This window comes from Hyaena hyaena, unplaced genomic scaffold, assembly GCF_003009895.1.
Source record: "Hyaena hyaena isolate Hyena2069 unplaced genomic scaffold, ASM300989v1 scaffold_56, whole genome shotgun sequence".
Lineage (NCBI taxonomy): Eukaryota > Metazoa > Chordata > Mammalia > Carnivora > Hyaenidae > Hyaena > Hyaena hyaena.
The window spans coordinates 901,167-972,678 of record NW_024080688.1 but is presented as its reverse complement, the minus strand read 5'-3'; the positions used below and the strand labels follow the sequence as shown (position 1 = coordinate 972,678).

General features: G+C 46.9%; 1 protein-coding gene across 2 annotated transcripts; it reads right to left on the bottom strand.

The window, feature by feature from the left end:
• Positions 1-38,605: 38,605 nt before the first annotated feature.
• Positions 38,606-70,025, bottom strand: TMEM40 (transmembrane protein 40). 2 transcript variants are annotated; one of them, XM_039231392.1, is made up of 12 exons: positions 69,968-70,025; positions 53,479-53,559; positions 52,685-52,819; positions 49,178-49,267; positions 47,744-47,797; positions 45,345-45,380; positions 44,956-44,988; positions 44,522-44,569; positions 40,772-40,843; positions 40,602-40,676; positions 40,060-40,122; positions 38,606-39,328 (listed from the first exon to the last, which is right to left on the bottom strand). In XM_039231392.1, the coding sequence occupies exons 2-12, from the start codon at positions 53,549-53,551 to the stop codon at positions 39,309-39,311; spliced, it is 699 nt and encodes a 232-aa protein (XP_039087323.1). In that variant the 5' UTR covers positions 53,552-53,559; positions 69,968-70,025; the 3' UTR covers positions 38,606-39,308. The 2 variants fall into 2 exon arrangements, with proteins under 2 accessions (XP_039087323.1, XP_039087324.1); XM_039231393.1 differs by lacking the exon at positions 44,956-44,988.
• Between the last annotated feature and the right edge of the window lie 1,487 nt (positions 70,026-71,512).

Genomic DNA, 71,512 nt, shown 5'->3' with positions numbered 1-71,512 from the left:
AGATCATGACCTGAGCGGAAGTCAGATGGCCAACTGACTGAGCCACCCCCCACCCCACGAAAATGAAAATCTAAAACAAAGATCCATGTTGGCTGAAAGTTCCAAAGCTGATAGGGGAAACAAAGTGTGTCTAATATTTTCTGCATAATTTTTACTCATTTCTGTATTTATCTTTCCTGAGGTTTCCTTACGGCAATAAATAGATTTGCAAAACCTCAGGGCCTAGAGAAATCTTAGAGACCCTTGGTGCCAACCTCACCCCAGCTTGCCCTTGGCAGATAGCAGGCTGGCCAGGTACTTACTGTGCCTCCCAACCAGCCAAGGGCAGCCGAGAGCCCAGTGGCTTTAAAACTCAGATCAGGGCAGCATGGTTGGCTCAGTCTATGGAGTGTCCCACTCATGAGCTTGGGTTGTGAGTTCAAACCCCACACTGGGTGTAGAGATTACTTAAAAATATAATCTAAAAAAAAAAAAAAGAATTCCGACCAAAGCCCAGCTGCGGCACTTAAAGGCTGTGTGACCTTGGACAGTGGCCTAACCTCACAGAGCCTTGGTTTCCTTATCTGTAAATGGAGCAAAGGATACTAACCTCACAAGGTTATTCAGAGAATTAAGATAAGATAGGTAAAGAGCTTGGCATCCAGCAGGGGTTTAATCCATGTCCCTTTGCTCTGCCTTTGCAGATAGCTTCCACACTTCAGATTATTTCTCTAGAATCGAGCCCCAGAAGTGGAATTACTGGATCAACTAGAATAAACATTTTTGTGGCCCTTGATCTATACTGCCAGCTGGTTTTCCAAAAGGGTGCTGCTACCAGCAGCGTGTGAGATTGCCAGTTTCCCCATCACTTTGCCAGTACAAAATATTATAATTGTTCTTCTGTTGGTTAGTAGAAAAAGAAAAAAATACTTTATCACTGCTTTAAGTTGTATCTCTTTGATTAATCACACAGGCAAATGTGTTCCCACATCTTATGTTCCCTGTTTTCTGACTTCCGTCCATGACCTTTGACAGTTATGTTATTGGAACTTTTTCTTATCAATACTTGTGAATTATTGTTTATGATGAAGAAATTAACTTCTTTCTTTATCATTATTTTTTTATTATATATTTTTGAGAGACAGAGAGAGATGCAAGCAGAGGAGGGGCAGAGAGAGAGGGAGACACAGAATCCAAAGTAGACTCCAGGCTCCGAGCTGTCAGCACAGAGCCCATCGTGGGGCTCCAACTCACCATGACCTGAGCCGATGTCAGATGCTTAACCGACTGAGCCACCCAGGTGCCCCAGTGAAGAAATTAACTTCTTAACTATTGATGCTAAATGTTTGTTCCTAGTCTTCTGTGTGCCTTTTTATTTTGAAGCTGTTGCCTTTATCTGTAATGATTTTGTAGTCACGATTGTTATTATTGTTGTGGTCGTTTGGGAGGTTTTTAAGCTACAGATGTCTATCATCTGTACCTCGATGTTTTTCCTTATGATTTATTCTATATAACTTTTTAAAAATATTTTATTTATTTTTGAGAGAGAGACAGAGACAGCATGAGCAGGGGAGGGTCAGAGAGAGAGGGAGACACAGAATCTGAAGCAGGCTCCAGGGTCTGAGCTAGCTGTCAGCACAGAGCCCGATGCGGGGCTCGAACCCACAAACCATGAGATCATGACCTGAGCTGAAGTCAGACGTTTAACCGACTGAGCCACCCAGGTGCCCCTATTCTATATAACTTTTAAGCCATCCCTCTGGACGTTAGATAATTTTGAGGGGCCAAATGCTTCGGGTTGAATTGTGTCCATCCAATATGTGGAGGTCCTAATCGCCAGCACCTGTCAAGGGGAATTTCTTTGGAAATAGAGTCTTTGCTGATGTGACCAAGCAGAAATGAAGTTGTCCTGGAACAGGGTGGGCACTAGCCAAATACGACTGGTGTCCTCAGAAGAGGAAGAGAAGACAGCCACGCAGGGAGAAGACCATGTGGAAACAGAGTCAGAGATCGGGGTGATGTGGCTGCAAGCCAAGGAGCACCAGGTCTTGGCGCTGCCATCAGGAGTGAAGGGAAAGACAAGGAGGGACGGACCCCACCCAGAGTCTCAGAGGGAGCACAGGCCTGCTGACACCTTGATTTCCTACTTCTGGCCTCCAGAAGAGAGAATAAGCGTCTGATTGTTTAAGCCACCCAGTTTGTGGGACTTTGTGAAGGCAGCCCTAGAAACGAGTTACAGACACCAAGCTAAGGCCAAATTTTCCTATCAAAATTGCAACCAAGGAGAACTGGACAGAAATGATCTCATGCTGAACATGGAAATGCCAGGCATGGAGAAGAAGGGGGCCACATGTGCTGTGTTCCTAGCATCTAGGAAAATACCAAAATGACACTCAAATGACTAAAAGATTTAAATATAAAAACGGACCCATAAACATTCCGGAGGAAAATGTCTGAATGTTAAAAAAAAAATTTTTTTTCGGCATAGGGGAGCCATTTTTAAGCACGATGCAGAAGCCAGAAGCTGTAAAGGTGAAGGTTAATAAGCTCAGCCACATAAAAGTCCACTTTCTGCCTGGTCATAAATACCTTAAGCAAAATCAAAGGCCTTGGCACACCAGGGAAAAAAGACTTGCAATTCAATTCACAAAGAATTAGTTTCTCTCCTATAAAAATAGCTCTAAAAATCAACAAGAAAAGACTAAGTACCCAACAGAAAAATAGTCAGAGGATAGGTACAGACAATTCACAGAAAGGCACATGCCAATAAATCAAACATATATAAAGATAAGCACCATCCTAACAAGAGAAACTGCACTTGTCAGCTCTCAATTGGGCAAAGTCGAAATTCATTTGCTCACTACCTCCCAACTATTTTGGGTATATTTTTGACTTGAAAGACAGAGGTTAAGGCCATAATTACTGGTTGACCTCTTAAGATTTTTTGCAATGCTGCACTCTGGGACTCATAATTGTCGTCGTCGTTAAGAGTATTTTCACTACTGGCATCATCTGAGTGTCAAGACATGGCTTGTATTAGACAAGCACGGATCACACAATGGTTAACTGCAGTGCAGTGGTTAATTGCCCAGGTTTGATTCTCAGCTCTGCCACTGGCTAGCTGTGTGGCCTTGGGCAAGTCATTTGACTGGTGAGCCTCAGTTTCCTCATCTGTAAAGTGCAGATCACGTAGTGCCTACTTCCTAGGTTATTAAGAATTAATGAGTGGAGGGGCGCCTGGGTGGCTTAGTCAGTTAAGCGTCCGACTTTCACTTAGGTCATGATTCCGCGGTTCGTGGGTTCGAGCCCCGCGTTGGGCTCTGTGCTGACTGCCAGCTCAGAGCCTGGAACCTGTTTCAGTCTGTGACTCCCTCTCTCTCTGACCCTCCCCTACTCACGCTGTCTCTCTCTCTCTCTCCTAGAAATAAATAAAACATAAAACAAAACAAAACAGAACAAACAAACAAACAAAAAAAAGAATTAATGAGTGGATACATGTAGCATTTAGAACAGTGTCTGGCACATGATAAGTACCATATTAATGCTAGCAATTATTACTACCACGAAGTGACCCTGAAGTCTGGAAATATACAGAATTTTGTTATGTATTACCAATAAACCACCTATTCCGAAAATTCCTCTGTGTTTCCAGACCCGATGGCCAACACATTACCTTCTTTAATCCTCACAATAGTCTTGTAAGGTTTGCTTTTTATCACCTCCATTTCACTAATAAGAAAACAACTGATCAGAAAGGTGAAGTTACCTCCCCAACGTCACACAGCTAGTGAGTGCCGGGACCAACATTCAAACTTAAACCTGCGCAAGTTCTTTCCACTCCACCTCAGGCCATCTCCTCCAGAGTGTCCTTCTCGGTCCCCAAAGTCACCCTTTGGGTCCACAGAGGATGGAAAAATTTCAGCCCGGTTCCACAAGGCGAGCCCCAACCAGAGCGCCCGCTTGGCTTCAACGCTGCTGCGTGTCCCACAGATTTATAGAGAAGGTGGAGAGCATTCCCACGTCCCAGCCCCACCCTGACCCAGCATTCTAGAAGTGGAGAGAGAGGCCGCCTGGAGGCTCCGCCTCCTGAGAACGGGGGGGGGGGGGGGGGGGGGGGGGGGGGGGGGGGGGGGGGGGGGGGGGGGGGGGCTGGGGAGGGGAGGACGCCGCTCCGGGAGCGGGAGTGCTCTACCCAACTCCCTACCCCCACCCCCATCCCGGGTTCGCTTCTATGGCCCGCAATCCAGTTCCCTCCAAGTCTGCCCTTCGGGTACAGGCCCCAGAGTCTCTTAGATGCGTCCATCCAGGCTTGTTCTACCAGAAGATCAACGCGTGTGGAGTGTGCACTGACCTGTTTCTAAATAGATCTCATTTGGGCTGTGACTTTGAAAGCGAGCCAAAGGCCCCAACCTAAAATAGACAGCCTACTGCCCTGTTATTTTCATGGCTTAAAAAAAAAAATCTCTCCAAAGCAAAGCAAGTATTTTTATCACAGGCCTTCCTTGGAATAGCAACACCTATTTACTTGGAGGGAGGAGGCGGCTGGGGAATTTCAGCGCTGGATGATTATTCCAGACTCAGAGAATGAGTATACTCAGTAGAGAGAACCTTCCCCGTCAGAGGGCCGGCTCTTTTTGGCCTTTACCCTCAAGCATCTCCAGCTCTTACCCACACTCCCCTACATAATCTGTATCTTGCACGCCCCCCTCCCCACCATGCACCTCACTTTCTAAACTGCTCCTGCAATTCCAGATCCTGACCACAGGCTTTCATGACAGATGGCACACCTCAGCTCTCAGACCCTGTGCAGCCTTCACTCTGCTTGGCTCCGTGGCCAGAATCCTAATCCTCCTTGGGCAGGAGGCTCGTTGACCTAAGGAGCATACATCAGCCGTGAATAATCATAATCAAAGCTAATTTTTTTTTTTTGAGTGCTCTTCGGATGCCAAGAACCATGCTAAGTATTTCCATGTCCAATCATTGAATGTTAAGGTCTGTTCTATGACCTTGGATTATCATCAGCCCCATTTTACAGAAAGAAATCTGAAATTTAGATGAATGGCCCAGGGGTCACACAGGCAGAGGATGGATGAGCTGGGACGGCTGAACGGAGGCTGAATGGGTCCTCCTAAGTGTGAGTTCTGGATCATTCTCTCATCATCATATGCTTTTGGTTCGTGGGAATATTATCCCATTTTAAAAAATAACTTATCTTTGCAGACATCTGCAGAGATGGCCTCAAAATGCTACTTCTGGGGAGGGATGGGGAGTGAAAATGTGAGACTTTTTCTTCACTTGTTTCTTTAAAGCTTCCTGTATATTTTTTTATGAGCATATATCTTTAAAAAAAATTTTTAGTGTTTATTTATTTTATTAAAAATTTTTTTTAATGTTTTTATTTATTTCTGAGAGAGAGACAGCGTGAGCAGGGGAGGGTCAGAGAGAGACACACACACAGAATCCAAAACAGGCTCCAGGCTCTGAGCTGTCAGCACAGAGCCTGACGTGGGGCTCGAACCCACGGACCACGAGATAATGACCCAAGCCAAAGTTGGACGCCCAACTGACTGAGCCACCCAGGCGCCCCAAGCATTTATCTTTTTTTATTAGCAGAAGTCTGGGAAAAAATAGGAGCAAGCACTCGGCTGTCCTGGTGGAGATAGTGTGGGGTAGTGGTTTACACACAGTCCTGCGAGCCAGGCCTCCTGAATTTAAACCCAAGCACCCACTTCCCAGCTGTGTGACCTTGGGCAGTTCATTTAGCATCTCTGCACCTTTGTTTCCTGACTCCCTGGATGGAGGCTAATAATAGCATCTACCTCAGAACCGGGGCATGAGGATCTCGGTGTCAAAAGTGCTCTTGGCAATGTCTGGCTCACAGTAAGGCGTGCCGGGGGCCTGCCACCACCTGATACCTCAGACCTAGAGGAAGGGCAAGGGGATGCAAAGACAAAGGCCCGGGGGGCCCAGCCCGCATGGGGAGGCGGTAGAGCAGCCACAGCTGTCAGTGCTCTGAAGGATAAGGGCCATAGCAAACTGGAGAATGTAGAATTGTGGCTGGAAGAGGTCACAGTGTTTTGAGATCCGATGCATTTTCCACGGGAGATGTGACTCTAGAATGTTATCTGAAGTCCCCCGAATGTTTAACCTTGGCTCAAATTGAGCAACAAAAGATGCAGAGCCCAGGGTCCTGGGCGGGGGTGGGGATCAGCCGGTTAAGCAGTTAGGCATCCGACTCTTGGTTCCAGCTCAGGTGATGATCTCATCATCTGTGAGATCGAGCCCCATGTCAGGCTCTGCATCGACAGTGCATAGCCTTCTTGGGATCCCTTCTTTCTCCGCCTCCCCCACTCTTGTGCTCTCTTTCTCTCAAAATAGATAAATAAAGGGGCGCCTGGGTGGCTTAGTCGGTTAAGCGTCCGACTTTCGCTTGGGTCATGATCTCACGGTTTGTGGGTTCGAGCCCCGCGTCGGGCTCTGTGCTGACTGCCAGCTCAGAGCCTGGAGTCTGTTTCAGTCTATGACTCCTTCTCTCTCTGACCCTCCCCTGCTCATGCTGTCTCTCTCTCTCTCCTAAAAATAAATAAAACATTAAAAAAATAGATAAATATTAAAAAAAAAAAAAAGCTGCCAAGCCCTTTGGCCCCAGCCTGCAGCCTCACTCACCCCCACGGGCCTCCTGCTCCCGTGGCCCAGCTCCCCACAGGACCCCTGACACCCAGGCACAGACGGCTGAGAGGTGGGCAGGGGTCACAGATGCGTGGTTTTGGAGGGAGAGGGACTAGCAACCAGGTAGGGATCATCCTCTCCATTTTACAGGTGGGGTAACTGAGGCCTAGAGAAGGGTGGTAATTTGCTCAGGGTCATACACAATAGTGACTGATGGAGCCGGATTCAAACTCAGGAATTTCTAGTTCCAAAACCAGCGCTCCTAGGATCATCTATGAGTCTAGTACTTCCTCTCAGTTCCTCCAACCTCGGCGTTCTGAGATGGCTAATTAAAAAAATGTCTTCCCATGCTCTTTCTCCGTATTTCTTTCCCTCCCTCCCTCCCTCTCTCTTTAATGTTTATTTTTTGAGAGAGACAGAGTGCAAGCACAGGAGGGGCAGAGAGAGAGACACGTACAGAATCTAAAGCAGGCTCCAGGCTCTGAGCTGTCAGCACAGAGCCTGAAGCGGGGCTTGAACTCAACAAACCATGAGATTGTGACCTGAACTGAAGTCAGACGCTTAACTGACTGAGCCACCCAGGCGCCCTCCTCTCTTTCTTTTTGCCTTGAAATAAAAACTGTTGACTACCAACATCATATCTAAAAGAAAAGAGGTTTTTTCTTTGCGTGGCACACAGATAGTTAAATTAAAGGTGCACTGGCCACACAACCCTGGTACTGTCTGTAGTCACGCGCCTCTACTTGGCATATCTGAATGATTCACCAATAGTTTTTAGTGGGCAATTCAATGCCTACTCTACATTGGGCAGTACAATGCCCACTGCTACAGGAAGGACAGTGCTGTTAAGAAACTGATCAGAGGGGGCACCTGGGTGGCTCAGTCTGTTAAGCATCAGGCTCTTCATTTTGGCTCAAGTCATGATCTCATGGGTTCCTGAGTTCAAGTCCATATTAGGCTTTGTGCTGACATGCAGTGCCTGCTTGGGATTCTCTCTTTCTTTCTACTCTCTCTGCTTCTCTCTCAAAATAAATAAATAAACTTAAAAAAAAAAACACTTTAAGAAACTGATCAGAGCCCTTCAAGAAGGAGAGGCCAAAATTGGGCAGAGATGGAGATGGGAAGAGAGACAATATTCAGTCAGCCCTTAATATATGCCAATCACATGGGATCCTCATAAAAACCCACTTTCTTTTTTTCCTTTTCGTTATTAAAACAAAAAATTTTTAATGTTTATTTTTGATAAAGACAGAGTGCAAGCAGAGGAGGAGCAGAGAGAGAGGGAGACACAGAATCTGAAGCAGGCTCCAGGCTCCGAGCCATCAGCACAAAGACCATCACCTGAGCCGAAGTTGGACGCTCACTGACTGAGCCACCCAGGCGCCCCAACAACCCACTTTCTAAATACTGTGGAACTTCTGGGTGTTCCCTGAAGTGTCAATATTATTATCCCCATTTTATAGCTGATAAATTGTAAGAAAAAGGAAGAAAATGACAGAAGAAGTTTCTCCAAAGTCATATGGATTCTAAGAGAGAAGTTACATCTTGCATGTAAAGTTTGTACTCCAAATATTGTCCCCGGACCCTCTCTATTCCATGTGGTCCCTGGACTACCAGCACGGGAGTCACCGGGGAGCCTGTTAGAAAAGCATACTCTCAAGCCCAGTGCAGACTTGCTGGGTCAGGAGCTACATTTCATAGGACTGTCCGATGCTTCTCATGCACACTGAAGTTTGGGAAGTACTGCCCTGCCGAGTCCCTTACCTCCTGACCTTTGTCTCCTTCCCACTGCTCGTGGTGGGGCTGCACAGCTTGTAGCTTCCCTGTGCAGTTCAAACTCTGTGCTGAGATGTCCCAAATGAGCTTGGGGGGTAGTAAGCAGTCTTCTGGTCTTTACGCTCTAAATTCAAGAGCTTGGGCTTTAAATCTGAAACTTCAAGGGAAATCCTAAATATCAGACCACACATCAACATTTGTCTATCATCTTCCTGATGGGTGGTCAAATACCCCAGTGTGCTCAGAATTGAGAGGTTTCTTAGGATGCAGAAATTGTAGTGCTAAGCTTGGGCGGTCCTGGGTAGACCAGATGGTTGGCCACTATAACCTTCTTACAGCCTCTCAATCACATTTAATTCATTACTTAGCACAGTAAGTCTCAGCCTTGACCACACGTTAGAATCACCTGGGAGCTTCAGTGAAAAACAGAGGTCCGCTCACTAACTCAGGTGAATTAAATCAGAACTTCTGGGACTAGGATCTGGGCACCGGTGTGTTTAAAAAAAAAAATATATATATATATATATATATATCCATGTGATTTGAATGCACAAGCAGAGTTGAAAGCCTGTCCGTGTTCCTGCCGGAAGTTATTTATTGCTCTGAGTAGCATATTTTTCAGACACATGAAAAATTGACTGAAGGAAGGCAAAAGGGAAGGGAACTTACTGGAACTAGAGTTTACTGGATCCACGCTTCTTTTGCTGGTCAGCACCCAAGTGCTAGGAACTATGCTATCTGTAAAGTAGAACTTATTTGTGCCCATTATGCAGATAAGAACATTGAGGTTCAGAGAAATTAAGTAGCTTGCCCAAGTTCACATAAGTAGGGAATACTGAACTGTGATTTCAGGTGTGTTTTCCTTTATAACGCCAGGAGGTGGCTCTACCCATTGTCCCTCCTGAGATAAATCTAGATTTTAACTTAGCTACTGATCATGAGAAGATTGGGTGCTTCCCAGCTGTGAACCATCTTCCGTGGAGTGGACGACAGAGGATCAGATGTATGGGTGGACTGTCTTCATGCTGGAAATGTCTCCACCAGGAATCCTTGCCCCTGGATCTATAAGACCCAAGTCGAGCCAGTAATTTCTCTCCTAGGAGCATCCACAAGAGACTTGGAAATGAATGTCCCCACGGAGACTTGCGCACAGCAGTACCTTGCAGCGTTGTTTATAATAGCATAATGTGGGAACAACTCATGTGTCCATCAACTGGCACATGGATACACAGAATGTGGTATTGCCATAAAATAGAATATTATTCGGCAATAAAAAGGAATGAAGTACTGACACATGTCACAACATGGATGAACCTTGAAAACATTATGCAAAGTGGGAGGAGCCAGACACAAAAGGCCACAGACTGTATGGTTCTCTTTACTTGAAATATCCTGAACAGGCAAATCCATAGAGAGAAAAAGGAAATCGGTGGTTACCAGTGCAGGGGCGGGGTGGGCGCTGGAGGCAGAAGGGAGGAATGGCGAGTGATTGCTAATGAATCTGGGGCTTCTTTTGGGGTGACGAGATGTTGTGGAATTAGCGGGGCTGGTCATACCACTCTGGGGGTGTACTAAAACTGCTGAATTGTATACCTTACAAAGGTGAATTTTAGGGTCGATGAATTATATCTCGATCTGCTAACTGGCATGCTCATACGTGTCCAGTGGCGGTATAAAATGGAGCAACCAATTTAGATAACTGGTAGTTTCTGTAAGGTGAAGCTTATACCTACCCTATGAAACAGCTGTCCTATCGCTGCCTATATTCTGAGAACGAGTACTTCAGTCCACGCAAACACATGTACACGGATGTTCACAGCAGCCGTATTATAACAGCCCCATAGTGGAGACAAACCAAATATCCATCCACAGGAGACCAACCGTCCATACGATGGAATAGCACCCTGCAGTTACCTGGGGTCACCTGCCCACCAAGAACGAATCTCACTGATACCATGTTGAGTAAAAGAAGCCAGATGAAAGAGCCCATACTCTATGGTTCCATTTCTATGAGGTTCAAAAACATGCAAAACTAATTGATGCTCATAGAAGTCAGTGGAGTATAGACTGGGAAGATGCATGAGGGAGCTTGTTAGGGTGCTGGAGTGTTATATACGTACCTTGATCTTGCTAGTTGTTGCATGGGCATGTACGTATGAGGGGTCACTGTGCTGCACCTGGAAGGGGAGTGTACTTCATGCGCTTCACCATGTGTACATCGTATCTAAAAAATCCAGAAGCTCCTCAGGCAACAGTGACTGAGTCCTGAAGTTCCCTGACTCACCCTGGACATGTAGGCAGTGGTCTGAAGGGGACCGAGACTGTGGAGTTAGATGGATCTGGATTCCAGGGCAGTTCTGCTCCTTATCTAGCCCTGTGATCTTGGGCAAGTCATAGAACATTTCTTCTTCTTCTTTTTTTAAATTTTCAAATGTTTATTTATTTTTGAGAGACAGAGACAGCACAAGCAGGGGAAGGGCAGAGAGAGAGAGAGGGAAACACAGAATCTGAAGCAGGCTCCAGGCTCCGAGCTGTCAGCACAGAGCCCATTGTGGGGCTTGAACTCACGAACCGCAAGATCATGACCTGAGCCGAAGCCGAATGCCTAACTGACTGAGCCACCCGGGCGCCCCAGAACATTTCTGATTTATAAAATGAGGAAGCAATGCGTACCTAACAGGGATTGCCTTGAGGCTTAAAGGAAAAAATACACATCAAGTCCCCAGCACAGGACTCAGCACAAGACAGAACAGTCCTAAGTGGCCAGTAAATGGTGGCTCAAACAAGACATCTGCCCTGTGAGAAGGATACCGAGTCAGAGCCTTCGTGGGAGAACAGGGACAGGTGAGGAATACACGTAGCTAGGGGACAGAGAACTTATGAAACCTGTCCCGGGTCTTCCTGCCCCATTGAAGATGCCACCAGGACAGACTACACGGAGAAGGCAAGTAGAGAGAACAAGAGAGACATGAAAAGAGAGAAACCCAGTGTCCCAGTGCCCCAGCGCCCCAGCTAAAGTGTGCCCATAAGGTGCAGCCATGGGGGTGAGCCATGTTGGATACCCCAGCCCAGCCGAGATCCTGTATGACTGCTGCCCCGGCCAACATGGTGCTGAGCCGAGCCCAGTCAATCCATGGAATCATGGAAGATCATAGATGGTTGTTGTTTTAAGCTTTAGCCAAAACGAGAAGTGGAAGGTTCCAATGAACACCACCAAAAGCATGGGACATTGGCTTAAGGACAGGACAGTGGGCAGAGGCTCAAAGGGTCTTGATGAGGTTGCTGCTGGAATCTGGAAGGACTGTGAGGAAATTGTTACAAAAGGCTGAGGGAAGGAAACCTAACTTAAGTACTGACAGAACGATCTAGTTAAGCTGTTCCTTGTAATAATGTGCAAAATAGAAATTTCAGTTCATAAACTTGTTGCTTTGGCTCAGAAGATTTCAAGGCAGAATGTTCAAAGACCCACCCAATGGTTCATTTTAGCTGAGGGGTGGACAGAGTGAGATGAACTAAAGAAAGAACTGTTTGGTATTCAAGTGAATCTAGAGGAAAAGCTTCTAACCTCCAGCTTGCTGGGCTGAGAAATAAAACTGTTTCTCATTGCACCCCGTGAAGCCCAATAAAGATTCTCAAGGAGGGGCACCTGGCTGGCTCAGTCAGTCGAGCATGCGACTCTTTTTTTTTAAAAAAATTTGTTTTAATGTTTTATTTTTGAGAGAGAGAGAGACAGCATGAGCAGGAGAAGGTCAGAGAGAGAGGGAGACACAGACTCCAAAGCAGCCTCTAGGCTCTGAGCTAGCTGTCAGCACAGAGCCCGACATGGGGCTCAAACCCATGAACCATGAGATCATGACCTGAGCCGAAGTCGGATGCTTAACCGACTGAGCCACCCAGGCGCCCCATGTGACTCTTGACATCGGGGTTGTGAGTATGAGTCCCACATTGGGTGTAGAGATTACTAAAAAATAAATAAATACACTTAAAAAAAGATTCTCAAGGAAAATAAAAACCTAGGGGGAGGGAAGGAATATGGAGACAAAAATCAAATCTAGGGTGCTGTCAGTAAAATGTGGCCTCGGGGTCAAGGTTAGGTCAAGGAGGCAGCTATAAAACCCCATGTTGGGGCTTCAGACAGATTTAAGGCCATGTCATGTTGATCCTCTCCACTAGATGAAAGGCTTCTGAGAATCTCTGGAGGTGTTGTCCCTTAGCAGCTTGCATATGGCAAGGTAGAAAAGCACCTGTTTCAGGAAGAAATAGAAGTCCGGCTTTTGTCTAACGGAGTAGATAATTTGATACATAGGAAGCTCACAAACTTTTTTGCTTTACTAACTTGGGCTGAAAAGAACAGAGACATAAAACAAAAAAAGCAGCCTTTGTGACCCCCAACTTCCTAAGGACAGGAAACAGACCAACGTAGAGCCTTTCTTATGGAACAGAAGGATGACTCAGAGGGTGGGGCCGAGAGCCAAACACAGGCACACCTGGGAGATATGGTGGGTTCTCTTCCAGAGCATTGTAGTGAAGTGATTATCTCAATAACACGAGTTAAGTGCATTTTCTGGCTTCCCAGTGCTTATAAAAGTTATGTTTATGCAATATTGTAGTATTAAGTGTGCAATAGGATGTCTAAAAATGTATATTAATTAAAAAATGCTTTGTTGCTTAGAAATAAAGGGTGGGTGCGTAAGTGGTTCAGTCAGTTAAGCGCCCAACTTTGGCTCAGGTCGTGATCTCACAGTTCGGGAGTTCAAGCCCCTGAGTCGGGCTCTGCTAACAGCTCAGAGCCTGGAGCCTGCTTTGGATTCTGTTTCTCCCTCTCTCTGTGCCTTCCCTACTCATGCTCATTCTCTCTCTCTCTCTCAAAAATAAACTTAAAAAATGCTTTATCGCTACAAAATGCTAACCATCATCTGAGCTTTCAGCAAGTCGTAATCTCTTTGCTGGTGGAGGGTTTTGCCTCCATGGATGGCCGCTGACTGACGAGGGTGGTGGCTGCTGAAGGCTGCATGGCTGTGGCAATTTCTCAAAATAAGACAATAAAATTTGCCACGTTGATGGACTTTTCCTTTCATGAACCATTTCTCTGTAGCGTGTGATGCTGTTTGATAGCTTTCTGCCCACAGCAGAACTTCTAAGTTGAGATCCATCCTCTCCAACGCTGCCGCTGCTTTATCAACTAAGTTGACGTAATATTCTAAATCCTTGGTTGTCGTTTCAACAGTCTTCTCAGCACCTCCCGCAGGAGTACCTTCCACCTCAGGAACCACCCTCTTTGTCATCCGTAAGACGCAGCTCCTCGTCCGTTCAAGTTGGATCATGCGATTCCAGCAATTCAGTCCCGTCTTCAATTTCCACTTCTAATTCTGGTTTTCTTGCTATTTCCACCACATCGGCAGTGGCTTCCTCCCCTGAAGTCTTGAAACCTCAATTTGTAAAAAAGGCAGTATCTGCTAAGTGCAATAAAGTAAAGTGCAAGAGAATAAGATGTGCCTATAAAACCAATGCCAGCAAGCAGGCCTCAGCCTTAGTCAACATACATTTCCTGCTCCTGGAGCAAATGGAATCGTACTTGGAGGAATTTCATAATTGCGATGCACCCATGAGTGTTTCCTGCTCCCCCCTAGTTTAAAAAAATTTTTTAAACATTTATTTATTGTTGAGAGACACAGACAGAGCATGAGCAGGGGAGGGGCAGAGAGCGGGAGAGACGTAGACTCTGAAGTAGGCTCCAGGCTCTGAGCTGTCATCACAGAACCCCACGCAGGGCTCAGACTCACTAACCGAGGGTTCGTGACCTGAGCCGAAGTTGGACGTTTAACCAACTGAGCCACCCAGGCCCCAGTGTTTCCCCCTTTTGAATGGGAGAGTATATTGTGGTGCCCAGCTTCTGTCTCCTTATAAGTTAGTATGTGGGGACAGGCAACTTCTCGCTTGTCCACAGGTCTTCAGATCAAGAGAAACCACACCCACATGCCTCCTCAACAACTGGATGAGATTCTGTTCTTGAAAAACTAGACTTCAGGCCTGAGCCTGAGGCTGTAATGGATAAGACTCCGGGGATTATGGGAATGGAGGGGGATTTTATTTTGCATGCTAGAGGGAACTCGGGGACCAGATAGTGGACTAAGGTGGCTAGTCTTCAAGCCTGGCCCCTAATGAATCATGCCTCCCAATGTTCATGCCTTCATGCAGTCCCTTCCCATGTTGAATCTGGGCTCGTGTGTGATCTGCTTTAACTAACAAAAGGCAGCAGAAGTGATACCGTGCAGGCTCTGGGCCTGTGGATTAAGAGGGCTTTCAGCTTTCACAGTCTGGAGAACCCTGAACTGCTTTATTAGAAGTCTGTCTACCTTGTGCTGGAAAGACCACAGGGAAAGTCTTTAGGGAGAGAGAGAGAGAGAGAGGCCCTGAAATGACTTGAGAAGAGAGGATTTCAGCCTGCCTATTACTGCTGAGTCCAGACTTGTAGCCACCATCTGGCCAGACATGAGAGCACCATCTTGGATGTTCCAACAGAATTGAGTCCCCACGGGACTGTCACCACGGCTAACATCAGGTGAAGCAGAACTGACCCCAGTCAACCCAAAGAATCATGAGAGATCATAAAATAGTGGTATTTTTAAGCCACCAAGTTGTGAGGTAGCTTGTAAGGAAAACACCATTGGCCCAACCCAATCAGAAACCAAAGAGCAAGGAAGCTTCTTCATGGGAGCCATATAATCAACTTCCTGAGGCAGAGAGTAGAATGGAGAGTGGATCTGGAGGGGTAAACTGAAGATAACCAATTTTGGCTTTTTAAAAAATATGTTTACTTATTTTTGAGAGAGAGAAAGAGAGAGCATGCGAGCAAGCAGAGGAGGGGCAGAGAGTGAAAAGGAGACAAAGAATCCCAAGCAGGTTCCAGGCTCTGAGCTGTCAGTACAGAGCCGGATGAGTGTCTCAAACTCATAACAGTGAGATCATGACCTGAGCCAAAGTCGGACACTTAACTGACTGAGCCACTCAGCGCCCCAAAGATACCCAATTTTGAACATGATGACTTGAATCGAATAAGAGGGAGGGGGATTCCTGAGTGTTTGATGTTTAGAATCAGGAGGATTGTAACACCTTTACCAAGGCAGGAAATGTTGGCCAACAACCAGGTTTCAGAGGGAAAGTCACAGTTTCTCTTTTGTGTGGATTGAAGTGGAAAGGCTTCGAGACACTCATGTGGCAGTGTCGACGGAGAGGAATGTGGGAATCCTCGGTGTGTAATGATGGTAACTGCAGCTGAGGGTGTACGTGAGCTTACCTCCTGAGGGGGTCAGAGTGAGTGAGAACAGAGCATGGACTGTGCCTGAGAACCCCCAACATGTAGCAGTCATGCCTTTTTCTGCCAACGAGGCAGACAAGGGGCAGCTGAAGAGGTAGAGGAAAACAAGGACCTCGTAATGTCAAGGAAGCCAAGAAAAGAAGGTCATGGGTGGACAAAGTGGTCCACCAAATGTCACACTGCTCAGATGTCAAGTCAGAAGAGGGCAGAAGGATTAATTGAGGCTGGTGGCCTTCCTCCCTTATTAGACAGCATTAAATGAATGGGTCTGTGGGACTGGATTTGGCAAGGGAGCTAAGGCTGTTCCCAAAGAGTGAACCCAAGTACCCGGTAAACCCATGAGGTGCCCAACCTCATTAGTCATCAGGGAAATGTAAATGCAAACCACAATGAGATTCCATTTCACACCCACCAGATTGGCTAAAAATAAAAAGCCTAACAATACCAGGATTTGGCGAGGATGTTGAGCAAATAGAACTCTCATGCGTTGTTGGTAGGAATGTAAGTTGGTACAACCATCTTGGGAATGGTTTGACATTAACTAGCGTGGTTGAGGATGTGCACAGTGCGCTGGGCCAGGTTTCCTGGGAAACAAACTCTGAGGAGGCTTGTCTGCAAGAGGTTTATTGGAGTACTCTTGGGATCAACACTTGTGAAGGGATGAGGACACTAGAATTTCACACGGGGAGAAGATAAACTGCAAGGGAGTTGTAACAAAGACCTCAGTCACTGGGAGCTCTGCAAACGGCTCATCACAGCTGTCCTGAATTGATGGAAGGGACCCCTACGTTGGCCAGTCACTGGCTGCGGCTATCTCCAAGGAGAGGTCATCACACTGGACAAGGCAGCCCCGTCCATTAAAGGGCAATGTGGAGAGTGTGTGCGCTGGTCTGATAGAGAAGATGTGGGCACACACTATACCATTCACTGCACTTCCGTACTATTTAGATCCCTTGCTTTGTAAAATATGTTAACGCCGTCTGAGAATGACTCCTCCAGGATTCCGCTTCTTCTCTTTTTCTGGGGAAATGTTAGCAGGTTGGTGGAATGAGCTACAGCTCCCACGCTACAGCTAGTCTATTTGTTCCCTCCCTCCTTTAACTACCCGTTCTAGACTCACTAGCCCAGAGCTTATACCTGTGCCGGTCTCAGTGGCTTACCTGGCAAGATGGGCCAGACCTCCATCTCTAAGAGGTCCAAGGCCCTGATCACCATGCTCATGTTCATCATGGTGGCTGCATCTGACTATTTACCGTCAAGAAACACACAAGTGGGTCACCTCCAGTGTCAAATGCATTTCTCTCTGTCTTTTGTGTAACAACAGCTCTGCTTCCTTCTGATGTTACGGTCAATTCACTTGCCAGGAGGGTGACCCCTCTTTTTCTTGTTCAAGTTTATTAATTTATTTTGAGAGAGAGAGAGAGGGAAAGAGAGAGATAGAGAGAGAGCACGAGCAGGAGAGGGGCAGAGAAAGAAGGAGAGAGACAAAATCCAAGCAGGCTCCAAATTGGACTCTGGACTCATACTCACAAACCACAAGATCATGACCTGAGCTGGAGCCAAGGGTCAGCCACTCAACCGACTGAACCACCCAGGTGCCCTGGGGTGACTCCTCTTCTTCCCTGCTGGTCTGTTGGCACCGGGAGCCTGAAATGACCAGGTAGCAGCTATAGCTTAAAGTTTAATGGGGCTCTCGTGTCTCCTGGTAGAAGCACCCCCTCTGCCCGCACCCCCCACGCCCTGCCCAGAACCAGGATCTGTAGACCTGCAGAGCCCGGGATTGTGAGGATGGGGAGCCCGAATTCTCCCAGTGTCTCACTGCGAGCATGGTGAGAGGGGCCATTCTTACTTGCACCCCCTGACTCCCCAATCCATTATTCTACTTGTAGATAGCGCCATGCATGGTGTTGGTATAGAGTGAGAATTGCCTCCTTGTAAGTGTCATTTCCAAATTGGTGCCTCAGTTGCATCTCTTTTTTTTTCTAGCTAAAGTACCTTTTATTTTTATATTCCCCCAAACGTTTTAACTATAACATAATTTAATAGACAAACTGCAATCCCAGTAGCATCCCCAGGACAGCAGGAGTGGGGAGAGGGGTTAAGAGGGGGAAGGGCAGGTTTTCAGGTTTCTAACTGCTTCTCTCACCCGCAGTACCCCCCGTTGCCTGTGAGAACATGGTCTTAGCAGAGGACGAGTTAGGGTAGCCAGAGGCGTGGGGGCCATGAGCCCGCTGTAAGAGGCCTCAGTTGGGTAGGCCCCTCTGACATGATCTCGTCACCATTTGTAGAGTCATCACCAGACCCAGATGGGAGACAATAGGAAAGTCAGGAACCTTATCAGTCCTCCGGATTCTGCTCATCACAACTTGGGGGCATAAAATAGAGTTTTCTAGAGAGTGTTAGATTGGCAAGAGCTAAAGCGCATGTGGGAAAAGAACAGAAATTGAATCTGAGCCTACCTCCTACCAAGATTCTTTGCCTATGACTCCAGAAAGCTGGAGTCGTGGATCTGCTCAGATATTTGGGAAAGGGAAGGAATGACAGAGTTTTTGGCCCAAAAGGGCTGGAAACTTGCCAGCTATTGACCAAGAAAGCCTGCAGGCAGGCCAGGGAGGTCTGTGGGAAGCAGCTTATGGCCAGTGGTACTCAAGAGAGTGTGATGGTACGATGGCTTTTACTCAGACTTTATTGCATATATGGAAGAGAGAAAGAACACATGTCAGAAAGAATTAAGAACTAAAGTACCTGCTTCTTAGGGGGTCTGTGAAGTAGAGATACTCCTGGGCTGGGACTGGAAGAGCCCCCAAACCTGTTCTCTCCTTGAGCCCCAATTGGGCTGGCTTAGATGTAGCCTTCGGTCCCAAAGTCCTCCAAAGTCCTCCAAAGGCCAGCAGCTTCTGGGCAATGTGGTATGTCCCAAGTTCAGTGAATACCATGGTCATATGTCACTACTATATCTCCTTTTCTTTTCTTTTTTAATTTTTAAAATGTTTATTTATTTGAGAGAGAGAGAGGGAGAGAGAGAGAGAGCATGAGCAGGGGAAGGGGCAGAGAGAGAGGGAGACACAGAATCCGAAGTAGGCTCTAGGCTCTGAGCTGTCAGCACAGAGTCTGACACAGGGCTCGAACCCACAAACTATGAAATCATGACCTGAGCCAAAGTCAGACACTTAACCAACTGAGCCACCCAGGTGCCCCTACACCTCCTTTTCTATAAAATGAGTCCTTTGGACTAATGTGATCTTTTCTGAGACCAAACATTAGTAGATCAAACACTCTGAAGTCTTTAGATTGGCTGCCACCCAGTAGCCAGGAAAAGGTAAAGTCATAGCAGGAATATGTGTCCCAGTCGAGATGAATTACTTCTTCTTCTAGGTAAAAGAGGTCCAATTTATTGTTACTCTTTTTAATGTTTTATTTATTTCTGAAAGAGAGACACAGCATGACCAGGGGAGGGTCAGAGAGAGAGGGAGATGAAAGAGGTCCAATTTAATAAACTCGCCACCCGATGGCTGGTGGGGCTCTTCGAAGGATGGTGTCACACTGGCGTCTCCATGTTGATCTCTGTTACTGCAGACTTGGACATTCAGCAGTGGTGGTGGCTCCATCACCCTTGGTGAACGCGGAACCTCCGATCCAGCCACATGGCTTCTTCATTCTGAGCCGATTATGCCACAACTGGGGTGGTGGAGACTGACTGATGACCTGGCTGTCACTCTGCCTGCTTGATTGTTCAGCCCCTCTTCCACGATGGATACCTTCTGGTGAGTGTCAACCTATGATGCAAGATCGTCACACTTGGTGCCCATTTCCACGGGTCCACGCACAGTCCTCTCCCCCACGCCGCCTGGTCCCCCGCCTTTCAATATTGATCCTTCCTGTTTTTGCCACTGCCCACAGTCTGTATTTATTCTTACCTGAGGCTACTTTCTTCTCTTGTCCAGAGAGCGGATGCGCGAGTGCACTGCCCAAAGCCCTAGCCGGTGGAAGGATTCCACCTCCTCATATTGTCCTTAAAGCTCACCTCTGGCTGAGGCTGTAATGCACCTGTCCTCCATGCTCAGCTTATACCCACCTACCGAACAGACCTGTCTGTGGATCGGGCTTGGCCTTCTCCCTCCTTGTCAGCTGGCTGTAAGGGAGCCGCCCGCAGCGACAGGTGTGAGATGGAGGAGGGTGTTGGTGGATGACATGGGGGCCTAGGCCCTGCCTGTGCCTGGTCCCAGGTGCACCACCTTACTTGGATTGCTGTCGACCTGACACTACCTGACACTATGACTTGGTGGGTCTGACGCATCCCAGCCTGTAATGGGCTGTTCCGGCTACAGGACCACTTCCCGTTCCACGGTCAGGTGCTCCATGTTTACCAGTGCCCGCCCCGGAGGAGTTTCTCCAAAGGCAATAATTCTGTTGCCGACTGAATGGCTTCGCTCCAGAACACTAGGGGTCCTGATTGTGTTCGTTTCACTGGACTTGCCTTAAACGTGTGGTACCTTTTCCCACCACAGATACATCTAATACCATAGGGTCTTCTGGGGACATATGACCCTGGAGGCAGAGAAGCCCTCAGTCCAGCCTGGATTGACTACAGAGCTCTTTTCAGGCGACGATCTGCTCAGAAGATGACAGCCTTCCGTGTCATTCAGAAAATAGGCTGTCTTAGTATCCCCGAGGGCACAAAACGCCGACTCCAGCCTGCAGTTTACCAGGTATTGCGCTTCCTTCTGAACGGTGAGAGGTACAAGATGCGATCACATGTTCTTTACTTTGCAGGGACCTTCCCAGCATGCCCCAGACGGCTCCCTCAAAACCACACTGATGCAGTGAGCCCCTGAAACTTAATCAGGGGAATCGCCTATCTGCTAGAGTCCTTGCATCCCTGTAGGGTTTACTCGACAGAACCATGTCTTACCCATCCAGTCCTACAAACCCTACTTCACGAAGAGAACGGACCAATGTGATGTTTTGCAGATGTCTAGATGATCCAATCCCTTCAGCCTTTAGGACAGAGAGCAGGAGAGAAAACACAGCCTTGAGGTAGATGGTAAATGTGTATCGTTCTCCGCCCCACGTAACAGTGGACTGTTTCAGGACCTTTTTTTCTACTGGGGATGAAACAGAATAGCCAGGTCAGTGGTTGGATACCATGAACTGAAAGCTATGTTAACCTGTCTGGTAAAGCTGCCTCATCTAACACAGTGAGTGCAGTTTGGGTTACTGCTAGGTTTTCGCATGGGGCAGAGTAGTGGATTAAAAAGAGGGATAGATGGGGGCGCCTGGGTGGCTCAGTCGGCTAAGCGTCTGACTTCGGCTCAGGTCATGATCTCACCACGGTTTGTGGGTTTGAGCCCCACATCGGGCTCTGTGCTGACAGCCGGCTCAGAGCCTGGAAACTGCTTCGGATTCTGTGTCTCCCTCTCTCTCTGACCCTCTCCTGTTCATGCTGCCTCTCTCTCTCATAAATAAATAAAACTTTAAAAAAATTAAAAAAAAAAAAGAGGGATAGATGGTGACCACCACCCCTGAATTATTTAGATCTTATAGAGAGACTTAATCGGGAAAGTACTCACGAGGGAACTGAAGCTTAGAGGGTTATAATAATTTATTGGGAGACGTTCCGCTTTGTCAGATGTTTGACTCACAAGCTTTTGCACTTAACCCCATGAGATATCCAGCCCACGGCTGTAATTAGTGAATTTAGGAAAGTGAAAAACAAGATCTGACTGAATTGCTACATGTCCAAACACACCTATCGTGCTCTTTGTTAGAAGCTCCCCTAACAAGTCTAACTTTGGGATCAAATGGGGCCAATTCTACCTAATTTCTGAAGAGTGGGAGATCAAACCCGGTTGAGAAAGTTTTGTTTGCTTTTCTTCCTGGCCGCTTTTTGGGTGAGCTTTATTTCCAAATATTGTATGCCAGGATGTTTCCTCATTTGATTTTTCCAGGATCGTGATGGAAAAAAAAAGGGGGAGAAAGAGTTGCCACCCCCAAATAAAATATTCCCTTTGCTATGGAACAATGCAGTGGGAGGCTGCCTGGAGCAGGGAGTGACCTTCCTTGTGCAAATGAGGCAGCCCCAGGATACAGCTACTTATGTGTCTTCTTAGGATCTCAGTTTCCTCATCCATCCAGTGGGAATAATAACAGGATCTACCTCACAGGATTGCTGGGTCTTGCTCAGCCCTGAGTCCCTAAAGTACCTGGCACAAAGTAGCATTCAATGAGTGTATGCCGAATGAATGAATACGTCATGAAGACTGAGATGACACATTTGCACAGCGCATGGCAAACATTAGATTCTACAGGGACCATTTGGCAATATATATTAAAACCTTGAGGGGCGCCTGGGTGGCTCAGTCGGTTAAGCGTCCAACTTTGGCTCAGGTCATGACCTCACGGTCTGTGAGTTCAAGCCCTGCGTCAGGTTCTGTGCTGACTGCTCCGATCCTGGAGCCTGTCTTCAGATTCTGTGTTTCCCTCTCTCTCTGCCCCTCCCCAGCTCGCACTCTGTCTCTCTCCCTCTCAGGTATAAATAAACATTAAAAAACATTTTTTTAAACCTTGAAAAACACGCACGTTTTTTGATTCAATGATTCTGTTTCTAGAATTGGAAACTTAATCTGAATAATTTTAATAATTAAGATCATTAATAATTATGACGATTGTAATTATTCAGATAATAACAAAGATGCACCAAACTACGAGAATGTTCCTGGAAAAACAACCTCAATGTCCATCATATTCTGGTGAGGAATCTGTATGCATGGGGCGTAGAAAGACTTTGTAAGGCCCGTGGAGCAGCAGCGTCAGCACCACTTGGGAACTTACTTAAAATGTAAATTCTTGGGGCGCCTGGGTGTCTTAGCCTGTTGAACCTCCGACTTCGGCTCAGGTCGTGATCTTCCAGTTTGTGAGTCTGAGCCCTGTGCTGGGCTCTCTCCTGTCAGCACGGAGCCCGCTTCAGATCTTCTGCCCCGTGTTCTCTCTCTGTTCTCTCTCCTCTCTCTGCCCCTCCCCCTCTTGCTCTCTCTCTCTCAAAAATAAATAAAACATTTAAAAAAATGTAAATTCTTGAGCCCTACCTCACACCTACAGAAATTTTGGGGTGGGGCCCAGCTATCTGGGATTTTTTTTTAAGTTTATTTATTTACTTTGAGAGAGAGAAAGTGAGCTGGGAAGGGGCAGAGAGATGGAGAGAGAGAGAATCCCAAGCAGGCTCCACACTGCCAGTGAAGAGCCCCGTGTGGGGCTTGAAGTCTCGAACCACGAATCATGAACTGAACCACGCAGGTGCCTCCCAGCTCTCTGGGTTTTAACAAGTCTTCCAGGTGTTTACATGTTCAAGTTTAAGAATCACTGCTCTGAAGTGTTACTAGAGATTGTTTCTTTTTTTTTTTTAAATGTTTTATTTATTTCTAGGAGAGAGAGAGAGAGAGCGCGTGAGCAGGGGAGGGTCAGAGAGAGAGGGAGTCGTAGACTGAAACAGGCTCCAGGCTCTGAGCTGGCAGTCAGCACAGAGCCCGACGCGGGGCTCGAACCCACGAACCGCGAGTACATGACCTAAGCGAAAGTCGGACGCTTAACCGACTAAGCCACCCAGGCGCCCCAACTAGAGATTGTTTCTTTCTGAGAGGAAGTATTTTACTGTTCTTATATTTTCTGACTTCCCTGGAGTAAGGATTACATTGCCAACTGATACAAGGAAGATACCAAATGAAGAAAAAAAAATGAAAAGAAGAAAAAGTAAAGTCTAAGTTTAAGTGAAAGGGGAGAAAAAAATGTCAAGAAAAAAAGCATTCTTACCTCTCCAGTGTTTTTCCTTTCTTCCACTTTCTTTGCACCCCTACACCAATGCGAAGCTATGTATTTATAAGCTTGATTAGTGCCCGGGACATTTTGCAGCTGCTTTTCCCCCCTTACTTAATATTTACATACTAGCATTTCCAGTGATGCCATGGGATGATCATCCAGGATCATTCAGGATCATCATCATTCCTTTCTCTTTTTTTTAAGTATTTATTTTTGAGAGACAGAGCATGAGTGGGGAGGGTCACAGAGAGAAGGAGACACAGAATCTGAAGCAAGTTCCAGGCTCTGAGCTGTCAGCACAGAACCGGACACGGGGCTCAAACCCACGAACCGTGAGATCTTGACCTGAGCCAAAGTCAGAAGCTCAACTGACTGAGCCCCCGCAGATGCCCCATCATCATCTTTTTTAAATGGAAGTATTCATTTTACTTTGTTCTCTTGGTCACCTTTTCCCCGTGTTGTCTTCATAAATAATGCTGCCACCAATATTTGCACATACACCTCTCCCCAGATTTCAAATTATGTCCTCAGGATAGGTTCTTAGAAGTGAGGTTGATGGATCAAAGGTTAGAAACATTTTTAAGACTAACATTGCACAAGACTGCCGGTTTCCAAACCATGAGAAATGTCATGATTTAAAACAGTTTTGCTAGTTAATGGAGAAAATAAGTTACCTCTTGTTTAAATTTTCATTTCTTTGATTGTTAGAGACAATGAACAGCTTCTCCTTTCGAAAAAACTAATATTTATTCTTTCTTGAATTGAGTTGGGAAGAAAGCTCTTGACCTCTCCCCCTTAACGTCTCTGAGCCCCAGTTTTTTCATCTACAAAATGGAGTGATACCAGACTAATTGTGAAATCAAGTGAGATGAAGAATGGGAAAGCTCTTCCATACAGTATATTCTGCATCTGTGCATCACCATTACCCCGCGTAGTATCATTTACCGATTCATTATAAGACCTTCTGTTTTGTCAACAATCCAGAAAACTTTCACCACAACCCAAATCTTGAAAGCCATCTTCGTTTGCAACCTGGTGCCTTAGAAGGCCTTGGACAAAGTCCCCTCTTAATTTCTTCCTTTTTTTTTTTTTTTTTTTAGGGAAATGCTACGACTTGTTTGTAGCCTTGATGGAGAAGGGCCCTCCATTAAGGCCTGAGGCTGTCATTACCTGACACTGGCGAGAAAACAAAGTTCAGGGGCGCAATGGCGCAGCCGCTCCAGCTCTGCAGACTTGACCTCGCATTTGGGAGAAGAGCCCATCAGGAAAGGTCAGAGACGCTCTTAGACCCAATAGAGATACTCCAGGTACAAGAAACAGACCCGGGGTTGACCTGGCAGGTGCCGGTGTCAGAATACAACGGGAAACTCTGGGCAAGTTTCCTCTTTAATGTTGTTCTCCGTTGCTACGAAACCTCATTTCGCCGAGGCTCACTGGTTAGAGCTCCCTCTTGTGTTCACATGCTGTAATAGTATCTTCAGTTGAGCAATGAGCAAAGATGACTTTTTTTTTTTTTTAATGACTTTTGACAGAGAGAGACAGACAGACCATGAACAGGGAAGGGGCAGGCTCCAGGCTCTGAGCTGTCAGCACAGAGCCCGAAGAGGGACTTGAGATCATGACCTGAGCTCAAGTCCGGTGCTTAACTGACTGAGCCACCCAGATGCCCCTAGTTTTTGTTTTTAATATAGTATTTGATTGAAACCATTGTTCTTGTGGAATACAGTACATAGAAAAGTGTCCAAGATAGACACACCGGTTGAAAAATAGTTACAAAGTAAACTCTCATTTAACTACCACCCAGGTAAAAAAAAAAAATACAACACTACCAGTACCTCAGGCCACCTGTGTCTCCCTCCCTTCCTCTCCCCGTACTTCTTGGTGATCCCTGTATCTCTTTGTTCATAGTTTTATTATCTGTATATGTATCCATAATCGATACAGCTTTTGTCTACTTGGAGACTTTATATGAAAAAAACCATACATTCTCACCCAATAGTGTATGCTCATTCTCACTGGTCCATGGGGCCACAGCTGTTATCATTAGACACCAATCTGGTGGCTGTGGAGTAGTAACGGATCGTCATTTTATGTCATTTATTTTAATTTAATTTAACTTAGTTTAACTTCTTTAACTTATTTCCCTATAATTAATGAGGTAAAGCATATTTTCATGTTTATTGGCCAAGCGCATTTCCTCTTCTTCGAAGCACCTATTCAAAAAAAATTTTTTTTGTCCTTTTCTTTTGGGTTGTTTGCGGCTGTGGCACAAATCTCTAGTTCCTGATCTCGGCTAATCTTGGATTTCAGCAGCTATTATGGCGAATAGATTTTTTTTTTTACAGGGTTGTTTTTTTTTTTTACATAATTTCAGACATAAAGAGAAGTTGTAAGAATAAAACAAATGTCCTTTTCACCAGATTCCCTAATGTTAACATATTAGCACATTTATTTTATCCTTCTCTCTGTAAGCACTTTTTCCCTGAATTTAAGAGCAACTTGCAGACATGATACCTCTTCCCATCCTAAACCCTACAGTGTGTGTTTACTAAAACCAAGGGCATTTCCTTACGTAACCACAGTACAATGATCAAAGCCAAGAAAATGACAGTGATACAGTAATGATGTCTTAATAGCAACACATGGTAATGTTTTATCTGCAGATCTTATTCAGATTCTGCCAATGATCCCAATCATGCCCTCTGTAACTGAAGAAAATTTAAGACCATGTTCATATTCACTTGTGACCTTTCTTTAGCCTCCATTAATCTGTAACAGTTCCTTTCTCTGTCGTGTAGAACATTGACACTTTTGAAGAATGTGGATCAGTTATTTCGTAAAATGTCCCTTGATCTGAGTTTGCCAGATATTTTCTCATGATGAGATACAGTTGATGTATTTAGGCAGGAATATCACAGAAGTGATGCTGCCTTCCAAACCATCATTTTAAATCCCAAGTTCAATCTAATACATTGTTTGTTCATTCCTTTAGAGATAAACTATTGTTGAATAGAAGATTAGAGATTTTAATGTTGTGAATAGTGAAATGATGAAAGATCATTGAAACATACATATTTAGGCACCAAATATTAAACAGAGGATAGCATCAAAAATACATCAAGAATCTTTGCAATCAATAGAGAAAAGGTAGACAAACCAACAGAGAAAAATGGGCTACAAACTTGATCCAGCTCTTCCCAAAAGAGGAAAGTCAAAAGGATGCTATTAAATATGTTTTAAGAAAAAAGTGCTGAACTTCATTAACAAACAGGAAAATGCAAATTAAAACACAACAGGATAAGGTTATATGCCTAGCATATTGGCCCGAATTAAAAAGCCATCAATGGGGTACCTGACTGGCTCAGTCAGGGGAGCATGTGGTTCTTGATCTCAAGGTCGTGAGTTCGAGTTCCACGTCAGGTGTAGAGTTTGCTTCAATAAATAAACTTAAAAAAAAAAAACAACAACACTTAAAAAGAAAATAAAGAGACATCAGTATCAAGTGTTGGTGACCTGACAGTATCACCGGATGTGCCAAAGGATAATTTGTCAACCACTTTGGGAAGGAGTGTGGTTGAGTGCAGGAAACCTCAAGATATGCACTCTGAACCGGCAATTCCACAGCGCCATCGAAACTCCTGCGCCAGGAGGGATGCATACCATGTTCACAGCATCATTGTCACAACAGCCAAACACTGGAAACAACCAAAGCGTTTGTTCTGTCAGAAACAGAAGAGATAAGTTGTGATATGCTCACCGAGAGAATTCGCCACAGCAGTGCTTCTCAAATTTGAGCGAGCTATCACGTGGGGGCTCTGTGTCCACATAAAAACTTGTATGCGAAATCACCGGAATCTACTCCTGAAATCATTATTGCACTACATGAGAACTCACTTGGATGTGAATAAAAATATTAGAAAATGAAAAAAAAGTAAAAGTAAAAATTAAATAAAACAGAATAAAGACTAAAACAAACAAATGAATGAACAAATAAATAATAAACACTTGCACGCGAATATTCGGCAGCATGACTCATCACAGCCAAAAAGTAGATGCAGCCCAAGTGCATCCACAGAGGAACGGATAAACAAAGTAGCCTGTACAATGCACTATTGTTCCACACGAAAAGGCATGAAGTGCTGACACACGTGACGACATGGACGGACCTTACAAGCTTTACGCTAGGCGAAAGGAACCCAAAACAAAAGGCCACACATTATGTAATTCTGTTTATATGAAATGTCCAGACGGAAGAGAGATTATGGTTGCCATGGGCTGAGGGAAAGGGAAATGGGGAGTGACAGGGCTTTTGTGGGAGGGTCATGAAAAGGTTCTATACGAGATTCTGATAATTGTGTACCACTCCGGGACTACACCCAAAGCTGATGAGTTACACCCTTATTTTATTTTTTTAATTAAAATAATATTTATTTATTTATTTATTTATTTATTTATTTTGAGAGAGAGAGAGGGAGGCAAAGAGAGAGGAGAGAGAGAATCCCAAACAGGAATTCCCATGAACCATGAGATCATGACCTGTGCCCAAATCGAAGATTCGAAAGCTTAACTGACTGAGCCACCCGGGCACTTCAAGTGATACTTTAAACAGATGAATTGTATGCCTCTCTCCCTCTCTTTTTCCTCTCTCTCTGCCACTCAGGGGATTCTTTTTCTCTTTCTCTGCTCCTCATCACTTGCACCCTCTCTCTCTCTCAAAAAAAAATTAAAAAAAAAAAAAGAAAGAAAGAAAGAAAAAAAAAGAAACCAGCTTCTTTCCACTTTGTAAGAAGCCTTTTCGAGCCCCATTCTTTACCTCTCCCCTGGAAATTTTGTATTCTTGGAAGCCTATTTTCCAGGTGAGGAAACTGAGGTCCACAGAGGGGCAAGGACTTGACTGAAGGCACACAGGACATCCTGACAGGGCCTGGGTTTCATTCAAGAGCTCCAGTCCTCCCCCTCCCCAGGCCAGACCTGTGGACAACGGCCACCTCAGGGGTTGCCTCTGCAGTAGCCCTGGCTGGTCCACTCTGACCCCTGGCTCGGCCCCCTGGGCTGGGATGGGTCAGGGGCTGTGCTCAGTAGCCTTGGGGCTTTCCCAGTGGGTAGGCCATCCTCCCTGAATCCTTTGCTCTGCGGTCGAGCCACCGACGGAGAACCAGCCTGCTGCTCCTTTGCCAGCCCCTCGACCTGCTGCAGCTCAGGACTGCCCATATCCTCTGGGCCAATGTCTTTCCTCATCTGTGCCAGTTTCCTCTCATCCAGGCTCTGTCCAGCCTGTTCCTGCTCTATAGTCAGAGGGGGCTCCCCAAAACTCAGAGCTGAATGCTTCACATCCCTCTCTCTCTGCAATTCCTTTCTATGGCTCCCACGGCCATCAGGAAAAGCCCCAGGTCCTCCTCAGTCAAGGCCCTTTGACATCTGGCCCTCCCCCCGCACCCCCCTCACTGTATTTCTGGCCACTCCCCTCATGCCCCTGACCTCTGACCTCTTTAGAAGTACCCAATGTGCCCACATAGACGTCAGAGAGGCTCTGAGTCTTCGCACACATTATTTCCTGTTCTTGAACCACCCTTTCCCTACCTCTCCATTTGGGAAAACGTGAGGTTGGGAGTAAAAACAAATAAAAGATGGTGGGGCCTCCCCAGGGAGGGTTATGACTCCTTTCTGTACGTGCAGTCTTGGGGACCTCATCCAGTCTTGGGGCCTTGAATTTCATCTTCATGCTGTTGTCTCCCAAATGTGTATCCTCAGCCCAGACCTCCCCCTAAATCTCCAAACTCACAGACTCAACCACCCACATTTTTACCTGGATGTCTGTCGGCATCTCAAACTTTACATGCTACAGTACGAACCTTTTCTTCCCAACATTCCATCCCCTCCTTCCCCAGCCAGCCTTCTGGCCTCGGTGGATGGATCTGAGCCACCATCATCTCCCACCTCCTAGTATCTCCTGCTGATGGAATCATACGATGGTTGTCTTTTTGTGACTGGTTTATTTCGTTTAGCATCATGTCTTTCAGGTTCATCCATGTTGTACATGTATCAGAATTTCCTCCCTTTTTATGGCTGAATACTACTCCATTGTATGGATGGAGCACGTTTTGTCTACCTATTCAGTCATCAGTGAATGGACACTTGGGCGACTTGCATGTTTTAGCCATGGTGAATAACGCTGACATGAATATGGGCGCACAAGAACCTGTTTGAATGCCTGTTTTTACTGCTTTTGAGTATACATCTAGCAGTAGAATTGCTGGATTCTGTGTTCAACTTTTTGAGAAACTATTAAACTGTTTTCCATGGTTGCTGCATCATTCTTCGTTCTGACCAGCAATGCCCAAGGACAGCCTGGCAATATGTCCAGCTCAACATTCTCACCAATGCTTGTTATTTTCTGTTTTATTTTGTTTTGTTTTTCAATGTAGCAGGCATTCTAATGGGTGTGAAGTGATACCTCATTGTGGTTTTGGTTTTCAACTCCATAGTGACTAAAAATATTGAGCACCTTTTCATGGGCTTACTGGCCATTTGTATACACCTTCTTCAGAGAACTGTTTATTTAATTCCTCTGCCTTTTCCCCCTCCATTTTTGAATTGGGTTTTTGTTGTTGAATTGCAGGAGTTCTTTTTTTTTTTTTTTTTTTTAATTTTTAAGGTTTTATTTCTTTCTGAGAGAGAGAGACAGCATGAGCAGGGGAGGGTCAGAGAGAGAGGGAGGCACAGAATCTGAAACATGCTCTAAGCTCTGAGCTAGCTGTCAGCACAGAGCCCGACGTGGGGCTCGAACCCACGAACCATGAGATCATGACCTGAGCTGAAGTCGGACGCTTAACCGACTGAGCCACCCAGGCGCCCCAGGAATTCTTTATCTATTCTAGGTATAAAGGATATGTGATTTGTAAATACTCTCTCTCACTCTGTGGGTTGTCTTTCTACTTTGTTAGTGTCCTTTGATGCACAAAAGGGTGGAGGTTTATTCTTCAAAGGAAACTGGAGTGGCAAAAACCTCCAAGGGAACAAATAGCAAGTATTAACTACAACCGTCTACCAGGTGGCCCAAACCAGAGCTCCAGGATTATCCCAGATTCTCATTTCTCCTTCACTTCATTCACTCACGCACTCACTCACTCACTCACTCACTCACTCACTCATTTATTAGACAAACTCAGAATCTTAGTGGGGGAGACAAAGATGCTGTAGACAATTCTCAAGCTAGGTGTCAAGAGCTTGAGCCCTGAGGAAAGCCCAGGGGGCTGAGGACATTCTGTGGCCTAGACCTTTAAGATGCCTTCAAATTCACCTTTCCTCTCTGTTCCTGTGGCCACCGGTATCCCTTGCTTCTAGATTCACCCTGTTAGTCTGGACCCTCTGGGAGGCTAGTACCAGGATGGAATAAACCTTGGAAGGATTTTATTAGGTGAAACATCTGTGTGAGAGAAAAGGGTGAGTGGAAGGCTGGGGAGGGCTGTCAGGCTGTGAGGTCCGTCTAGGCCCAGGTGAAGAAGAGAGGGAAGGAAGGTTGGGACGAAGGTCTAGTCTGCCGGGTTGTCTAAGGAAGGTCTGGCAGATGTCAGGCAGTCCTGTGCCTCCCAGGAATGGGCCTGACTTAGTGTCTCCCTGTGTTGTCATTGGCTGGGAGCATCCCGTGGGAAATATGGCCTTGATGCAAACAAAGAGGAAAACAGCCCTTCATCAGTTAGGAATCTTGGAGTTCAAGGTCTGTGAGGCTGTTTTCCTCCTTCCTTCCTTCCTTCCTTCCTTCCTTCCTTCCTTCCTTCCTTCTTTCCTTCCTTTCAAGTTTATTTAATTTGAGGGAGAGAGAGAAAGAGAGGGAGTTGGCATGGGTGGGGGAGGTGCAGAGAGAGAAGGTGAGAGAGAGAATCCCAAGCAGGCTCCACACTGTCAATGCAGAGCCCCACATTGGGCTTGAGCCCATGGAGTGTGAGATCATGACCCAAGCTGAAATCAAGAGTCAGGTGCTTAGCCGACTGAGCCACCCAGGCATCCCTGTGAAGCTCATTTTCTTGAACCCCACAACCTGCACAAGGGTGCCAGAGTTTCTTTCTAAAATGCAGTCACACTGTGCCATTCCTTAGCTCACATGCCTTCCATGGAGCCCCAGTGTCCTCGGCTAAATCCTTGAAATCCCTAAATCCTTATCCTGGCTCTCAAAGTCCTGCTGGGAGAAAGGGGACAATTTATCTTACATGCTCACTGCCCACTAATCCTCACTCTTATGTGCAGCCTATATGCCTCAAGCACACTGGGCTGACTACCTGTTGCTTCCTCGACATGTACCGTCTTCTAGTCCCCTGTGCCTTTGCCCACCCTTCGCCCTCTGCCTGGAAGGCTCTTCCTTACATCTCTCCCATCGAAGCCTAGCTCAGTGTCAAGCGCTTTCCCCAGCTTCCCAGGTTGGGTCAGCAGCAGCCCTGGCTCTCTTCTGGTCCAGTTCCACGTCCTCTGGAGTAGATGGAGGCTTCTGTGGCTGTGTCAGAAGGAGGGACAAACGACTACCACAGTCTTCTTGGGCTTCTCTCCTATCTTCCCAGAGTCGGCTGGCTTGTGTGGCCTCAAAATATTCTCATAATCCCATCTTCTCTCCAGTGGTTACGACAGAAATCCCCTGCACAGAGTCCAGGCGACCAGGGATGGAATTCCACCCTGATCAAGTGCTCTCTCCCTCCCTCCTCTGCTTGTAAGCCTGCCTTCCTGGGCTTAGGATTTAATGCTTTATTTTTAGACCACACATTGGACTGGGAATCTGCTTGATGCCTGAGGTGTAATCAGACCCTGGGCTGGCACTGGCCTCTCGCTCTAGCTGAGCAGAAGAGCAGTGAGAAGGTCCAAAGGCTGTGCTGGCGCTCTGTGGGGGTGGGGGGCAGCATGCTAGGGCACACAGACCCTCCCCTGAGTCCAGAGAGTGGGGGGCTTTCTCCCCGGGCATGGGGGGCTCCTACCACCTGACCCACCTGGGCCCCTCCTCTGACAACTGGGGCCCAGAGAGGCCAAGGTTACCAGCAGCAGAACTAGAACTGAACTCATGTCCCCAACTGCACTGGAAAGCGGAGCAGAAACGATTGTGTCCTTGTTCTTGCTCTGGCTTTGTCTCCCACTCTCTGCCCCTCCAGCTTAGCTCTACGGAGAGCCCCCAGTGCGGGTGGCCTGCAGGCCAGATCCACTTTGCTTGGCCACAGTCTGAATTTTTTAAAAACATTCTGGGAAAATACACGTAACATAAAATTTACATCTTCACCACTTTTAAGTGTACAAGTTCAGTGACACTGACCACTTTCGCACTGTTGTGCAAACATCACCACCAACCGTTCCAGAATTTTTTCGTCTTCCCCAACTGAAACTGTACGCATCAAACATGAACTTCCATTCCCCTTCCCCAGCCAGCCTCTGACTCTGCCCTTTCTTTCTGTCCCTATAAATCTGACTACTCTAGGGACCTCATCTAAGTGGAATCATACACTATTTGTCCTTTTATGACTGGTTTATTTCACTGAGCGTGATGTCTTCCAGGTTCATCCGTGTGGTAGCATGTGTCGGAATTTCCTTCCTCTTTAAGGCTGAAGAATATCCCGTGTATGGATAGAGCACATTTTGTTGATCTGTTCATCCACCGATGGACACTCGGGGTTCTACCTTATAGAATTGTGAATAACACTGCTATGAACAGGGCGTGCAAATATCTCTTTGAATCCCTGCTTTCAGTTCTTTGAGGTGTGTGCCCAGAGGTGGACTTGCTGGATTATATGGTAATTCTACTTTTAATTTTTTTTTAATGTTTAGCTATTTTGAGAGAGGGAGAGGCAGAGAGAGAGAAACACACACACACACACACACACACACACACACACACACACACAGAGATAGCGAGCATGAATGGGGGAGGGGCAGAGAGAAAGGGAAACACAGAATCTGAAGCAGGCTCCAGGCTCTGAGCTGTCAGCACAGAGCCTGATGAGAGGTTTGAACCATGAGATCATGAGCTGAGCCGAATTCGGACACTTAACTGACTATGCCACCAGGCGCCTCTACTTTTAATTTTTTGAGGAACCATTTTCTACAATAGAATTTGAAAATTTAAAAAATTAGTTGCCAACAAAAAAATCACCTTGGCTTCTGTTGAGAGATTGGAGGTCTGACATCACTGGTCCTGAACCAGCCTCATCGGGCCCCCTGAGGAACACCAGACCCACCAGGCAGTGTCCCCTCCACAGAGGTCTGGGACACAGCTCTGTGGGGTCCTCTCCTGAGCTTCTTAGTTGTAAATCTCAAACCTCTTTCCTTTGTTCTCCAGCCCTAGGTGTTAAACTGTTTCACTCTCTTACCTCAGGGGCCATTTTGCCTTTTCAATCCACCTGTGCCTGTTTAACATATCCCCTTATTAGATCTCTCTGTTGAAACACCTGGTGTGGTTCCATTTTCCTGACTGGCTCCGGCTGGTACCACTTAGCTGCTGTTCCTGCCTGGGCCATGCTGGACAGCAGCTGACCCCCTTTAGTCAGGTGTCGGCTTTCCCGGTCCCCTCACCCAATTTCCCATTTTTCTACATCCGGCTGACTTGGCCTGCCTGACTTAAGAGATGTGATGTAGGCCCTGCTCTGATCAACTACCTTCCAATAAGATGCTCGTATTGAGAACCTACTCTGTGCCAGAACTGTGTATAAGACTTGATGCATCAACTATACTTGAATAATAGAAAAATGACAAATGAAAAAAAGATTGCCTTCAAATAAAATAATGCAAACCTGAAAAAAAACTCCAGTCATAAGTTTTTTTTTAAGTTTATTTATTTATTTTGAGAGAGAGGGAGAGAGGGAGAAGGGCAGGGAATGGAGTGACAGACTCCCAAGCAGGCTCAGCTTTGTCAGCAAGGAGCCTGACATGAGACTCAAACTCACAGGCCATGAGATCATGACCTGAGCCAAGATCAAGAGTTGGTTTTTTTTAATTAAAGTTTTTAAGTTTATTTTATTTTTGAGAGAGAAAGAGAGCGAGCAAGCAGGGAGGGGGAGAGAGGGGGACAGAGGGGGGACAGAGGATCTGAAGCAGGCTCTGAGCTATCAGCAGCGAGCCTGATGTGGGGCTTAAACTCATGTACTGTGAGATCATGACCTAAGCTGATGTCAGATGCTTAACCAACTGAGCCAGCGAGGTGCTCCAAGAGTAGGTTTTATTTTTAATTCATTTTTAATTTATTTGTAATGTTTATTCATCTTTGAGAGAGAGACAGTGTGAGTGAGGGAGGGGCAGAAAGAGAGAGACACAGAATCTGGAACAGGCTCTAGGCTCTGAGCTGTCAGCGCAAAGCCTGACATGGGGCTCGAACCCACAAACTGTGACATCATGACCTGAACCAAAGTTGGACACTTAACTGTCTGAGCCACCCAGTCGTGCCAAGAGTTGGGTTTTATTAAAACCCCATGATTTTTTTAACCCATTATTCTAATATATGAGACATAAAGCTAGGCAACTAATAAAAATCCTTTATGGATGATTTTTTAAAGTTTCATTTACTTAAATAATTTCTATACCCAAGTGGGGCTCAAACTCATGACCCCAAGATCAAAAGTCACACACTCTTCCAGCTGAGCCACCCAGGAGCCCCATGGATGATTCTTAAAAAAAAAAAAAAAAAAAAAGGGGGACTTTATGCAATGATTTCATGTAGTCCTTGCCACAATACTATGAGGTGGGCACTGCTGTGATCCCCATTATACAGATGAGGACACTGAGGCCAGGACACAGAAGGACTTGGCCAAGATCACAGCCAGGCAGTGCCAGAGCCAGTTGCAAGGACCCAACATTCTCATAAACTGAGGCTATACCCACACCATCCTCAAGTCAGTAAGTTCATATTTCTTTTTTTTTAATTTTTCATGTTTTTTAAAATTTATTTCTGAGGGGGCAGAGAGAGAGAGAACATGAGCAGGGAGGGTCAGAGAGAGGGAAACACAGAATCTGAAGCAGGCTTCAGGCTCTGAGCTAGCTGTCAGCACAGAGCCCGACATGGGGCTTGAACCCACGAACCGTGAGATCATGACCTGAGCTGAAGTCGGACGCTTAACCGACTGAGCCACCCAGGCACCCCAGTGAGTTCATATTTCTATCACGAAAACTTGTGTCCTATTTGTGTGTTTGATAAATACCTGACTTGTACACTGCAGATTCTCTTTTGAAGGACGTTGTATACAAGTGCCTGAAATCAACACCCCACAAATCAGCTTCCTATGCCCTCATCTTCTCATCTCTAAAATGGAGATCCTGGGGGCACCTGGGTGGCTCAGTCGGTTAAGCATTTGACTTCAACTCAGGTCATGATCTCGTGGTTCGTGGGTTCGAGCCCCACGTCAGGATCTGTGCTGACAGCTCAGAGCCTGGAGACTGCTTTGGACTCTGTGTCTCCCTCTCTCTCTGTGCCTCCCCCACTCACACTCTGTCTCTCTCTCAAAAGTAAACATTAAAAAAAATTTTTTTTAAGTAAAAAAATAATAAATCAAATGGAGATCCCGACAGATACTACCTCATGGGGTTTCCACGAAGATTATATGATGTGATGTACATGAAGTGTGTAGCTCCATGTTCAGCATGTAAGAAATGCTGAACAGATATTAGCTATTGATATTACTACCCAGGTACAAAGGGAATATTATGCAAAGCATGAAAAGCACAGTGGCTGGAAATGATGTATATGGAAATACCTTTATTATATAATGGAAAAATCCTTATTATAGGTGCAAGGGAAAAGGGCCCAAAGTAAAAATAAATTACTTGTGCACTAAAGGCTCATGGGAAACACACCCAAATATTAACTGGATGATTTTGGGGGCTGGGATTTGAGGTAATTTTTTCCTAATATAAATGTTAAAGAGGTAATAAATCACTAAAAAAGAAGCACCAGGATTTTAAAATTTATCTACAGATGCAATTGCAACCCCATCAGAATTCCTACTGGCTTCTCTGCAGAGCTGGACAAGCTTCTCCTAAAACCCGGACGGACCCAGAACAACCAGTCTTGAAAAAGGAGTAACTGTGGACAACCGTGTCATGGGCGTCCACGTCAGGGCTGAGTGTCCAGAGACAGCACACCTGTGACTGTAAGGGACATTCCCAGGGGCGTCTGGGTGGCTCAGTCGGTTAAGCGTCCGACTTTGGTTCGGGTCATGACCTCATGGTTTGCAAGTTTGAGCCCTATGTCGGGCTGTATGCTGACAGCTCAGAGCCTGGGGCCCGCTATGGATTTTGTGTCTCCCTCCCTCTCTCCCCCTCCCCTGCTCATGCTCTGTCTCTCTCTCTCTCTCTAAAATAAACATTAAAAAAGAAGAACATTCCCTACCCGTAGGTCACTATTCTTCTGAAATAATGCCTTAAGCTTCATTGAGAGAGGTGCCTCAGAACACGAGTAAAAAAAAGAGGATGTAAAAGTCCTTAGGAATTTAATTCTCTAGTTTCATGGTTTCCCAAAGATGATTTTTCACCTGATCTCAGTGATTTGAGGAAAAAGGACACGCAGTAAAATTGTCATAAAGCTCTGTGTATTCATTTAAAACCCTATTTTGCTTCTGCTGATAATTTCCCTGCCTTTGGTGTAAAACTGTTGTTTCTTTTACAAAATGATGCTGATGGTTGATGGGTTTTGTTGTTTTTATTGTCCTCAATTACCAAAGGAGAGTTGACAGCCTTCTTCCCACTTTTTATTTTATTTAATTTTTAAAAGATTTTATTTTTTTCTTTTTTCAAAAATTATTTTAATTTTCAAATTTTTATTCATTTTGAGAGAGAGATAGAGAGCAAGTAGGGGAGGGGCAAAGAGAGAGGCAGACAGAATCTCAAGCAGGCTCTGCACTGTCAGCATGGAGCCCCATGTGGGGCTCGAACTCACAAACGGTGAGATCACGACCTGAGCTCAAGTCAAAAGTCAGACACTTAACTGATGAGTCACCCAGGTGCCCTTCTTTTTTTTTTTTTAAAGATTTTTTTTTTTAATGTTTATTTTTGAGAGAGAGAGCGTGCAAGTGGGGGAGAGGCAGAGAGGAGGACGGAGGATCCAAGCGGGCTCTGGGGTGACAGCAGAGAGCCGATGCAGGGCTCAGACTCATGGACCATGAGATCATGACCTGAGCTGAAATCGAGTCAGACGCTTAACTGACTGATCCACCCAGGTGCCCCCAAAGATTTTATTTCTAAGTAATCTCTACACCCAAACACAGGGATCCAAGTCACGGCCCTGAGATCAAGAGCCCCACACTCCCGGGACTGAGCCAGCCAGACACCCCCTCCTGTCACTTTGTAAAAAATACTCTCTAACTCTGAGAAATCCCCCAATCAGGGGAAACACTGGGAAAAACTGCAGCAGCCTCAGGGCTGCTGTGCCTGGGGGTGGGGGGTGGGGGTGGGGGTGGGGGTGCGAGACTAGCCTCACTCTGTAAGGCAGCTGGAGGAAAACAAAGGCTTGGGTTCAAATCGTGGCTCCGCCACTTACTATGGGAACTTGAACAAGTTACTAAACCTCTTTGAGTCTGTTTCTCCATCTGCAAAATGGGGATGACTGACACATCTCAAGGCTGCTGTGAGAATTAAACCAGATAACATTTGTGACGGTACCTGGACCATCAAAGACACTTGAGAAAATGTCCTCTGAGAGTCTGTGAGCTCAGTGAAGTTCCCACTTTTCTCTTCTGCAAATTGAAGAGTTCTCATTTCTTCAGTTGTTCTTTATTTTCTCACTTTGGTCTCTTCTGGGTGTTCTCTAGCTTGTCATGACTGCCCTTGACATGCGAATCCAGATCCGAATACATGCTGTTGGTGTGGACTAGCCGTGTAAAGTAGGATCTACTATCACCTCCTTCTATCTAGACTCTGTACCTCTATTTATGAAATCCAAGTTTACAATACATTTTTGTATACACATGCTCCTGTTTTATGCCTTTGGTATTTATTGGGCTTAGCGTAACTAACAGCCCCAGATCTTTCCATAGGAGTGTTTGTAAGACCCTGTTTCTGAACTTGTGCCATTGAGGGCCTTCATATTTATTCCCTTTTACACCTTGTCCAGCAGACAAGGTGCCCTCTCCGACTAGATGGGGTCAAAGGAGACTCCAAATGTGTTCTCATGCTCAAGAAACCTGAAGGAACATTTAGCTGACTCTTTAGTCCAGGGAAGAAAATGTTTATTTGAATCTGGATGGATTCCAAGGCGGCGGGGCTGGTGCTGGGTGGTGCGGCTGAGGGAAGGTGCCCTGATGCTGTGGCTTTAGTCCCCAACAGCTCACTTGTAGCAGGTTCACCCTGGGGGCCTGGCATGTTGGCGCCCTGCCTTATGTCAGCGTGCTGTCTCTCCTCGGCGACTCGAAAGATGCAGAGCCCACCTGCATGGCCTAGGGACTTGAGAGGCATCAGGAGCCCACACAGATTACAGCGTGCGGGGCCCGGGGCTCCCCTGCTGTCTCCCGAGGGCACAGACACCCTGGAATCCTCCTGCTCGATCCGGGTGCCGTGGAGGACAGAGGCTGGCACCTTCCCTCCGCCTCTCATCCAGGCAGCTGGATCGCGTGCCGGCCCTGCCCGAATGACCCCCAGGCCCGGGCTGCTGCCAACGTTCACACTACATGGAAGGAAAGGAGCTCTCTTTATTGCTCTAGCCTGGCTGGCCCGCGAGCCTCCCAGAACGTGGCTTGTGTGCTCGGGACAGGCCGTGGCCGTCGTGGTGGTGCTCAGCCTGGCTGCCAGCCACACAGCAGCCTCAGTCGGTCTTCCTGAATCCTGGAAAGCAAAGCCCGCAGGATGGCCTGGGATTCTGAAGGCGCCAAGGCCTCGTTTCTACGTCACCCCCGATGCCTGCATACCCCTCACAGTTGGGATAATGTAGTCACCCTAGAAGCCACAGGTTTCCATGAACTAAATGGGTTAGAGGAGGCAGATATCCCCAGGGTGGAGACACACAGCCCCCTCCCGCCCCTCCCCCCCGGCCTCTCCGTTTTGAGACGTGATGGTAACCAAAGAGCTGCTGGTCAGAAAGAGAGCGAGAGGATCTCCTTTAGCCCAGCCACACTAACTGGGTGAGCCTCGGCAAGTCACTCTACCTCTCTGGGCCTCAAGCTCCTCATCAGTCACGTGCAACATGACTGAAGCACGCCTAGTAGGCAAACGAAGTCACGGTGTGGACAGTGTTTGGGTTAGCGTAAAGTTCTACAAGAGAGTGAGAAACGTCCAGATTCCCTTCGCTTTTCTGCTGTGGTCCACCCTTCAGGACTTTTGTTCCCATTCCTCCCGCAGTTTGTACAACATACTTGCGCAGTGGGTATTATTACCCCCGCGGTCCAGGGGAGGAGACCGAGCCGAAGAGACAACCCTGGCCCTGGAGCCGGCAAATCGGCAGGGGCGGGACTGACTGCAGGCCCTGTGCTGCTCTTTCCTGTATGCTAAGCCTCACGGGCAACCCCAGAGACTGATGGGGAGGAAGAAGGTGAAGGTAGGAAGAGTGCCAACATTACCCATCAGCCTAAGCTTCTGAAAGAGGGGGATGAAGCCGTGCAGGACGCTGTGGATCCGGTATACTGCTCACAAACAGAGAGAGAGAGGGTGAGCCGGCTGCCCCGGCAAGGGACATGGGGTCGGCCCCACCCACCCTCGGACAAAGGCCTGCCCCACACAAACAAGGAGTAATGGTGGAATTTCAGGCAGCGGGTTGAGCTAATAGTGCCGGAGTTATCATTATTAAAAACAATGACCTCAAACAGCAATAACAGTGCCAGGAAACTCGGCAGATCCAGCACCCAATCCGCGAGCCGCCTTGTTTTCGATAGCTGGCTAATTTCTGTTTGTTTGCCACTCTGAACTGCTTTTGTTGCATTTTTGTGGAGCTGCCCATTTTTCCATGAGGTTTTGCCAATGACCTCACATTGACCTTGAAAGAGGTCAAAAGAAAACAGGGGCATAATGAAATCTTTAAAGAATGTTTAGGCTGTGGCTTTCTGGCCCTTGGCAAGCATCACCGCCCGGAAGTCTCTGGGGGCTGGGAGGCGGGGGTACTTACCCAGCCCAAAGTAGATGCCAACGGTCTCCAGGGAGGCGAAGGTGAGTAGGCCGACCCCAAGGGACATGAACCAGTCTGCAAGGGCAGCGAGGGTGAGAATGGTCAGCCTGCAGGTCTGGACCCTCCTATGCACCCCCTCCCCACCCCGTCCCTGTTCCCGCGGCCCTCACCTGCGTAGTAGTGGTAACACACCAGCAAGGTCCCAATGGCAAAGCAGAGCAGGACAAAATGGAAAAACTCATCTGTAAAGGCAGAGGTGGGGAATTACTATTTGCTTCCTTCTCTCTCTCTCCTTTTAGTTACTAAAAGTATCCTTGTCTCCGCTCCAAAGTGACTTTCAGAGACACAGCTCCTGACCAGCCCAACTAGGACAGCACCCCAAATCCCACTCCTTTCCAGGCTTCATCTTGTTTCATTATTTTTCTAACACTGACACCACTCAACTTGTTATATTTTTATTTCCACGCTTATTCTCAAAAAACCAAGAAAAAACCATGAAATAGATTTATTTTGTCTGTCCCCCCTCAGTAGGAGGCTGGGGCAGGGATTCTGCTCAGAGAAAAAAGCACTGCCAGGCACACAGAGCTGCCCTACTGTATTTGTCATATGCATATTAAATGCAATTGTAAAAAATGCGTTTTTTACAATTTTTACAAAATCCCCCTCCTTATAAGCAAGAAGTGATTGTCAAAGCCTTTCCAGGCATATATATACATATTAAAAAAAAAAAGCAGAGAAGTATCACAATCCCAGATTTTAGGATATACTACAAAGCCGTAGTAATCAAAACAGTGTGGTATTAGAATAGAGATAGACACATAGATCAATGGAACAGAATAGAGAGTCCAGAAATAAAGCCATGCTTTTCTGGTCAATTAATCTTCAACAAAGGAGGCAAGAATACCCAATGGAAAAAAGACTGTCTCTTTAACAAATGGTGTGGGGAAAACTGGACAGCAACATGCAAAGGAATAAAATTGGACTGCTTTCTTACATCATAGACAAAAATAAGTTCAAAATGGATTAAAGACCTAAATGTGAGACAGGAAACCACAAATTTCCTAGGAGAAAACATAGACAGCAATTCCTTTGACATTGGCCATAGCAGCTTCTTTATAGATACGTCTCCTGAGGCAAGAGAAACAAAAGCAAAATTAAACAAATGAGGCTATACCATGATAAAAACTGCTTTACAGTGAAGGAAACCATCAACAAAACAAAAAGGCAGCACAGTGAGTGGGAGAAGATATTTGCAAATGACATATCTGATAAGGGATCAGTATGCAAAATATACAAAGAACATATACAACTCAACACCAACAATCATCATCATCATTGTCATTGTCGCCATCATCATCATCATCATCATCCAATTAAAAAATGGACAGAAGACATGAACAGACATTTTTCTGAAGAAAACATTCCGATGGCCAACAGACATAATGAAAAGATGCTTAATATCACCAGTCATCAGGGAAATGCAAATGAAAACTACAGTGAGCTTTCACTTTACATCTGTCAGAACAACTAAAGTAAAAGAGACAATAAATAAAAAGTGTTGGCAAAGATGTGGAGAAAAGGAGCCCTCAGGTAGTGTCAGTGGGAATGCAAATTGGTGCAGCCACTGTAGAAAACCAATTGTGGGGTTTCCTCACAAAATTAAAAATAGACTTACCACACAATCCAGTAATTCCACTATTGGGTATTTACTCAGAGAAAAACAAAACTAATTCAACTAGATACATGCACTCTGATGTTTATAGCAGCATTGCCTACAATAGCCAAATTATAGAAGCAGCCCAGGTATCTATTGATAGTTGAATGGATAAGGATGTGGTGTGTGTATATATACATATATATATGTATATATCACTCAGCCATAAAAAGAATGAGATTTTTCCATTTGCAAAGACCTGAATGGACTTAGAGGGAATGACGCTAAGTGAAATAAGTCAGTCAGAGAAAGACAAATACCATATGATTTCACTCATATGTGTTATTTAGGAAACAAAACAAGCATATATACGGAGAAAAAAGAGAAACAAACAAAAAAGACTCTTAAATACAGAGAACAAACTGATGGTTACCAACTGATGGTTACGGGGGAGGGTGTGGTGAGGGATGGGTAAAAAAATATGTGAAGGGGATGGAGAATACACTTATGACGAGCACTGTGAACTGTATAGAACTGTTGGATCATTATATAGTGCATGTGAAATTAATACAACACCGTGTATTAACTATACTTGATTTTTTTTTTTTTAAAGAGCAGGACCAATTTGTAGCCCTGCTGCTCCGTCACTTGCTTTTTTCCTCTCACGGATAGATCAGGGCCATCTTTCCATCTCAGAACATAATAGATCTGCCCTGCTCTTTGATGGCTGCACAGTGTTTCATGGTATAAACTTAACCCAATTTATTTATTGGTCCCCCATCGATAAACCTGCACAAACGTCGCTAGACATGAATCTGTGCACGTGTGTCTGGGCCCGATGCCCAGAAGTGAGCTTGCAGGCTTGGGGGGCTCTCACAGTTAACGGAGTTATGGAGAGGGGCCAAGAGCAGGGTCTGGGCCTTGGGCAGGTGCTCAGGTGTGCTCTGGAGTGAGGCCTCCCTGTGCCTTGCCAGCCACTGGGGTAGGTCACTGGGGAGAGAACACAGGGCCCTGGACTCGGTCAAGGGGCTGTGATGAGAGGAGGCTCTGCTGTCGTGTCTGAAGGACAATGACACCGACAGGGTGGCATTAAAGACACAGGGGTTCCCAACCAAGACTGGGCTCCAGGAGGGAGAGCGGAAGGGGGAATCACCATTTTGCTTTCGGGTATAATGCCGGTGCCGCACTTTGGGAATCTCAGTGTTATTCATAGCCCGGGAAAGTTCTAGAGTCCTTTAGCTGGACAGAGAGTCAGGGGCTCCCACCCAGGTGTCTCACTCCCTGAGGGTGGCCTTTTGCAACAACCCCAAATGTTTCAAGGACAACTTCCATTTGTTTAATCAAACACTCTGGTCTCCCATCCCTTCCTCATCCTCCTCCCTAAAGCCCTCACAGACTCCAGGCTTAGAGCAAAGGAATTCCTTCCAGTTCTTACCATTCCTCCAGAGTCTAGGCTAATCTAACCTCAGGGCTTCCTTGCCCCACCTCCAGCTCCCTAGCGCGGCCAGAGGCCTGGGGGGCATTTATCATCCCTGTGACTCAGTGTAGAACAGAAAGAGCACGGGACCAGGGTTCAAGTCCAGGTCGGGAAACTCGCTAGCTGAAAGCCCACATGCCATCCTTGAGTCTTAGCTTCCATATCTGTGCAACGGGAGTCATTATACCACCTTCTTGCCACAATTCTAAGCTGAGGCGTTTGCAAACATGACACACGACAGAGGTGGGCTATGATTGCTGTTTTTCTAGGCCACCAGTGGACTTTCTACCCATAGGAATCTGGACCAGACAGGCAGAAACAACTCTGGGGCACCAATTCTCTTTCTTTCTTTTTAAAAAAATTTTTAATGTTTATTTTTGAGAGAGACAGAGAGACAGAGTGTGAGCAGAGAAGGATTAGAGAGAGAGGGAGACACAGAATCTGAAGCAGCTCCAGGCTCTGAGCTGTCAGCACAGAGCTGGACAGGAGCTTGAACTCACAAACCCTGAGATCATGACCTGAGCCGAGGTCTGACGCTTAACAGACTGAGCTATCCAGGTGTCCCTGAGGCACCTATTTTCTTACCATCTTTCTTTTCTTTTCTTTTTAAATTTATTTTGAGGGGGAGGAGGTGCCAAGAGAGAGGAAGAGAGGGAATTCCAAGTAGGCTCTGTACTGTCAGCACAGAGCCCAACGTGGGGCTCAATGCCAGGAACCATGAGATCATGACCTGAGTGGAGATCAAGATTTGGACACCCAACTGACTGAGCCACCAAGGCGCCCGCTTACCGTCTTTCTTTATATTCAGTCTTCTTAACTGAGAGGCCTCCACTTCTCCTTAGGAACAAGAGAGAAACAAGTGTTTACTTTGTCGAGGGATGGCCGGTGGGGTTTTCCTCTCTGCCTCACTGAGACCGGCTCTCCTGGGTTCCTCTTCCTGGGTCAGAGGGCACTCACCACAGGGCCAATCAGGGCAAAGCTGTGGAGGTGGGCGGTGTCTGTCCTTGGGACCCCACTGGCCCCTTCCTCTTGACACAGGCCTGAGTCTGCATTCCATTTCCTTTCTCCTGAGCTTGGAAAGCCCTTCCCAGAATCAAGGTGACACTCAGGCTGTGATGTTGTCCCTGCTGTGACTGACCCACCCCGTCAGGCTGTCTGGTCCTGCCCTAACCCCCCGGATTGGAGGCCACCTCCGCCTCTCCTCTCGGAGTTTGTATATTTACCACTCGCTGGGTCAGAGCCTCTCCTTCGGAGACCTGGAAATCAGAAACTCAACATTAATAGCAGGCTAGCTTGGGCCCTTGGGTGCCTCCGTCCTAGCAGAGGAAGTAGGTGACCTCTGAAAATCTCGAGTCAAATTCTCCAGCCCCCAAGGGATCTTTATTGATTGTTGATTGTAATCCCCTCGCCTCTTGCCTAAAGCCCCTTTCTAATCTGCACTGGGCCCCTGCCTGGCTCAGCCCAGGTCAGAGCCCCAGGCCCCCAGTGGATTTGGAGTCCCCACCTTACACCCATGAACCCTGACAAGCAGCTGGCTCTCGCAGGGGTGAGACAAGGCCCAGACCGTTCATCGGCAGCACTGACAACCCCTCTCCCCTGACTGGACACTCACCTGATTCTCCTGAGGGCACCACCTCTCCGGGGGCACCTACACAGAAGGAAAATCAGCAGTCACATACCCATCACCCTCTGGGTGGGGCGAACTGATAGTGTGGTGAAGACGGCTCATTCAGAGACTTTCCATTTGATCTGAGGGGGTCAAGAGGGGACTGGGGCAAGCTGTGGGACTATTCCATCTAAAGGGGCAGCCATCACCCACCCGCCTTTGAAAGCCACTGTAGGAATGCCTGTCCAGCGTTACAGGTCATCAAATTTCCCACAAGAGGCCAAAAAGCCAGGTTTTACATCAACTTTTAAAAAAAGTTTATTTATTTTAATAGAGAGAGGGCACACAGGCTGGAGGTGCAAAGAGAGAGAATCCCAAGCAGGCTCCACGGTGTCAGCACAGAGCTCGAGGCAGGGCTGGAAGCCACAAACCATGAGATCATGACCTGAGCCGAAATCATGAGTCAGACTCTCAACCGACTGAGCCACCCAGGCGCCCCTACATCAACTTCGTGATTATAGAAAAGGTTGACACCTCTTGTATTCCACTGAATCGAAGACATCACCATTTGTGAGAAATGACATTATTTTCGATATTACTATGTAAGGAAAACCACTGCCAATTTTAATTATAAGTTGCCAGCGATTTCAGATGCATCCTGATTTTAGAGATGTCTAAATGTGAAAAAGTAGAAGCTGTAGAATTGATGTAATGGAATAACAATAATAATAATAACACTCTGAGCTAAATAAAACATATATGTCTGCACACATGTGGGTATCAGTTTGCAACTTTTGCCTGTTCACGGCTGCACAGATGCGGGTGACGACACCTAGCCACATGGCCCCAGCGCCACCAGGCCCTGAGTTCGGGGGAGCCAAGCTGGGCTGCACATCAGTAACTCAGCCCCACACCTCTGAGGGTTGAGCTCCTTGTGTGGGTGGCTGAGGGTGATTTGAGCCCTGTGTTCTTGTCCCGAGCGGCTGCCGCCCGTTAATCTGGTCTGGGGTGGCCTACCCACCCCATTCACCCTGATTCCCAGTGCCTATTCTAGTCCCTGGGGACCTCTCTGCTAGCCTGTCAAATGCTTCCCCTCAAGGGAGGCAGGACCCCTTGTAGAGCCCCCCCAACCCCCCCACCCCCGCTGGTAGTCCCCACACCTGTACACTTCCCATTCTTCAGGTCAGCCCCAGGGCACAAACATCAGAGGAGGGCACTCAGCACACAACAATAAACATGCTGAGCTGTCTTTATGCAAATAGGTCATTACGTCGATATGCAAATAGGAAACATCATTTGCAGGTGACCTGAGTGGTCAGTACTGAGTATACAGAGAGCATGAAATGAGACTCCAGGAGTGTAATTTACTAAGAACCTCCAATATCTTGGGGGGGAGAGTAATTCACAAATTCACAAACTGTGGTGATACCTACCTTTCAGGGAATATTAATTACTTTTATGATGAGAAAAAATTTTTTTAAATATATGTAAATATAACCGTTTGTCTCGCTTTCATTTTACACCCAGTGAAACCATTTCTACGATAGTTGAGTAATTAAAAACCAAGTAATACTTTGCGAAAGAGAAAAAGAAAGAGAGAGAAAGAGAATGAAAGAAAGAGAAAGAAATGAAGGAAGGAAGGAAGGAAGGACGGAAGGAAGAAAGAAAATTCAGGTAAGCAAATAAAACAGTATAACTAACTATTCACCCACAATGCTACCACCCAGAGGCAGCCACGGGTAATATCTTGATGCAAAAATTAAAGCATTCTATTTACATTTCTTAGAACGCATATGTGTTTCTTGTTGGGTTTCTTGGGTTATTACCCGGTTTTAGGAGACTAAATAGATTATAGAAATGTTGGATTAAACAAAGTTAAACAGGTTTTCGTATCTGCAGTAGGCATTTCTTAGGCTTTTTTGGCCAACTGCTTCGTTCCTATGAATTGCCCCTGCTTCACCGAAGTGCTCCCAGGCAAAGAGTCACGTTTATAACTCTTTGCTGTAATAATCACTGTGACTGGAGATGATTTTTCCATGAGGTCAGATCCTTAATTCTCGCAGGCACGTGTACATAGCCTACTATTCCAAGACAGCGGGTGCTAATCATGTTCTATTTTGCTGGTTGGGAAGCTCAGGCCCAGAAAGATTGGCTGACTGACCCAGGATGTCCTGGAAGTCAAGATTATAGTTCAGGAGAGAACAGTCTCCCCACGGTAGCAATGCCCGCCCCCATCCCCATCCGCCAATGTTCAACCGTTCATCCGCCCATATTGCCTTTATTTTCCTAGCACTTCTCAGCCCACTGAAACACCCTCGTGGTCTGGTTTCTGCCCCACAAAGTCCAGAGCACTCATGTCCTCTGTGTAGTTCCATTTTCTCCAAAGCCACTGGACGATGACTTACCTTCACAGAGCTGAAGCTCGTCCTTCAAAATGTCCGGCTCCTCATGCTCAGCGCCTGGGTGGAAACATATCCTTTTAGTCAGCTCTCCACAGTCACTGTCACAGTCACGGTATCCCCGGACGGCTTCCATCTCCCCCACACCTGAAAGCTTAAAAAGTAACACAGGCCTTGTTTGTGCTGGGGGTGAGCCTGGGTGCCTTCAAGAGGCAGGACAGCCTTTACAAGTACTTTCCCTTTACCCTGTCTGACTCCCCCCCACCCCCCTGCACTCAGAGGTGACTGTGGTCATGGAAAAGAATTGAGGGTCTGAGAGGACCTGGGCCTCCTTCAAAGTCAATAATCAGAGTTGCCATTTATTGAGCACTTACTATATACCAACACGGAACTTAGTAATTTATATTTAACATTTTGTTAGAACCCCGGGGTGGCTGAGTGGCTCAGTCAATTAAACACCTGACTCTTGACTTCTACTCAGGTCATGACCTCACAGTTCATGAGATCCAGCCCTGCCTTGGGCTCTGCACTAACAGTGGGGAGGCTGCTTGGGATTCTCTCTCTCCCTCTCTCTCTGCCCCTTCCCTGCTCGTGTGCTCTCTCTCTCTCCCAAAATACAAAAAATAAACTTAAAAAATATTTCACTAGATCCTTATGGAAACCCAATGAAGAAAGTATTAGTATCTCTCTTTGCCCCATTTAAAGGGTAAGGGATCTGAGGCTCACAAAGTTAAATTCTTCCCTGAAGGTCAGACAGCCAGTGAGTGGCAATTCCAGGGTTCAAACCCAGATCTGTCACCAAAGCCTGCAATCCTAATCCCTTTTATCATCAGAAATAGAGCCCAGACCCCAACTCTGGCTTCCTGGGCAGCATTTATTAAACATTTCCCGTGTGCCAGGCTCTGTAGCAGGCATTAACGCAGACTCTTTGCCCCATGCCCTTTTCTTCCCACAATCCACTTAGGCCAAACAGTATTTAAAATTTTTATTTTTGCAAAAATTTTCTTCTGGTTGTAAAAACAGAACACGTTCGTTGCATAATATAGTATGGGACAGGTCCAAAAAGTGAAAGCAAAAATCACCCACAATGGAACCATCCAGAGATAACCACTCCTAACGTTTTGCTATTTTTCCTTCCAGGCTTATTTATGACCATGTATGCGTGAATTTTTACAGGGTACATATGCGATCAAACCAGTCATATGATTTGGCATCTTTCTTTGTCACTTCGCAGCTGTATGAACAGAACTGTAGCCAGGGAAGGGTGTATTTTGCTGTCGTTGGACACGAGACCATTTGCCATTGGTGCCTTACTATAGACACTGCTGTGAGGACATCTTCACGCAGGCCCGCTCACTCCCACTGAGAAACTCAACCGGGAGCTGGGGCGGGGGGGGGGGGGGCGCGGGCAAAGGAGAAATAGCAAGGCCTGTCACCTACCAGGTGAGCTGTCCCTTGGGGGGTGCCCAGCCCCCTGGCTCTGCCGACGTTTTCCGGTCACTCTGCAGTGCTGGTCCTCATCACCACTTCCTGCAAGGAACAAACACAAACTCTAGGAGAACCTCAGCCTTGCACGAGCCTGAAATACATTTGTTCTTTCTTTACATTTACTCTTGGGGGCGGGGGGAGGGGGTAGGAAATCCGCCACAAGCTTCCTGTGTGACCTCGGACAACTCATGTAATACTTCCACCGCTGCTTTCATGAAGGTAAGACAAGGTCCTCTGAGGTTTCCTGTTACAGGTACGGGGGCCGTGTCACCTCTGTGTCCCCCCACATCATGTGGACTGTCTTTGCTCCCACCTGGAAGGCCTTTCCCATTTATCTGTCTCCCTTATCTTGAAGACGAAGGAGTAGAAAGGCTTTATTTTTTCATGTCTTTTATTTTTTATTTTGAGAGACAGAGACAGAGTGAGCGGGGCAAGGGCAGAGAGAGAGGGAGACACAGAATGTGAAGCAGGCTCCAGGCTCTGAGCTGAGCTGTCAGCACAGAGCCCAACGCGGGGCTCGAACCCACGGACTGTGAGATCATGACCTGAGCCGAAGCCAGACGCCCAACCGGCTGAGCCACCCGGGCGCCCCTAGAGAGGCTTTTCTAGCTGCCCCAGCTCACACTCATCTTTGCCCTCCCTCATCTGGGTTACGATCGCATCAGCTACATGTGCTTGACACAGCGGGCATGTGGGCCAGCGGTGATGGTGCTGGTCTCTCCAACCGGCTTGAGCTCCTGAAGGCCAAGGCCTGGGTCCCCACTGTTGTCAGGGTGCCCGGCCGGGAGGAGGAGCTTGATCAAGACTTGGAGAATGACAGGGTTGTTTGCACTCTTGGACCAGTCAGCGTTGCAGGAATTCAGGCCTGGGGGCCGGCGTTCCTGACTTCGGGTCCAGGGGACTCCCTCTGCCTGAGGATGACCGACTGGCTCCGGCGTGGGAATGTCCCTCAGTGTGCTTGCGGGGCTCCTGCTCAGTCATGGATACGTTTTAAATTTCCAGGAAGCTAAATTAACTGTTTTAAAATCAGTGCTTATGTGATCCCAGCTAGGTACAGAGAAAAAGGGATCAGGAAGTACATCAAGATTACAGTATCAGGGGCGCCTGGGTGGCTCAGTTGGTGGAGCTTCTGACTCTTGGTTTGAGCTCAGGTCATGACCTCAGGGTCCTGAGATCGAGCACTGTGTCTGGCTCCGCACTGAGCACGGAGCCTGCTTGAGATTCTCTCTCTCCCTCTCTCTCTGCTCCTCTTCCTATCTCTAAAAAAAAGTTAAATTAAGAAAAAAGAGATTACAATAGCAGTATTTATCTCAGAAGATGGGATTTTGGTTAGCTTCTATTTTCTTCTTTTCTGTGTTTTATAAATATTAATCAATGTAGGAAAAGAAAGCTTTTTCATGGCGTTTTGCAAAATATAAACCAACACAGACAATGAAACAAAAAATGATTCCAAATTCTATCAGCCAGGGACAACCTTCATCAACATGCAAATGAACATTATTGTAGCTTTCTCTAGGCTTTATTTATAATATGCAATTTTTAACAAAAGGTACTATAGTTATAGTATTAAAAGGTATTATAGTATTAAATGCTTTCTAAAATGACGACAATTTTTATATATGCTCTCTAATTCAATTGTTTAAAAAATTAATCCTGGCAGAAACACAGTTAATTCCTGGTGTCCCAGTACCCATCCCAGAGCCTGGCACATGCTGGTGCTTAACAAATATTTACTGAATAAATGTAAGGAAACATAGTAATACGTGGTTAGTGATTATCTCTGGGTGACAGAGCAAAGGATGATTTTCTTCTTCTTTCTACTTCCTTATATGCTTCACATTTTTTTTTTACACAGTGTTCCTATGTGTAATCTTGCACAATACAAAGTTTTAATTAAAAAGCAACAGGATACATTAAAAAAGATATGTAAGGAGAGCAGCCTAACATGTTGAATTAAGAGAACAAAAAAGAAAGAACATTCTGCTTTCTGTCAGAGAATAATGTGGAGATTTGTAACCAAGACCCATCTGGAGATGTTCGTGCCCCTAGACCCACTAAAGGACTTGTGGGTAATCGATGCTCAGGATGTGATGTGTGTGAAAACTTCAAAAAGTAAAAGCTTTTGAGCAAGGATGTTTATGAGCATGCTAAGCTGGTGGTGAGGTTGGGGGATAATCTTTTTTTTTTTTTAAAGTTTAATTTGAGAGAGAAAATGCAATGTGTAAAAAAAAAAAGAAAATGCAATATGTGAGTAGGGAAGGGACAGAGAGAGAGAGAGAGAGGGAGGGAGGGGATCCCATGCAGGCTCCACGCTGACAGTTCAGAGCCCAATGCGGGACTTGAACTCATGAACTGTAAGATCATGACCTGAACTGAAATCAAGAGTCAGATGCTTAACCGATTAAGCCACTCAGCTGCCCCTACATGGCATCTTTTACTTATTTGCTTATCGTCTTAGCTTCTTCCATATAATCTAAGCTTTATGACCCGGGGATCATTATCCCTGTCTGTTTAGTTTCTCAGCACTTAGAAGACAGTAAGGATTTGTTTAATGCATGAATGGACAAATGTGTGCCTATGGATTATATATACATACATACATACACACATATATATATGTTTATATATATGTTTATATATATATATGTGTGTATGTGTGTGTGTGTGTTTATTTAGAAAGAAAGAGAGAGGGTGAGCACAAGCCAGGGAGGGGCAGAGATTGAGGGAGAGAGAGAACCCCAAGCAGGCTCCAGCTGACAGTGCGGAGCCCAACATGGTGCTCCGTCTCACATACTGTGAAATCATGACCTGAGCCAAAGTTGGACGCTTAAGCCACTGAGCCACCCCGACGCCCCCCCCCCCAGGGGGTAATCTTAACAGTTATTTTTTAGAGCCGTTACTCTGTGCGGTTAGGTGCCAAGCCCTTAGATGTGTAAAGAATGTAATCCTCCCAATAATTCCATGAGGTAGTGGCTTTTGTTATCATCCCCAGTTTATAGATGGGGGTCCCAAGGCACCTAGGGTTTAGCAGTTTACCCAAGGACACATAGCCAGCGAGTGGCAAAGAAAGGGTTTGGACCCAGGCAGGCTGCTTGAACAGACAGGCGCGTTGAGTTCAACAGCAGAGCGCTACTGAGAAGCCTAAAATTACTTTACAGGAGACGCAGCCACTGAGAGGCTTTCTGGGAAAGCCTGAAAGTTAGCTGCAACAATATTATAGAATAACACAACACTCAGGATACGAGAGCAAAAATGTTTAAACAGAGGACAAAATTGTCCATGTGGTCAGTTATAACTGTGTCCAGGTCACGTGTACCGATCGGTAGGGTCTGGAAGGGAATGTGGAAAAATACAACCGAAGTGTCAGGCGGGAGATGATAGGGGATGGTTTTCTCATGTAAATGCTTTTCTTGAATAATATTATGAAGATATATACACATGTATTAGTCTTTGCGGTACCTGAAGAGGAGGATGACGAGGAGGAAGAGGAGGAGGAAGATGAAGAGGAGGAGGTAAAACCCTTGTCTCTCTTGGGTTGTTCTTGAGGAAAGAGTCTGGCTTCCGTGTCTTGCTTGTGCAAATCCGTCTCTCCATCTGGGAGTTACACATAGACAAGCATGAGTGTTTGTCGCACTTCCTACCCCAGAGACCCCCAAGACCTCCCTCGGTGTCTACTTGGACTTGGGGGCCACGAATGGCTGGGATACTCTTCCCAAGCCTGTAGAGCCAGTGGGCAGTGCAGGAGATCAGAGTTCTCACAGACCTCAGGGGCTTAGGAAGTTCTTGGGCATAAATTTTTCTGAATATGGAGACTAGAGAAGGGCTTCTAAGCCCCCATCCTGCTGGAGGTCACTAGACTGTGTTGCCAACATAGGGTTCACTGTGACGTACAGGGCAGGTATGATCTGGTCAAGCGAACTTTCTCCCCCGTTCTGGGGCCGAACAGGACCGGTCCTGCCTTCTCAGGACCCTCCGCAGTGCCAGCCTAAGTCCCCAGAACCCCCTTGAAATTTGGGAAGCAGCTGAGCGTCTGCAAAGCTAGAGAGTTCTAGGAGACAGACTGGACCAGCTGTGTGTGTGTGTGTGTGTGCACGCGCGCGTGCACGAGTGTAAAACACTACTTCTCTAGAAGATTCAACTCTGACTTGAGCCGCTCTGAAACAGGAGCTAAGGAGACTCTCATGTCCCACCAGCCGGGCTGGACTCTACGTCCCATGTAGCTTTGCCCAGAGGGTGAGAGGAGGCAAACATACAGTCTAGGTCTTCTGTTTCTCCAGGGACTCGACTGTGATCTTGAGTCTGGGAGGAAGGTCCTGAAGTTTCCATGGTTTCCTCTGGAAGAATAACAGTAAATAATTAGAGTAAATATAATAATTAATGTCACCTTAGTTAATCCCCTTAACATATTAAGAGCTTGGCAAATAAGGAAGAAAAAGACAAACACCCAATATTCAAAAATACAAGAAAACAACTTCTATAAAAAAAAGAAGAGACAACTGGGGAAATTTGAATAATGATCATCCTTTGATAATAGTAACTTATTTTTTTTTAAATAGGCTTTAGTTGTTAGAGCAGTTTGAGGTTCATAGCAAAATTGAGTGGAAGGTACTGACAGAGATAACCATGCCCCCTGGACCCAAACATGCATTTTTAGGTGTGATATTTATACTAAGGTTATGTCCTTAAATTTAAGGATAAATACTGAAATTTTTCTGATAAAATTATACGATGTCTGGGACTTTCTTCAACATGATCTTATGGGGGGGGTGGTTGGAGGGCATAGATGGGAGTCCAAATAAACAAACATGACCATGAGTTAATAGTTATTGGAGCTCTACCAGAATATAAATAGTGGTTATCTCTGAGTGGTGGTATAATGTATTTTTAGTTTCTTATTTGTACTTTACATTTTCTAAACTTTAACAAAAATTTTTTAATGTTTTTATTTTATTTTTGAAAGAGAGACAGAATGCAAGTGGCAAAGGGGCAGAGAGAGAGGGAGACACAGAATCCAAAGCAGGCTCCCGGCTCTGAGCTGTCAGCACAGAGACTGATGTGGGGCTCAAACCCACGAACAGTGAGATCATGACCCAAGCCAAAGTCGGACGCCCAACCGACTGAGCCACCCAGGCGCCCCTACATTTTCTAAATTTTTAATAGTATTGCTTTTGTTGTAATAAAATAGTCAATAATTTTTCCTTACGTACTTAAAAATGTAATATGCCAATATCAGAATAGTATATATCAGCCTAGTACTTAATGGTTTTACAAAGGCCTTACCTGAACCTGATCACAAACCAGTCAGGTAGGAATTTGGCTTTATTGCTCCTCACATTTGAATTATAGTTTTTAGGCAACAAAACTTCCCCAAGTTTTGTTGGCTGTTACAATCACCTTTCAAGGTATTAAAAAAAATTTTTTTTTAATGTTTATTTATTTTTGAGAGAGAGAGAGACAGAGACAGACAGAGGCAGAGGGGCAGAGGGAGGGGGAGACACAGAATCTGAAGCAGGCTCCAGGCTCTGAGCTGTCAGCACAGAGCCTGACACGGGGCTCAAACTCACAAACTACGAGATCATGATCTGAGCCGAAGTGGGACACTTAACCGACTGAGCCACCCAGGCGCCCCTCCCTTCAAGATATTTTTATTATCCCTATTTTATAGAGGCACTCCAGGACCCATATTAATACTCCTCAAACATTGGTCTGGGGCACAAAACAACTCAAAGGCCACGCTGGAGTCTGGCTCTGCTGGAATGCCTCTCAGGATTGTGGATGCAAGCAGTGAAGGTAAGGGCAGGAAGCAGGCACTTGAAGGTAAAGGGCAAAGTCTGGGAATGTGTCCCTTCAGGACAGTATACTCTGTACCTTCCTGAAATTCTGTGAGGGAGCTAGAGGTAACTCTGGAGGCTGGCATTCAGCTGAACGTACAAGAAGTCCATAACCGTGGCCTTGGAAAATCCAAATGGCTGACCAGAGTCAGCTAGTTCTCTCGGTAAGGAAAGTATATGGAGCAGGGCTCCCCTACAAAGCCTTTATGTTAGTGGGGCCCATGGCCACCCAGCTACAGACTACAGTTTCCAGCATCCCTTGAAGCTAAGAGTGGCCATTTGACTACATTCCTGCCAATGCAATGTGTGGGGATGCAATATGTGTGGTGGTGTCGCGATAACTGTTTAATGGCTCTCCAGGAAAAAAAAGAAAAGTATACACACATGCACATACACACACATTTTTGTTCTAAATTTTACTGATGTAAAGAATGCATAGCATACAGTTTACAAATAATAAAATACATCTACTCTTTACTGCAAATCCCACACACCTGTAACTTCAGTGTGCTTTGGAATTTCTCGCAAAACCCGCTCAGTTTTTATAGGTCCATCACCAGCAACCACGTCACAAAATCAGACTACCATAAATATTTGATTATTGCCAGTTTCAGCAAAATGTTGCCGACATCAGTGATGGATGTGAATGCTTTCATCATGAGTGTCAGCTGATATTTTCTTTCACATCAACAAGTAAGGCAAAAGTGAAACAACTAAGGCATTCGTTGTCACACTTCGTCAGTGATATGAGCAACTTCTTTGCTGAATCGCATCAGTTTTCAAGTTCTGGAAGACTACTTACTTGACTTGGGCTATTCACAATGTAATGGCTGTAGGTACAACCCAGTTTTAGGTTGAATCTATATTATTAGTGTTTTTGATCACTTTCTAAAATTTAGATAGTCAACAAAACAAACCATCAAGCTCTGATTTGTAGAGGTGGTGGTGTAAATACTACTACCGCGACTGACTTCAAGCTACCAGTGTGAGGTCATGGAGTGCAAAGTCATGAAGGGATGTGCCAAAGAACATATTATGCAGTGTTTCCACAATATGGGAAAACAGATATGAAAATCTCAAGTGCCTAGCAACTAACAGAAAGTAGTAAATCAGGAAGTGATACGATTTGAGCACGTCTTAACTTTGTTTTTAATATGATTTATTTAATTGTACATTTCTCTTTATTTTTTATTTTTTTAATGTTTTTTATTATTTATTTTGGAGAGATAGAGACAGAGACAGAGTATGAACTGGAAAGGGGCAGAGAGAGAGGGAGACACAGAATCTGAAGCCGGCTCCAGGCTCTGAGCTGTCAGCACAGAGACCAATGTGGGGTCCGAACTCACAAACCGGGAGATCATGACCTGAGCTGAAGTTGGCCACCTAACCAACTGGGCCACCCAGGTGCTCTTAAAAAATTCTTTTTTTTTTTTTAATGTTTATTTTTGAGAGAGATAGGGAGGGAGAGAGCAAGTGCAGAAGGGGCAGAGAGAGAGGATCCGAAGCGGGCTCTGTGAAGACAGCAGAAAGCCTAATGCAGGGCTCGAACTCACGAACAAAGAGATCATGACCTGAGCTGAAGTCGGACACCCAGCCAACTGAGCCACCCAGGTGCCCCTTAACTGTACATTTCTATAATTTAATAAAGGTTGGGTTTAACAATCAGCTTCCAAAATTCCTGTAGATTTAACGATCTATTCTCACAGGTTGATATAGCCTGGTGTCAGCTCTGGACATACTTCTGCTTCTATTCTACTTCCTCTTTCCTGCTGTGTATATGCTGGAATGCAGACACGGGGGTGGGGGGGGTGGGGGGGGCAGTGAACCAATCTCAATCATGCAAAACAAGCCAACACCTCAGGGAATTCCTGAGCAAGCAGTCAAAAGGAAATCTAAGCCTTGCAACACCTTATGCCCCAGAGCCACCTGGCCGCCTGCCTCTGCCTCTGATCAGCTACGTGCGCGGAAATAAAGTCTCTTATCTGAGCCCCGTGATTTGGTCTATTTGTTACAGCAGCATGGCCGAGTTGTGCAGGCTTCCTTTGGAAGCCTCCCCTATTTCCTCTCCCAGTTCTGAGTCTAACCCCTCAACTTGGACAAGGGGTAGACTCACTACTCTCTGACTAGTTTAGATCAGGGTTACTGACCTCAACCCTCGTGACCTTTGGGACCGATGATTCTTTGCCGTTGTTATGTGCCAGGTGTTTAGCCTCCCCACTAGATCCCAGGAGCACCCCAGCCAGTTGTTGTGATGGTCAAAAAGGTCTCCAGACATGCCAAAGGTCCCCTGGGGAAGAAAGGCACCCCCGCCTGGGAACCACTGGTTTAGAGAATCTGCTCTTTTTTAAGAATGTAATTGTGTTAAAATTTTTCATTGAGGTATAATGAGCATATACGATGAGGTATAATGAGGTATACAATGAGCATATCACATCGTATTTGTTTCGGGTGTACTACATGATGGTCCAATATTTGTATACACTGTGAAATGATCACCACGGTAAATGTAGTTACCGTCTGTTCCCATACGGAGTTACAAGCTCTTTTTCTCATGATGAGAACTTGAAGATCGATTCTTTTGGCAACTTTCAAACATGCACTACCACATTATCTATCAACCATAGTCACCATGTCGTACATTACATCCCCATGACTTATTTATTTAATTCCTGAAAGTTCGTACCTTTTGACAGACCATTTCAGTCATTCCCCAGCCCCAATCTCTGGCAATCCCTCATTTGTTCTCTGTATCTGTGAGTTTGGGTTTTTTATATGTAGGGATGTTTGTTTATTTTTAGGGCAGAATCTACTTTTTTTTAGAGAGAGAGCGAATGACCAGGGGAGGGGAAGAGAGAGGAGACAGAAGATCCAAAGCGGGCTCTAAACTGTCAGCACAGAGCCTGATGTGGGGCTCAAACCCAACCGTGAGATCATGACCTGAGCTGAAGTCAGACGCTTAAGTGACGGAGCCACCCAGGCGCCCCAGGACAAAATCTACTTTTTTTTTTTTAATGTTTTATTTATTTCTAGGAGAGAGAGAGAGAGAGAGACAGCACGAGCAGCGGAGGGCCAGAGAGAGAGAGAGAGTCACAGACTCTGAAACAGGCTCCAGGCTCCGAGCTGGCAGTCAGCACAGAGCCCGATGTGGGGCTCGAACCCACGAACCACAAGATCATGACCTAAGCGAAAGTCGGACGCCTAACCGACTACGCCACCCAGGCGCCCCAGACAGAATCTACTCTTAATCCACCACAAGACCTCGGCAAGGCAATCTCCTTCCCTGCACCTCAGAGGCAGGCCATCTGGGCTTGGATTCTATCTGACACTTCTGGTTGCAGGATCTTGGGCAAATTACTTAGCCTCTCGCTGTCTCAGGTTTCCTCATCTGTAAAATGGGAACAATAGTGCTTCTCTCATAGTGTTGTGAAAATGGCATGAATTAAAACACGTAAAGCATTTAGAAGAATGTTTGGTGTAGAGCAGGTGTGAAATAAATGCGAGCGGAGATGATTTCAGGCCTCCAGACCTAGGCCATTCTTTCTTATCGTCAAAATTTGTATCTGACCTTCCAAGCACAGCTCAAACGCCACCTCCTTCATGAAGCCCTGTGCTAGTGCTGGGTCCTAACCAGTCCCCAGCCTCCCTACCTCACTCCCTTAATCCTCCTCCCTTCGGCACCCCTGCCCTTCTTTCTTGCTAACAAAACTGCCTTTTGGGTTATTGTTACAACAGAAGCGGCAACAAGGCAGCATTTGTGTAGTGGCAAGAGCGTGTGCTCTGGGGGTAGATGGTCCCCTTCTCTCAGCTCCAGTGACCTCAGTTGTGAACTGGTGAGGGTAGTACCACAGGGGGAAAGATGGCCCAGGGCTCAGTGAATGGGCATTTCCTCGTTTACAGACCTCCTATTACCCTTGACCATTCAATGTCGGGCCCCAGGCCTGCCCGTGCCCCGTCAAAGTTGTATCTGACCTTCCAGGCACAGCTAAAATATCACCTCCTTTATAAAGCCCTGTGCTCGCTGCCTAACCAGTCCTCATCCTCCCTACCCCACCCAGCCTACCCTACCCTGCTCAGCCCTGCCCTTCTTTCCTGCTAGCAAAACTGCAATTTTGTTCTTCCAGCTCCAGTTAGATACTTGTTTTCTCAGCCTCCCTTGTAGCTGGGAGTGCCCATGAGAGCCAATTTGGGCCAATGAGAAGGGAGCAGGGATTTGGCTGGGGTTCCGGGAAGGGTTTTGCTTCCCCTGACAAAAGAAGCCGACAGTGCTGGTTCTGTGTCTTGCCTCTCCTTCCTTCCTTAAACGTGAATGTGATGGCAGGAGCAACAGTGGCCGCCTCGTGACCATGAGGAAAAGCCAAAGCAAATGCAGAGACATTGTTGAGCCACTGAGCCCTTGCCAGCAGCTGGCTGCTTTCTTGTAATATGAGAAAAATAAAACTTTATAGTCAGGATTTATTTATTTATTCATTATTATTATTATTGTATGTATTAGAGAGAGAGCACAAGTGGGGTAGAGGGGCAGCGGGGGAGAGAGCATCTTAGGCAGGCTCCATGCTCAGTTTAGAATCTGACACAGGGCTTGATCCCACGAACCTGGGATCATAAGCTGAGCTGAAATCAAGAGTCAGATGCTCAACCAGCTGAGCCACCCAAATTGGGTGGCCCCAGTAGCCAGAATTTTTGATACGCACTTCCCCTTTGCTACATTACATTTATGTTAATTGAGCACCTACTATGTGCTAGCATTGGGGATACAGGGTGAACAAGTTACATCCCTGTCCTCAAGGAATTCTGTGGTAGACCAGGGGGCTATGAGAGACCAGGGGCCAAATCAGACCAGGGTTAGTCAGGGAAGATTTGGAAGGGCCAGAGGGAACAGCGTGCCAAGGCATAGAGGCAACAGGCTTGTCCCACATGGGAAACAGTTGCAGGAAACGGCTCTAAAGAAGAAAGGGATTTGGGGGAGGTCCAGAGCGGACCTCCACCTTGTCCCCAGGCACACTGCTCTCCTGAGCCTAGTCAATTCTGCCTTGTACGGGACTCATCTTCAAGGTGGGGCACTTTGTTGCACAACTCCAGGGGCCACTGTTCTTACTCACCTTCAGATCTCTCCCGCTCAGGGCTCAGCAGAGGGTCCGACACATCCAGGGTGTGTCTCTTCCACCCGAGCCTGAACCTAGCATGAGGGGCCGCTTTGTTTCTATGTCACCCAAACCCTACACAGGGCCTGGCAAAAGGAAACGTGATGATGATGATGATGGCGATGATAATCGTGACAACGAAGTCCTCACGATTTGTCAGGCAACCATCTAAGCACGTTACACATGGTAATACATCGTGTATCGCTCACCACAACTGTGTGAGGGGTCGAGATGGTTGTGCCCATTTTATAGATAAGAACATTGAGGCACAGGAAGACTAAGAAACTTTCTCAGGGCCATAACTAGTAAATGGCCAAACAAAGGCAGCTGCTTAGTCCGTGTCAGGAGATGGAAGGCGTGAAGCTGTCACTTCTTTTCAGGCCCTTGTCATGAGCACCAGGAAGGAAGCCACCAAGTCAGGGGAGCACTATGCAAATGATGCTGACAGGGCTTGTCGTCAGCCACTGGTGGAGCCCTGAGCAGTGTCCTCACAGCCTGGGGAACTTCCTCAGCCAGTGTGTTGGCTCATCCATCAGAAGCAAGGGAAATGGAACTCACAAAAGTGTCACGGAGGTTGGAACCGAGGTAGCCCTCATTCTTCTTTTAATGTCCTTGCCCCATCCCTCCGCCACCCACATGTCTGTTATGAGCAAGGATAAATAGAATTAAAAAGAAATTAAAGCTCGAGAATCTGTGCAGGGCAATGCTGAACTCAAAAGGATGGCACTAATGGTAGAGTGTAGGCGCTGGCAGAGGGTGGCTGGGAAGAGCTTCTCAAAGGTCAAGTTCACAGCGTGTGACCTCCTTTGAAACAAGGTGGACCGTGGGGTGTGGAGCCAGGAGAAGTGAGGAAAGGAGAACGCAGAGAGGGGAAAGAGACCATTTCATGTCGTAGTTTACACAGCAGGAAGCTGAGGATTGGCCAGACAAGTGACTTGTTCAAGGTCTCCCAGCTGACAGGTGGGCTCGAATCAAATCCCTGCCCCAGCTGAGAACCTCCATTCCCTGACCGTGGTTAGAGGCCCCTGAAACCCCCTCTCGCAGGTCGCCTCTACCCCAGACTGAGCCTCGGAGGAATGCCTCTCTAGCGCTTTTCTCCAAAAGGCCCAGCCTTGCTGAGTCACTGGTGGTGCCAGGGCCTCTGCATCCACAGGTCTTGCTAAACCGGATTTCCCTCCAGTTCAGCCCAGATTTGCTAAGCTTCTGCTGTCACAAGGGCCTGGGCCCAGGGAGGGAGGGATGGTAGGGGACACCACGCCATCACCGCCTCACAGTGCTTTCCCTACCCAGCTCATCTGATGCTAACCAGGAGGGAGGCAGAGTGGAGATTACTGTCCTGTTTTACAGATGGGAATCTGAGACCCAGAAATGGAGAGCAACTTGCACAAGATCTTATGGCAACTCAGGGGCAAGGCTGGCTCCGGAACCCCGACTCTTGATTCAGGAGCTGCTTTCCTTTCTCCGGTACCCCAGGGGCTGGGGGGCAGTGGGGGCGGGCGGGGCACTGAGTTGGATTTCAACAGGTGCCAGAAGGCAGAATGGGATAAAGGTTTACTAGAGGCAGTGCGTGGCAGGAAGTTGAAGGGGTAGGAATCCCATGAGTTTGGTGAAAATCATCCTGGGTCTTGAATGTCAGGCAAAGGGCCATTTTCCTGTGGGTAGACTGTACCGTCGTACTTGGGGGTCACCGATGCAGGGCCAGCTGATGTAAACCGGCCCCGGCCAGTAAAGGGAACTGGACACAGAAACAGCAGCTGCACGGAGAACGGAGCTGACGAAGGGGTCCACCTGGGACTGAAGCCGCCTCTGTGATCACACCCAGGGGACAAGCAGAGCCCTCTAGAATCTCCTTCGGCTTCCCAGGCCTCCCCAGACAGGCACCCGTGTCCTGGTCCGGCCGACGCAGCTCCAGGACAAGCATCTCCCAAACTGCCCCCCTCCCTTAGTTCCTTTGATATGGAGCTTCTAGAGAGGTCACTGCCCCGAACCAGGTTAGACCGTCAGCCTCTCTCTCGGGAATCTGACTTGTGACACAAACGTAGTGGCTTAAAGCAACACCAGCATAGCATCTCCCGGTTCTGGAGGTGAGAAGTCCAACACGGCTCTCACTGGGCTCACGGCAAGGGGTCAGCTGGGCTGTGTCCCTCTCTGAGGCCCTAGGAGAAAATCAATCTCCTTGATGCTGCTGCTGCCCAACCCCCCTAATCTCTTGCTTTGTCCAGCTTCTAGAAGCCACCCACAGTCCTTGGCCTGTGGTGCCTTCTTCCATCTGCAAAGCTAGCAATGCCAGGTCAAGTCCTCACCTTGCACTGTGCTGACGTCTTCTGCCTCCCTCTTCCACTTTTTTTTTTTTTTAATTTTAGAGAGAGAGAGAGAGAGAGAGAGAGTAGGGGAGAGGGCAGCAGGAGTGGAATGAATCTCAATCAGGCTCCATGCTCACTCAGCCTGGAGCCCAATTCAGGGTTCAATCCCATGACCTGAGCCAAAATCAAGAGCCCGATGCTCAATGGACTGAACCACTCAGGTGCCCCCTCCTTCTTCCACTTTTAAGGATCCTTGTGTCATTGTGACATTGGACCCACCCAGGCCACGGAGGATCATCTCCCAATGTTAAGGTCGGCTGATGAGCATCCTTATTCCATCTGCAACGTTAATTCTCCTTTGCCTTGTAACCTAACTTAGCTTCCAGAGACTAGGACGCAGATGTTTTGGGGGGCCATTAGTTGGCCCGCCACAGTGTCTAACCTGAGTGCCTGCCACACCTTAGAGCCCTGCAGAGGCTGAACCCCCTTCTTCCTCAACCAGGTTCCTTGTCTGACTCCACCATGCTCCTGGGCCCCAAACTCCAGAGATAGGAAGGATGCCTCCAATCTTGTCCAGTTCAGGCAGGCAAAGGCCAGACTTGTCCCATTTTGCCTTCAAAATGCCTTTTTTTTTTCAATGTTTATTTTTGAGAGAGAGAGAGAGACAGAGCATGACTGGGAGAGGGGCAGAGAGAGGGAGACACAGAATCCCAAGCAGGCTCCAGGCTCTGAGCTGTCAGCACAGAGCCCAGCACAGAGCCCGATGCACAGGCCTCAAACCTACGAACTTCAAGGCCATGACCTGAGCCGAAGTTGGATGCTTAATCGACTGAGCCCCAGGGCACTCCTAGGGGCTGGCTTTTCTGTTCCCACTGCCTCCCTCCCAAAAGATCTGATAAGGGGACTGAGGGCTTTGGAGTTGGTTGTAACTGTGTTCTTATCCCTGTCCTTTAGCTGCCTGACTCCTCTCAGCCTCAGTTTCCCATCTATAAAATGGGATACTAATATCTGTCCCTGAGAGTGTTGTGGGGATTAAATGATATCGTGCCCATAGCCTACCATACTGGCACTTCATAAACGAGGGTATCCTCTCCCTTTGTCCATGCTCAATGTCTCCCAAATTTGGCTAATGACTCGATTTCCCCGGGAGCACTGTTGGCACGCAGATTCCCAGAACTCTGTCCTTTGAAGGTTCTCATTCAGGGGGCTGGTATTAGAGTGACGTTAGGGATAGCATGTGGCTCAGGAGAGTTTGCAGCATTAACAAAAGCATCGCATTCTAGGCAGAGTGTGGTCCACTCAGACTGCCAGAACCTCTCCCCTGAATATTAAAACAGTCTCCCTGCCTGCCTCTGGCTCATGCTTCCAAACACATTGCCGGATTGCCCTGGGCTTCAGTTTCCCCATATGCAGAAGTCGGGCTGCTCTCTACAAGGTTCTTCCAGCTTTGACATTCTAGAAAACTAGTCCTACCCTCCGGTTAACGTCCTCAAGATTCATCTAGTGAGTAAAGAACTTTGGGACCCAGGGTTGATGTGACCTGCAGGAAAGCCCAGAACAGCATGTTCTAATGATAAGATACATACGGTTCTTTTTCTCATCCACAAGACAGAGAATAATGTGTTATTCACATTTGGAGCATTTCTGGGGTTGTGGACAGGGAAGTTCATGATACAATGATCATGCCCTTAGCCAGGACATGATACTGAGAGGTATCCTGATTAAGTCACTGCAGCAAAGGAGTCTGACAGAGCCCACAAGTCATGCTTCATCACTTTGCTTCCCAGCTCTGTGACTTTGGGTAAATCACTTTACCTCTCTGAGCTTCAGTTTCCCTATCTGTAAAATGGGAATCAGTGTCACTGCCTTGCAGGGTAGCTACGAGCATTGAGATGAAAAGAACTTTAATTCTGAGCTCCCTGGGAACAGGAATCATGTTTTTATTGCTCTCCACTAATGCTAGCCCCTGGCTTAGACAAGAGCTTCATCAAATAAAGTCATAAAATACTCAATTTAAGAGCTCAGAGAAATGTAGGCTGGCAAAGTTTCTTTAGCATCTCCTTCTTTCCTTTATATTACTTGTTACACTCCTTCTTTAGCATTCTCTCCTTCCTGCCCCCCAGCTCACCTTACCCAGGTTTGGCCATCTCTCCCTTTCTGCAAGCTAGAATCCGACAGAATTGTAGCCAAGAGACCAAAACCTGGGCCCTTAAAAGGAAAGGGACTTGCCCAAGGTCACACAGTCTGAACGCAGATCTAAGTCTGAAGTCTAAGCATGAGGGGAACCTCACAGAAGGTAAGAAGGAAGACGCTGCACCCTGCACCTTGTCCACCAGCTTGTCTCAAGTCCATCCAGGCAGTTTAGTGGTGGGACAGCAGCCCACACTGCCCAGCCAGCTGACCACAAGCCAGATGGACCTGTCATGAATCTAGGTGACTCTTGGCCACAGCATACCCTGCAAAGCAGCCAGGGCCTCAGGTTGCCTCTGAGCACTGCAGGGTGGCACTTAGGCTAAAACTAGAAGGTTAAGCAGGGACAAAATCAAGTTTGCAGAAAGACGATGGCTGAGCCCAGCTTGGAGGATGTTCATATAGAAAGACCTAGGATTTTTAAGACCCTCTGAAAGGTAAGTAAATGTTAACACAAGCATCTAACTTGTTAGCACATCATAGGTTCATAATCAATGTTTATTGATGTGTAATATGAGCCAACAAGGTGATAGAGCTACAGAGCAAAGCCAACGCAGCCTTAGGTCATATTAACAGAGGCCCAGAGTCTACCAGGAAGAAGGTGACCCATATCTCACCACCTCCCATCCTAGGTTCGATCCTGGGTTCTGAATAGAATAGAGTCTGGACAGAGATAATCCAGGGGACGCGGGGGGTATTAAGATCAGACCCAAGAGAGGGGCTGGAGGAGCAGGGCACTGCTTTGGGTGGAAAGGAGAGGTGGCAAGCTGAGGATTGGCAGAGGTTGGCTTAGATGTGCTTAGCTCAGAACCTATTAGACTTTCAAATTATAATCTCCAAAGATTTCTTCCAGGAGGAAAATATTAGCCCATCTTTTTCTACTTAACTTTGAACTAAAGATAGTCATATACAGTTCAACCTTGATGTGCTCCCCCAGCTATATACCAGATACTGAATGTCATGTCTACCGGGGGGGCGGTCCCCGGGCCAGCGGGATGCCCCCGTCACAGATGGTGGCCTTCTCTTTCATTTCTCTACATTCTGCCATAGATCACGGTACACTGGTGCCAGGTTGGGTGGATCTGAGGATCGAACAATGCATTTTAACTAAATCAGCCTCCACAGAATGGACAAATGGCTTCAAATGGCCCTGCAAAGAAACTGCGGATGGAGATAACGCTAATCGGGAAAATACAAGCAAGCGGCAGGAAAAGTGAGGGACAGACTGCCAGCCACCCCGCGCTCAAGTCCTGCGTCAGCCACCTTACCGCACTGAAAACAGTAATGAATGGGATCTCACGCACTCGGGGTTGCCTAACTACTCGAGAGGTGTACTTCCATCCACTATAGTCGGTGATTAAATTCACTCCAAGTGTATACTGGGCCTTTAGACATTAGCTTGTATGTCTATCACACACACTTGTATATAATTTCTAAATCAATAAATATGTATCTGTCGGGGGTGCCTAAAGCATTTTTCTGGAGAAGCATATGCAATCAAAACCTGTGTGGAGCGCCTGGGTGGCTCCGTCGGTTAAACGTCTGACTTCAGCTGAGGTCGTGATCTCACGGGTCGTGAGTTTGAGCCCCGCTTTGAGCTCTGTGCTGGAACCTGCTTCAGATTCTGTCTGTCTGTCTCTCTCTCTGCTCCTTCCCTGCTCACACTCTGTCTCTCTCTCAAAAATTAATAAATGTTAAAAAAAAGAAATTATTTATTTATTTATTTATTAAATGTTTTATTTATTTTTTAGGAGAGAGAGAGACAGCGTGAGCAGGGGAGGGTCAGAGAGAGAGGGAGTCACAGACTGAAACAGGCTCCAGGCTCTGAACTGGCAGTCAGCACAGAGCCCGACACGGGGCTCAAACCCACGAACTGTGAGATCATGACCCAAGTGAAAGTCGGACGCTTAACCGACTAAGCCACCCAGGCGCCCCTAAAAAAAGAAATTTTTTTAAAAAAGTATGACAACCACTACTCTAGATCTTCAAACCCAGACAGACACTAGAGGATGCTGCTCCCTGTTTGGGTTTTGGGGTTGAATCAGATTTGTTTCAGATTTAGGAACAGAGAAAAACTAGGGAGGCTGTATCCCCCCAGTAAAAATTTTTCAGCCCCTCTCTGCCCCAGTGTTTGAAGATTAATGGGAAGAAACCAAAAACTCTGAAAAGGGTTTCCCCAGCTCCGACTTTCCAAGGTGGGTACCTATTTAAACAGACAGAGCCAGGGGCATCTGGGTGGCTCAGTCGGTTAAGAGTTAGACTCTTGAATTTGGTTCAGGTCATAATCTCACAGTCATGAGATTGGGTCTCCCCCCACTGGGCTCTGCGCTGAGCTCTGAACACTGAATGTGGAGGCTGCTTAAGATTCTTTCTCTCCCTTGGGGTGCCTGGGTGGCTCCGTTGGTTAGGCATCAGCTCAGGCCATGATCTTGTGGTTTGTGGGTTCGAGCCCTATGTCCGGCTCTGTGCTGACAGCTCTGAGCCTGGAGCCTGCTTTGGATTCTGTGTATGTCTCTCTCTGTCCCTCCCCTGCTCATGCTTTGTCTCTCTAAGAAATATACATTAACTATTTAAAAAAAAAAAAAGATTCTTTTTCTCTTTCTTCCTCTGTCCCTCCCCCTACCTACACTCCCCCTCCCCCTGTTCATGCTCTGTCTCTCTTCCAAATAAATAAGTAGATATCTAGATAGATAGATTAAAAACAGTCAAAGCCAATCCAGCTTCCTTTCTCATTCTGTCATCTAAGTTTCACTGTCTGCCTCCTCTCTCTCTTTTCCATCTTTTTCTCCCATGTCTCTCTTCCCCTCTCTCACCCTCACACGTGCATTTGGCAACAGTGAACACTGGGAAGCAGTCATCCAGCACAGGAGAAGGAGCTTGCTGGCTCTTGAATGTCAGACAGACCCGGATTCAGTTCCCGCCAGTACTCTCCGCGGAGGTCACTGCACACCACATTCATTCTCAGAGCCTCAGAAACCTCCTCCAGAAAAACAGGCATGTTTACAACTCGACAATAAAATGACAACCTCATCTTAAAATCGTCCAAAAGGGGCGCCTGGTGACTCAGTCGGTTTAGCTTCCGACTCTTAGTTCCGGCGCAGGTCACGATCTCGTGGTTACTGAGTTTGAGCCCCGAGAGGAGCTCTGCACTGACAGTGAGGAGCCTGCTTGAGATTCTCTCTCTGTCTCCCTCTCCCCGCCCCTCCCCCACTTGTGCTCGCATGCTCTCATGCTCTCTCTCTCAAAATAAATAAATAAACTTTAAAAAGATTTAATTTGAAATAGAATAAAATTGTCAAAGGATTTGAATAGACGTTTCTCTAAAGAAATGGTCAGTAGCACTTGGAATGTTCCTCAACATCTCATCATTACAGAACTGCAAATCAAATCTGCAATGAGAGGTACATCTGGCTGGCTCAGTTGGAAGAGCATAAACCTACTGATTTCAGGGTTGTGAGTTTGAACCCTACATCGGGTGTAGAGATTACTTAGATAAATAAAACTTAAACAAAACAAAGCCACAATGAGATATCACTTCAAACCCTCTAGGAGGGCTACAATAAGAAATCCAGATAATAACAGTGCTGGCAAGGATATGGAAAATGTGGGGCCATCATGTATAGTCAGTGGGATTGCAGAACGGTACAGCCCCTTTGGAAACGTTTAGTGATTTCTTGAAATGTCAAAACGTAGATTCACCATATGACCCTGCAAGTCCACTCCCAGGTATATATCCAAGAGAAGTGAAGACCCACGTCCACACAAACACTTGGACATGAATGTTCATAGCAGCTTCATTCACCATAGTTACAACGTGGAAACAACCCCAGTGTCCATCAGATGAATGAATAGACAAAACGTGACCTAGGCACACAGCACCATTCAGCCACAAAGAGGAACGAAGGACCGAAAGCCAATCAGAAAGGATCACCTATTGTATGAGGTCACTTAAATAAAATGCCCAGAAGGAGAAGCAAATCCATAGGGATCATCCACAGAGTAGGCGAGTGGTTGCGGAAGGAAGGAGGAAGTGCAGGTTAATTGCTGAAGCATTCGGGGCTTATCGGGGATGATAAACATTCGAGATTCTAAATTAGATATAGTGGTGGTAGTTGCATAACTCTGTGAAGATACTAAGAAATACTGGCTTGTACACTTCAAGAGTGAACTCGATGGCATGTGAATAATGTCTCGATAAAGTTGTTATTGAACAAAAACATGAGGACTTCCCACACGGGGTTGTGTGAAATCAGGCCTCTGGCGGCACCGTACCCCGCACATCCCTGGCGTGGAGCCAGCGCATGAGAGACATCTCTCTGAAATGGTAGCCTGGAGAGGATTTCAAAGCACAGGTACCCTAGCATTTTAGAGCATTACACTAGACAAGTTCTAGGAGTTTCGGGGGAGGGGGGTTTGACCCCAAACAAAACACCGCACATTTCCTTTACACACACTCCTGACTCAACCTTTCTGGCAGTTTCTAAACAAAGCAGTATAGAAAAATAAGCACATGACTGTCATCTTTCTTGTCCCCCTTTAAAAAAAAAGAAAACAGATTGGCTGGAGGCCCAAAGGCTGCCTCTGAGGAGGGGCTGGGGTGCTCCCAGCAGAGGGGGCTCCAGATGATGGTGGGGAGGGTGGGTGCCGCTCCAGGCCAAGCCACCTGGGGAGCTTCTGACAGGCAGCAGGGCTCCCCTCCCCCAAGGTCCGGCTCTGTTAGCTCAGCATTTTCTCCCCAAAGGTGCCTCCGGCGTCCGCATCGTCACATCTACCAGGCCTGGGCAGAGGACCAGGGAGTCTCTGAAGCAGGTGTGTGGAGGGCAGCTGCCTTCACTTGCTGGCAAAGCACCAAGGCGGGGATGTTTTAGGGGAAGCACCTTCACCCTCCCAAGTGCTAGGTCCCACAAGGGCAGAGTGGACAAGACTTCAGATACCCTTCATTTCACAAATGGGGTAATTGAGGCTCAAAGTCATCAAGGGGTTTTTGAAGCTCCTGCAGCAAATTAGCAACAAAATCAGGAGTCAGTCACATGCTACGGCCTGACACCCAGACACGGGCTGGCTGAAGCCTCAAAAGAGCCCAGGGACCTGAACATTTGTCATCTTCCCCCCATACCTCCAGAGATGGAGATGGAGGCGCTCACCCAGCTAGGAAGCCACGGAGCTGGGATTTAAGTCCAGGTTCACATGGGAACCACAGCAGGTCAGGCCGGTGGAAGAGCCTGTTCTAAAAATTAACCCTTCACCCTGCCCCTCACCCAGCACATGTCCCATTACCTGTGGTCCGGAAGCCTGTGCTGGCTGCCAGGAGAGCAGTCTGTGGACTGTGCCGATGCCAGGCCGGGCAGGGGAAGAGGGTGGCCGGAGAGGCCAGGCCACACCCCTGTGACAGGGAGGGGGCGGGGCATGAGTTGCCCTGGGCCCCACTCGCTCGCCAGGGTGGCATTCCTTCCTGCTGGTGCTATCGGGCCCCAGGCCTTCCTGTCTGATTTGAGTCTTCCTCACAACACCCCAGGCACAGCAGATGGGGCAACGAAACCCCCAAACCCACCCCCTGGGCATGGCCATGACTGCTGACTCAGGGGGCAGTGTGTAGGGGGTAGGTGCACGGCCCTGACTGGGCCAAGCTCTGGGCAGGGAGGAGGTGGGGGTGTGTCCCAGACCCCTCCTTCCCACCTCATGGGTGAGACTGACTCAGGATACAGTCATGTGGGCCAACCCAGTGCTCTCCCAAGGGGTGAGGCTGGGCAGGAGGCCCAGGGTTCAGAGGACCGGGGGACTCCTGGGAACGGAACTGGCAGTGCCCTCTCCTGGTGAGGAAACTGGGCAAAGACTAGAATATCCACTGCTGTTATGCAGATAGGAAAATACAGGTCCCACAGGGGTGAGGAGTGGAGACTGACCTCCTACACCGAGGCCAAGAGTAACCCCAGCTCAGCTTGCCTCTGTCTTTTACTCACTTATTGAACACGTTGGAAACAGGATAGTAAACAAGTGTTACACTGCCCTGGGGAGCACCCAGGCCACAGAGACAGGCCATGACCGGCCCCATGACGGCAAGGCCCAGGGAGCTGTGGGTTCCCAGGAGGGCCTCCTGGAAGAGGAGTCATTTGGATCCTATGCTCAAGCCGAAATCTGAGAGTCATCCTTGACGCTCTGCTCTCTCATCCTCTGTATCTGACATATCTGGAACACGCTGCCGGCCCCGCCTTCAGCATACCCCAAAGCCAGCCTCCTCTCTCCACTTCCATGGCAGCCACCCTGGTCGAGCCAACACCATCACTGGTCTCTTTGCTTATGCCTTTAGCCCAGTGGCTGTGCTAATTGTGAAAACCAGAGGATCCAGTTAAGAACCAAGTCAGCTCATGTTCCTCCTCAGCTCAGCACCTTCCCGGGACCCCCACCTCCCTCAGGATGAAAGTCAAGTTCTTAGGGCACCTGGGTGCCCGGTCAGTTAAGCACCTGACTCTTGAGCTCGGCTCAGGTCATGATCTCATGGTTTGTGGGGCTGAGCCCGGTGTTGGGCCCTGTGCTGACAGAGCAGAGCCTGCTTGGGATTCTCTCTTGCCCATTCTCTCTGCCCCTCCCCTGCTCTCTTGCATTCTCTTGCTCTCTCAAAATAAATAAACTTTAAAAAGCCCAACAACTCTAGTAGTTACACAGCCCTCCACCATCTGGGACCCATGTCTTGCTCTCTCTGACCATAATTCCAATGACTTCTTCTCTCCCTCTGCCCAGCTACACTGAACTGTGTCCCAAACACTCCTGTTATGCTCCATGCTCAGGGCCTTTGCACTGGCTGTTCCCTCTGGAACAAAGTAT

Bases quoted from the DNA above. Each gene is read 5' to 3' on its own strand.
- TMEM40 (XM_039231392.1), bottom strand. From the start codon at position 53,551: ATGGAAACTTCAGGACCTTCCTCCCAGACTCAAGATCACAGTCGAGTC. The intron at 44,989-45,344 runs GTGAGTGTCCAG...TCTGATTTCCAG, and splicing joins GGTGCCCTCAGGAGAATCAG to GTCTCCGAAGGAGAGGCTCT. The intron at 40,677-40,771 runs GTGAGGGCCGCG...CTGCCCTTGCAG, and splicing joins GTGTTACCACTACTACGCAG to ACTGGTTCATGTCCCTTGGG.